The 72,089-nt window shown below is 42.5% G+C and overlaps 1 protein-coding gene across 1 annotated transcript; it reads right to left on the reverse strand.

The window, feature by feature from the left end:
- Positions 1–12,257: 12,257 nt before the first annotated feature.
- On the reverse strand, positions 12,258–54,900 carry LOC123449901 (callose synthase 9). The gene is made up of 51 exons (XM_045127265.1): positions 54,582–54,900; positions 54,004–54,101; positions 53,349–53,512; positions 53,092–53,215; positions 52,362–52,472; positions 52,171–52,296; positions 48,902–48,991; positions 47,961–48,058; positions 47,758–47,875; positions 46,939–47,064; positions 46,776–46,852; positions 46,622–46,700; positions 45,698–45,814; positions 44,555–44,657; positions 44,328–44,451; positions 43,127–43,304; positions 42,957–43,009; positions 42,810–42,870; positions 42,645–42,726; positions 42,073–42,122; positions 40,732–40,818; positions 39,153–39,238; positions 39,056–39,080; positions 37,968–38,062; positions 37,811–37,892; positions 37,557–37,717; positions 37,339–37,459; positions 35,155–35,252; positions 34,969–35,059; positions 34,712–34,872; positions 32,494–32,603; positions 31,956–32,090; positions 31,803–31,871; positions 31,541–31,715; positions 31,288–31,402; positions 30,439–30,558; positions 26,682–26,797; positions 26,510–26,593; positions 26,315–26,427; positions 23,915–23,967; positions 23,026–23,202; positions 22,076–22,123; positions 21,457–21,615; positions 20,948–21,061; positions 20,751–20,839; positions 20,505–20,663; positions 20,309–20,411; positions 19,609–19,728; positions 13,410–13,460; positions 13,135–13,317; positions 12,258–12,797 (listed from the first exon to the last, which is right to left on the reverse strand). The coding sequence occupies exons 1-51, from the start codon at positions 54,778–54,780 to the stop codon at positions 12,561–12,563; spliced, it is 5,715 nt and encodes a 1,904-aa protein (XP_044983200.1). The 5' UTR covers positions 54,781–54,900; the 3' UTR covers positions 12,258–12,560.
- Positions 54,901–72,089: the final 17,189 nt, after the last annotated feature.

Below are 72,089 nucleotides of genomic sequence, written 5' to 3' on the forward strand. Positions count from 1 at the left end.
TGTCGTTTCTTAAAGTTTGGGGATGTGATGCTTATGTCAAAAAGCTTCAGCCTGAAAAGCTGGAACCCAAAGCGGAAAAGTGTGTCTTCATAGGTTACCCAAAAGAGACAGTTGGGTACACCTTCTATCTCAAATCCGAGGGCAAAGTGTTTGTTGCTAAAAACGGAGCTTTTCTCGAGAAGGAGTTTCTCTCGAGAGAATTGAGTGGGAGGAAGATAGAACTTGACGAGGTTGTCGAACCTCTCATCCCTCTGGATGGTGGCGCAGGACAAGGGGAAACCTCTGTCGTTGCGACGCCGGTTGAGGAGGAAGTTAATGATGATGATCATGAAACTCCGGTTCAAGTTTCTGTCGAACCACGCAGGTCGATGAGACCACGTGCTGCTCCAGAGTGGTACGGTAATCCCGTCTTGTCAATCATGTTGTTGGACAACAATGAAGCTGCAAATTATGAAGAAGCAATGGTGGGCCCGGATTCCAACAAATGGCTAGAAGCCATGAAATCCGAGATAGGATCCATGTATGAGAACAAAGTGTGAACTTTGGAGGTACTGCCTGAGGGCCGCAAGGCTATTCAGAACAAATGGATCTTTAAGAGGAAGACGGACGCTGACGGCAATGTAACCGTTTATAAAGCTCGACTTGTGGCAAAGGGTTTTTCGCAAGTTCAAGGAGTTGACTACGATGAGACATTCTCACCCGTAGCGATGCTTAAGTCCGTCAGAATCATGTTAGCAATAGCTGCATTTTTCGATTATGAAATCTGGCAGATGGATGTCAAAACGGCGTTCCTTAACGGTTTCCTTAAGGAAGAATTGTATATGATGCAACCCGAAGATTTTGTCGATCCTAAGAATGCTAACAAGGTGTGCAAGCTCCAGCGATCCATTTATGGACTGGTGCAAGCATCTCGGAGTTGGAACAAGCGCTTTGATGAGGTGACCAAAGCATTTGGGTTTATACAAGTGGTTGGAGAATCTTGTATTTACAAGAAAGTGAGTGGGAGCTCTGTGGGGTTTCTAATATTATATGTGGATGACATATTGTTGATTGGAAACAACGTAGAGTTTTTGGAGAGCATAAAGGATTACTTGAATAAAAGTTTCTCTATGAAGGACCTAGGAGAAGCTGCTTACATTCTAGGCATTAAGATCTATAGGGATAGGTCAAAACGCCTGATAGGACTTTCACAAAGCACATACCTTGATAAAGTTTTGAAGAGGTTCAAAATGGAACAGTCCAAGAAAGGGTTCTTGCCAGTTTTACAAGGTACGAGATTGAGTAAGACTCAGTGCCCAGCAACTGATGAAGACAGAGAGCATATGCGCTCCGTCCCCTATGCTTCAGCCATAGGTTCTATCATGTATGCAATGCTGTGCACTAGACCGGATGTTAGCCTGGCCATAAGTATGGCAGGTAGGTTCCAGAGTAATCCAGGAGTGGATCACTGGACAACGGTCAAGAATATCCTGAAGTACCTGAAAAGGACTAAGGAGATGTTTCTCGTGTATGGAGGTGACGAAGAGCTCGTCGTAAAAGGTTACGTCGATGCAAGCTTTGACACAGATCCGGACGACTCTAAGTCGCAAACCGGATACGTATTTATTCTTAATGGGGGTGCGGTAAGCTGGTGCAGTTCCAAGCAAAGCGTCGTAGCAGATTCTACATGTGAAGCGGAGTACATGGCTGCCTCGGAGGCGGCTAAGGAGGGTGTCTGGATGAAGCAGTTCATGACGGATCTTGGAGTGGTGCCAAGCGCACTGAATCCAATAACCTTGTTCTGTGACAACACGGGTGCCATTACCTTAGCAAAGGAACCACGGTTTCACAAGAAGACCAGACACATCAAACGACGCTTCAACCTCATCTGCGACTACGTCGAGGGAGAGGACATAAATATATGCAAAGTGCACACGGATCTGAATGTAGCAGACCCGCTGACTAAACCTCTTCCACGGCCAAAGCATGATCAACACCAGAACTGTATGGGTGTTAGATTTATTACAATGTAATTCGCATGATGATGTGAGGGCTAGATTATTGACTCTAGTACAAGTGGGAGACTGTTGGAATTATGCCCTAGAGGCAATAACAAATATAGTTATTATTATAATTCCTGTATCAAGATAATCGTTTATTATCCATGCTATAATTGTATTGAATGAAGACTCATTTACATGTGTGGATACATAGACAAAACACCGTCCCTAGCAAGCCTCTAGTTGGCTAGCCAGTTGATCAAAGATAGTCAGTGTCTTCTGATTATGAACAAGGTGTTGTTGCTTGATAACTGGATCACATCATTAGGAGAATCATGTGATGGACTAGACCCAAACTAATAGACGTAGCATGTTGATTGTGTCATTTTGTTGCTACTGTTTTCTGCGTGTCAAGTATTTGTTCCTATGACCATGAGATCATATAACTCACTGACACCGGAGGAATGCTTTGTGTGTATCAAACGTCGCAACGTAACTGGGTGACTATAAAGATGCTCTACAGGTATCTCCGAAGGTGTTAGTTGAGTTAGTATGGATCAAGACTGGGATTTGTCACTCCGTGTGACGGAGAGGTATCTCGGGGCCCACTCGGTAATACAACATCACACACAAGCCTTGCAAGCAATGTAGCTTAGTGTAAGTTACGGGATCTTGTATTACGGAACGAGTAAAGAGACTTGCCGGTAAACGAGATTGAAATAGGTATGCGGATACTAACGATCGAATCTCGGGCAAGTAACATACCGAAGGACAAAGGGAATGACATACGGGATTATATGAATCCTTGGCACTGAGGTTCAAACGATAAGATCTTCGTAGAATATGTAGGATCCAATATGGGCATCCAGGTCCCGCTATTGGATATTGACCGAGGAGTCTCTCGGGTTATGTCTACATAGTTCTCGAACCCGCAGGGTGTGCACACTTAAGGTTCGACGTTGTTTTATGCATATTTGAGTTATATGGTTGGTTACCGAATGTTGTTCTGAGTCCCGGATGAGATCACGGATGTCACGAGGGTTTCCGGAATGGTCCGGAAACGAAGATTGATATATAGGATGACCTCATTTGATTACCGCAAGGTTTTCGGAGTTACCGGGAATGTGCCGGGAATGACGAATGGGTTCCGGGAGTTCACCGAGGGGGGGGGCAACCCACCCCGGGGAAGCCCATAGGCCTTGAGGGTGGCGCACCAGCCCTTAGTGGGCTGGTGGGACAGCCCAAAAGGGCCCTATGCGCCTAGGAAAGAAAATCAAAGAGAAAAGAAAAAAAGAGGAGGTGGGAAGGGAAGGAAGGACTCCCACCCACCAAACGAAGTCCAACTCGGTTTGGGGGGGGAGCCTTCCCCCCTTGGCTCGGCCGACCCCCTTGGGGCAAGGTCCCCTCCCTCCCACCTATATATACGGAGGTTTTAGGGCTGATTTGAGACGACTTTTCCACGGCAGCCCGACCACATACCTCCACGGTTTTTCCTCTAGATCGCGTTTCTGCGGAGCTCGGGCGGAGCCCTGCTGAGACAAGGTCATCACCAACCTCCGGAGCGCCGTCACGCTGCCGGAGAACTCTTCTACCTCTCCGTCTCTCTTGCTGGATCAAGAAGGCCGAGATCATCGTCGAGCTGTACGTGTGCTGAACGCGGAGGTGTCGTCCGTTCGGTACTAGATCGTGGGACTGATCGCGGGATTGTTCGCGGGGCGGATCGAGGGACGTGAGGATGTTCCACTACATCAACCGTGTTCACTAACGCTTCTGCTGTACGATCTACAAGGGTACGTAGATCACTCATCCCCTCTCATAGATGGACATCACCATGATAGGTCTTCGTGCGCGTAGGAAATTTTTTGTTTCCCATGCGACGTTCCCCATCAGTGGCATCATGAGCTAGGTTCATGCGTAGATGTCTTCTCGAGTAGAACACAAAAGTTTTTGTTTCCCATGCGACGTTCCCCATCAGAAACAAGGGTCTTAGGAACCCAAATAGCCCATTCAATGTACTCATAATAAGAACCAACAAATTTGGCATAACCATGCCCATCACTAGCACGGCATAAAACATAAGAGGGGTTAAAGTCGTCGGCTTTGTTAGTAGAGGTGGTTTTTCCCTTCTTGGCATTGTCACCCCCTTCCTTGTTCTTCTTCTTCTTATGATTACTCTCACCCTCTTTGAAAAATATGTCCTTGAGATGGGGAGAAAGCTTGGTCTTGTTCTTCTTTTTCTTCTTCGACTTGGGTGCAAACCCAAGTCCTTCCTTTCGTACCACTTCCTTTTGATTACTCAAAAGGTCATTGAGATTCTTCTCACCTTGGATGCATGACACAAGGCCCTTTTCAAGTTGTTCTTTAAACTTGGCATTCTCCTCCACAAGATGGGCATGCTGACAACAAGGGTTAGTAGCACAAGCATTATCAATTAGAACAAAAGGAGGACAAGTAGAAATCTCCTTGGTTAGTTTTACTTGGAGTTGATCATCAGACTCCTTAAGAGAGGAATGAACACCTTTCAAGACCTTGTGGGCCTTGTCAAGTGTGTCAAATTCTTCCTTGAGTCTATCATGGCCAACCCCAAGTGCAACTTTCTCGGATTAAAGCACACGAGAAAGAACAATAGCATGATCAAGATCTTTTTGTAATTTAGTATGATCAACGTTGTGTGACCCTCAAGAGACAAACGAAGACCACGCTCTTCTTCTAGAGCAATGGATAGTTCCGTTATCTCATCGGCATAATCACGACTATGTTCTTGTAACTTGGAGATAGTATCCTCATGAGTCTCAATGAGATCATTGGCCTCACCAAGTTGTTCCAAAAGAGCAACAAAGTGCTTCTTGGTTTCACCTTTGATCTTACATAGGAATTTGTCAAACTCATTCTCATCAAGCTCCACTACCTCACTATTATCAACAAAGTCTAATAAAGAAGGAGAGGTAGTGAGAGTGGTCTTGATGATGGGTTTACCTTATTGATACCTTTGTCCATGAGGCACTTGGCGATACGGTTCTCGTTGGTGGCGCCGAAGAGAGACACCTTGGGGGAGGAAGTGGCAATGGCCACGGTAGTCCTTGCCATCCCCTCACGGCTTGTATCATCTTCGTCATCATCGGAGGTGTACTCTTCATGGGCCACCAAACCCCTTGGAGGAGTCTTCTTTGTGAAGGTGTTCTTGCTTGGGAAAGACTCGGCCATGTCCTTGTGAATGAGCTTGCCCTCCTTGTCTTCCCTCTTCTCATAAGGACAATCTGCCACAAAGTGACTCACATTGCCGCAGTTGTAGCATGTACGTACTCGTTGCTTGTTCTTGGACCCACTTGAGTTGTCCTTGGAGAAGTTGGGCCTTGAGTTTCTCTTGTTGCCCCAAAATTGCCTTGAAGCAAGAGCCATGTGCTCGTGATAAGCATACTTTATGTCTTCAGGGCAGCCATCTTCTTCCTCTTCTTCTTCATCAACAATGGCCTTGGTTCTCAAAGCAAGGTTGGGCGAGGCTATCTTTGACCGGACACGAGCAAGAGCATTGTCGGCGCTCTTGTTCATAATATCCATAGCAATGAACTCATCCAACACTTAGCCTGAGATCTAGGTGTGGAAATCTGGTCTTTGACGAATGACGAAAGACATGGCTTTGTTGAATGGCATGATGGCCTTGAGAAACTTGCGCTTGATCCAAGTGTCATCCGTATCTTTGCTCCCATGGTCTTGGAGAGCAACGGCAAATGCAGTCACCCTTCGATAGAGATCACGGGGGTCCTCATCTTCTAGCATCACAAACTCATCGGCCTGAACAAGAACCACTTCAAAGTTAGACCGTTGAATGCTTGAGCTCCCCTTGTACAGCACCATGATGTGCTCCCAACAATCCTCTGAACGGGAGAAGGAGCGCAGGTGAGGTAGATCTTCTGGAGGAACCGCGTATTGAAGGTGAACAACGCGGAATGATTGTATTGGTTGTCCGCCTCTTCTCTTGGAGTGAGGTTCCTCGAATCATGAAGGTAATAGCCTTGTTCGATGATTCTCCAAAGATTTGTTGAGCTGTGATTCAAATGAGACTTAATGGAAAAGACCCAATTAGCAAAGTCACCTTTAACAAGTTTAGGATGAGGACCAATATTATTAATATGCGGTGTAGGAACCGGTCCTCCGTAGACCGGGGGAGGAGAAACCGAGGCAAAGGTTCCCGTTCCATTCTTGTCAAGAGGGGAAGAAGTTCAAGTACCTTTAGCCACTTCCTTGTCGGAATTGGCCTCTCACTCCGATGAGGTGGGTTTAACCACAAGCAACGGGTCGGGAGAATTCTTCAACCCCTCAAGTAATTCTTTAAGCATGGATTGGACTTCAGTTGTCATGGACGTCTTGAGTGAAGCGATGGCCTCATTCAAGTTGTCCCGTGTGACCGAAACCAACTCCACGGCCTCGAACACTTTGGGCCGAACCTCACCATCGTCAACTATACTCTTCGGGTGGTGAAACCCTTAATAAAGAGACGTGGCTCTGATACCAATTGAAAGGATTGATATGGTTGACTAGAGGGGGTGAATAGTTAACTACCATTTTTTAGCTTGACTTAACAAAATAGGGTTAGCAACAAAATATTCTCTATATGAACAACTAGGTGAGCAACCTATATGCATGATGCTAACAACGACGGGGATGGAAGATTGAGAGGGAGTGGGTCGAGTGCTTATCGGGGAAGACTGAGAGGAAGACAGGGAGGAAAGGACGATGTGGAGGTGGCTAACGGTGAGGGCGAAGGCGTTGGAGACGGAGGATGGCGATGGCATGGTGGCGGGGTTGCGTAGACGATGAGAGATATGAGGGAGGGATAGAAATATAGTAGTGTGTGCGGATAAGTTGGATGTGGCCGTATGGGCGTCGCATAACCCTCGCCACAACTAATTTTGAGTGGTGGGAACCACAACTAATTTCAAGTGGCAAGCGACACTACAGGCCTGCCACAACTAATCTGTAACTGATTTTTCGACCACTAGAAAGGGCAAGAAGCTCTATGTGGAAATGAGCTCGAAACTGGATGGAACTTGACATGGTGTGTTCACATGATCCTTGTGGGTTTTGGTAAAACATTGTTATCATTACGGCAAAAATTTGGTGCGCCTCGTGTACAAACCAGACACAATGCCACAAAGTGTCTGGATTTAGAATGGAAACTGCCGCCTTTCCCACACAACTGCATTTTTTAAACATTTAGACTTCATCCTTTTCCCGTTGGTAATACACAACATCCAAAGCCCCGTGCTCAAAATTCAACAATTTTTGAGTTGTTTGATGTTTTCAAAGCATTAAATTATTTTTTGGGTCATTAGAAAGGGCAAAAAGCTCAGGGCGTTCAAAGGAGCTCGATCTAGATGAAACTTGGCACGGTGAGTTCATATGACCCATGTGGGTTGTGTTAAAAATTTGAGAGAATTGCGGCAAAAGCTTGATGCAACTCGTGTATAAATTGGACACTCTCTTACGAAGTGTTAGGGTTTCGAATGAAAATCGCCGCCTTACACACCCTACTCCATTTTTCAAAATCATTCGTACTACAAACTTTTTATATGACTAACACACACTATTGGAAGTTCCGTGATTAAATTTGAGACTATTCTCGGATAAGGGCGTCCCCAACATTGACCGTTAAACGGACACTATAAATGTTTATTTTTATGTCCACGCATGGTCCATGGGCATGATGCAGGAGGGAGCCATCCAATGCTATTTAAAAATTAATCTCATAGGGAGGAGAGAGAGTAGAGGAGGGCATGCATGTGGTGTGGTGTCCGGTTGAAAGGAGAGAGAGGAGGGGGGACATGCATGTGAAGAGAAAGAAAAGAGAGGAGGACCATGTGGGGTCTTTTTGTTGGTCATTTGTATGTCCGGACTCCCGCATAGTTCCCCAAGTTTGTTTCGGATTTGCTGAAAAATGGAGGTATGAACTGATCTGTGGACGTTTAAGGGTCCCAGTTGAATGAGAGAAGTTACAAAAGTGGTCTGGATGTATACTAGAGCTTTGAGGGTCCACTTTGGAGATGCCCTAAGGAAATATTATTTTTCAAGGTTTTTCGAACATACTACGTGTGAAGGGCGGCTTGTAACACCTGCCATTGCAACATTTGGAAACTTTGGAATTGGCGCACGCATCTTGATGGTATAGATTAGGGGCCGGAGATTACGGGAATTTATAGGCTTAGATGGCTTTCTCTCTCTCTTTTGATCTTCGATACAATTATCTCTTCGGACTCTTATTCGATGTAATTCTTTTGGCATGTTTGTTGGGATCCATTGAATTGTGTGTTTATGATCATATTATTCATTGATTTATATTGAGTCTTTTGAGATATATTTCTTGTGTAGTTTTATAACTATGTATGATTTCTGGTCTATGAGTTTTTTTTGGCCAATATAGATGATTAGATCTTCCGAGGAAGTGGTGCATAGTAGTTTGGTTAAATCTTGCAGTGATAAAAGGGACAAAGGCACGTATTGTATTGTTGTCACTAAGCATAAAACAACGGGGTTTTATCATATTGATTGATCTCTCCATGTCTACATTATGTCATCTTTCTTATTACGTTGCTTTGTTTGTTATACTTTGAGATGCATGCTGGATAGCAGGCTTGGGATCGAGTAATAGTAATAGACATCAATAAGTTTAACGCCCTAATTATCACGGACATAATTCTTATGTGAGATTAGGCCATTAATGATCATAGTTATTATTCGATATTCTCTCAATTGTCAACAATAAAAATATACCAGGAGAGATGCCACTAGTGAAACTATGGCCCTCGGTTCTATCTTCCCCATTAATATAAAACCTATTACAATTGCTATTTTTGTACCTTGTAACTAGCAAGAACAAGGGGAGTGATGATCCCCTTCCTTTGTTGGGTACAAGCAGTTGTTGTGTTTGTGTGCAGGTGTTGCTAACATTGTTAGTATGGTGCCTTCTACTGGTCTGATTAACCTTGGTTCTTAATTGAGGGAAATACTTCATGTTGATGTGCTACATCATCTTTCCTTTTATGGGAAATCAAACAACTCCTATGGGAGTAGCAGTGTGCAAACAATGCAATACTTGGAATCGAGATCCCTAAAGATTTTCTTGACAATATAGTGGGTAGTCATCTCGGTGCTTCCATGATCGGCAACTTCGTTGGTGATGATAAAAAAGGCAAGAGTACTTTTTTTACACAGCTTGCCAAGCTGCCCAATAGGGATTCCAAGCTTATATTTATTGCACATATGATATTCCTTCATGGATCTCCATGAGAGTGTCCTGAAATCATTGACTAGTTTGGTTGAACTACCTCATAATGAATGTACTCAGCTCAAGTGCCAATGGTGCTTCCAGCTTTATCATGGTGTATCGTTTCAGAAGCTACTCTCATTGAATGACATAATTCTCCATAACGATGAAACCAAAACTAGGAAACCTTGCTCTGATAGCACTTATATGATCATTTATGAGCTAGATGGGAGGATGAATAGACAATTATCTGATTTTAGTGGCTAATTTTAACTCTTAAACTACGGTCATCTAAGACTCCCCAAACATACAAGTGTAAGAAATAAAGAGTGAAGCAGAGTTTGAATAACATAAATGACTATTATCCAGTTTTAGTTGGCCAATTTTAACTTCTGGACTATGCTTTCCTAATGCTCCCTAAACATGCAAGTCTAAGAAATAAAGAGTGAAACAAGGATTTGTCTCGAGGTTTGGATTATTGGTCTAACCCGGCATCCTTGTAGGTGGAAGTTCAGACACAAAGTCCTATGACCACTTAGGTCTCCGCACCACAATCACCAAGGTCTAGGCCCACCTATCCCACCATGGCCAACCACCAAGGTGTAGGCTACAACCGGGATAGACCTTGGAGCAAAGTAAGCGATCTTGATGGCCTTCGCAAACTTCCAGGCTCGTCCACAACTTTTAAAGCTTTCATACGGTGGTACCAGAAGCGCACACCCTCCAAAAGTAATACGAAGCATGGTTTTAAAAATCGGACCGGTGGTCCGACCAGAAAAACCAAAAACCGACGCCTTGCCTGATTTTTTAATGTGTTATTTTAGTAAAAAGGAAAAAAGAAAGAAAAAAAGGTGTGTAAAGACCCAATAACCTATCCTTGGGGTAGGGCACACTAAAGACCCGGTAAGCAACGAAGCGAAGAACACGTTGTTATTTGTTAATGGCTTACATCCAATATATATCTTGTGTATTCAATCATTTGATGTGAGGTTAAACATTCTAAAAAAATCCTTAAATACTCCTTTGTTTAAAAGAAATACCTTCAAAACTCAATTTTTTTGGGGAGTAAATGAACTGGCGGTCTAACGACTAAAAACTGAAGCAAGAACCTCACCAGTTTGATGCATGTGGTTTTTTTTTTGGGAGTACCAAAGGAAGCGAAGATCAGGTCCTTCTGAGGTTCACAAACAATCGCATGGGTGCAAAGTCATCTAATTACCATCCGCAAGCAGTCTAACAGCAGAGTAAAATAATTACACATACCCAAATGGATCAGGTCACCATTGTATGCAGCAATATTAAGCATCCAGCTTGATACTCCTCAAATAGTCAAATTACACATACCCAAGAACTGTACTACTTCACCTATCTAACATAAATAGGAGCCAAACGACAAGGATCGTCTTTACAGAGCGGGGCAATTACATGCCGCTCTGGGGGAGGCAAGACTAGGCACACTGGAACTAATGTATACAAAAATGTGGTCCTTCAATGTATACAAAAAATGTGATGTTCTGCTTTAAAAAAAGGGCCATCCTCTAATACAGAAATTTACCAAGATATATTCAAACAATGGTACGATGGCACTTCAACAGAAAAAAATGTTTATCTAGATCATGGCAAAAAAATATAATTAGGTGTGTTTAACAAGATATACTAAGGAGAAAATTTGGTTTTCACCAAAAACATGCCAAATTATAATATAAAAATTATCATGCAAAAAACATAAAACAGTAAAGAAATTGCCATGCTACAGAAAAGGAATTTCACATGGTTTGTTTCAACTAAAATGCCATGTTCAAAAAACAAATGGAAAAACTTTTTGCATGGTCTAATACAAAAATTGCAATGGTTTAAATTTATGAAATTTGTCCAAAAAGGTAAAAATTGTCATATTCACAAAAAATTGCTATGGTCCATACACTAAATTTTCCATGATGCATAAAATATAATTACATTGATCAGTAAAATAAATTTGCCATTGTCTCATTAAAAGTATTTTTTTTTCATGTTACAAAAGAAAATAAAGTTGCAATGGTCCTAAAAACACACATTGATGGGGAAAAGTGTGCGTAAATTTATCATGGTGAGCGGAGTGGTGTAAATTGCCTTCATGCGGGCGAGACGCTTGGTTAGAAAGAAGGACATTAATGTAGAAACTATATGCAACTTTGCGATGATGGCAATTTAGTCTGGAAATACTAGTTGAAGAAATGGATAAAAAAGAATGTATCTCAAACTAAAAAAAATCTAGATACATCTATTTCTCTGACAAGTATTTTCGAACGCAGAGAGTATAATTTAGTGTAATCACCATGCATGCGGTTTGCTGAAGGACGGACGCAATGCACTCACAAACTGAAAACTAAACACCGTGTACAGTCACTATGTGCAAATTTGCGAATCGGTTACCACTTAATCCAGCTGTTTTCCTCATTAGCACACCTGCTGCCCCCGCGAACAACACCATCTACCGAAGACTCCGGCATGGGTACCTTTTTTTTTATCAGAATCCGGCATGGGTACCTCTACCCAGCTTTGCACTTCGCTCGCTACAGCTTCACCCAAGGGTGCCCCGCCCTCATCGTTCAAGATTGGGAGCCTGCCAGCAGGCCTCGTGGAGTCTGGGGGAAAATATGTACTTCCGCTGTAAACTAACGTAAAAACGTTTAGATTATTAAAATAGTGTTTTATACACTTCTATATTAGTTTACAAAAAAAAAGGGAGTACGAGGCTCTGAATTGCTGGACCATCTATATAACAAGCACGGTCGCGTCCCAAATCCCACCAGTGGCCCACCATGTGGTACGCGGCTTGCCGTATGTGTTGCTTCGTCGTATATCCAAGCGTACGTGGATCCCCCTAATCCTTATTTTCTGCAGCTCGTCACAGAACCATTTAATGCGCCTGGAACGGATCCTATGCGCCAACGACCCATAGCATCGTGCCCAATTTCATGGCCTTTCACACTTCTGTGACCATGATACTTATAGTAGCAACAGAGATAACTCAGATGTAATTCACAATATCGCAATCTTATCCATATTCTTTTACCCCAAAATCACCATTATCTAAACTAACACAAATACACAAGTTATTTTAACACAATGATTCGGCACCTGGTCCTTCAAGAACACCACCTCCTGTAACTATCATTAGTGCAAAAAATGTAGCAGGCGATAACATATACAGCCATAGCAAATAACTGCCAGTCAACACGGAGATATATACATCTACTGCTAACTCAGAACCCGGGATCAACTAACTACGAAGGTGCATCATCTGGGTGAGGATTCAAAAGATGGATGATGCCACATCATCATATGCCTGCATTCTGATTGTTGCCAGCCAGGATGAGAGAAATCTCCAAACCTCTGCTGAAAGCCTGGTTGAACAGTAGCCGTGTCTGGAAGGTGGAGATGAAGGGAAACCACGAGCAGATAGCTATGGGCACAAAAATGATCATTCCCATGCCAGCATCATACAGGCGAGCCAACGAGCGCACTGTTTTCCACAAACCCAGTCTCTTCACAATTGGTTTCCATGCCACAGCAATCTGCAGAAGCAAAAACAGGATCGATAAAAATTTGGTTAGTAAGAAACTCTTGTATCCTGAAATTTGGAGTTGTTTTCTTTGAGATAAAAATCTAGATGGTGTTCGAAACAGTTATATGGTAGTAAAGAAATCCCTTCTGTTACCATGCAAAGGTAAACCACACAAAGACTTGACATATATCATCTGTGTCATCATTCTATAAATCCTTTCATTAGCTGCGCAAGTTTTAAGTTGAGTAATAACCAACTAGCTTTTATTATCCGGTGTTGTCTTGAACAATGGCATGGTTTCCGAAATGCAGCATTTCATGGTACCAAAGTTGCCACATGAGACTCACCGAAAGAATTCCCCATCCAGTAGGCACATATGCTAGGATGGAAGCAAGTACATCTACAACAGCGAGTCTTGTAATTGCAATTGCCACAACCAAACCTGCCAAAACCACTAACAGTGCAATGCTTTTGACCAGACGCAGGAACAACTGGAAATGAACCATGGCCTTGGGGTTTAAACTAAATACCTGCAGATTAATACACAAAGCAACACAGGTGAACACTGCAATCAGTAAAAACAAAGTATGGCTGTTAAACATTACATCACAAATACGCATACCATTAGCAGGACAAAAAGCCCTCCAAGCACAGCCCATGATACCCAATATACCTGCAGTGATACATCGGTAAGCTTTCACTGTGTGTCACTATAAGTGTGTAATAAAAAAAATACAATAAAAAATAAAAAATCCATTCAAGGAAATAGAAGAACAAGACACGGCGGTGTTGTGATGTTTTCAAGCAGTTAAGACGACCAAAACTAGCGAAAGAATGGCAATGCTTAACATTCAATCCAAGATGAGTTTTATGCGGTGTCACAGAATTGCACCCGTGTATGTGTTGTAGGTGGGTTCAGGTAACAGAAAAGCAGATTAGTGTTTTGAGTTATTTTTTCTGTAACGGGGTCATTATTAAATTAAGTAAATGGCAACCATTTTTAACACGGTCTTCCTTCTAAATACATCAGAAATGAAAGAAAATATATTTGTAATCTTCTAAAGTACAAGTGGAAGATCATGACAATCAACGGTATATACAAATATAGACTTTGCCTTAATAAGTGTTGAACCAGTATGGCCCAGCCCATACAAGTTATCTCTTAGGGCCCAGGCCCATGTAGTGGGACTAACCTAAAAGGAGGCTCCCAGCCATCTCCCGTTCCTGAGACAGACGCCACACACAAAACGCTCGTGCTGGAGGTACTCCTCTCTCCCTCCCGTACTCCTCTCTCCCTCCCGTTCCTACATGGTATCAGAGGCCAGCGACGGCGGGGCCTGAGAAGACGGCGGCGACGTCCGGCGAGGTGGCGGCGGATTTGGGCGGCGTCCGGCGAGGCAGCGGCGGATCTGGGAGGCGCGGCGTGGCTGCGCAGGAGGTGCGGCTCGTTGGAGAGGAAGGAGAGGTGGAGCTGCTGTGCTGCGCGGCAGAGGAAGGAGAGGTGGAGCTGCTGTGCTGCGCGGCAGGAGGAGGAAGCTGAGGAGCGGCTTGGTCTCCAACGGGCTGTGGTGCTGCGGGAGGAGAAGAGGAGAAGGGTAGTGGAGAAGGGCAGCTCCTTGTTGTGCTGCTGTGTGTGCGTGTGTCTGCAGGGGACCGGGAGCTGGAGAACTGCTGCGGGGGTTGGCTTCTGTTGGAGGCCAAGATCCTCTGGAACTGCTGCTGTTTGCAGAGGAAGGAGGAAGAAAACTGCTGCTGTTTGCAGAGGAAGGAGGAAGAGAACTGCTGCTGTTTGCAGAGGAAGGAAGATAACTGCTGCTGGAGGAAGAGGCTGTGGTTGCTGCTTGCACTTGGAGCTGCTGAGTTGCTGGGTGCTGCTGCTAGCCAGGGGGCGTAAAGGGACCAACCGTGCAGCTGTAGGGCTGTGCTGCTGCTGCTGTTTACCGGATCGGAGATGGCTGAACCAAATGCGCTTGCTGAGGCTTTCGAGAAGCTCGCTAAGATCCTCGCGGAGTCCAGCTCCAACTCTGGGGCCATCGTTCCTCGACAGGAAGTGGCTCAGAAGCTCGAAATGTCACCCCTGGACATGAAGCTAGAGGGGGCCACAAATTATTTGAGCTGGTCCAGAAGGGCATTGCTGGCTGTGGAACAGAAGGAACTTGATGGGCACTTATTGGGTGCGGTTGATGAACCCGGAGACAAGACTACCGCGGAGGGAAAGCGGTGGAAGGTCATAAACTCTGTGCTTGTTGGCTGGTTGTTGAACTCAGTGGTGCCCTCCATTGGTCGCTCTGTGGAGGGACTATCCACGTCCGCCGAGATATGGAAGACTCTATCCACCCAATACTCAGGCAAGGGTAATTTCATGCTAATTGCTCAGATTGAGGGGAAGATCAGTCGGCTGCGCCAAGGCGATGACATGTCAGTGATGGCATATGTAGCAGAGCTGCAAGCTTTGTGGGCAGAGCAGGATAACTGTGATCCTCTAGAACTCTATGATGCGGCGTGCATCGAGTCAGGGCGCAAGTGGATTGCACGCAGGCGCGTGCTGAAACTGTTGGAAGGCCTCAGAGGTTGCTTTCATGGCAGGGGGCTTCCCTGTTGCACCAACCTCTCCTGCCAACTATTGAGGAGACTATTGCAGCAATGTCTCAAGAGGAGGTGAGGCTATCTCTTGAGCATGCAAACGTGAAGTTTGTGCCGGCTTCGACATTTGCAGTCACTGAGCGCATGGAGTGGGGAGATCCCAACAAATGTCATATTTGTGGGGAGGTAGGTCATTGGAAGAGGGAATGTCCAACTCGTGGTAGAGGCAGGGGATACAACAGAGGGGGCACTGGCAGAGGCAGGTATGCTCGAGGCAGAGGTGGATACCCATGGAACTCAGTGGGTCAACTTTCTAGGGGCAGAGGTGGCTACTCAGGAAACTCAGGGGGCAAGGCCCATATGGTAGTTGAAGAGGACACTGGGACGTCACAGGGCAAGGGAGTTTATGAGGCTGCCTATGGAGACTTTGCTCACTGGGCCTCCACTGATGAAGGTAATTCGATGAAGGCATTTCTTCCTCCTAATGAGAGTGCTTCAGAGTGGGTCTTAGACTTTGGAGCATCTAAGCATGTTGCGGGTAATTCCTGTGTGTTTGAGTCTTACCATAAGCATGCTCCTACTCACAAGGGCACTATACAAACTGCCGATGGTACCAATCAGCCTGTCGTAGGGGTTGGCACAGTCAAATGCACTTCAGCCATCTCCTTGTCGTCAGTTTTGCATGTGCCAGCTTTTCCTGTCAATTTGGTCTCTTTCAATGCTCTCATTGATCAAATAGACTGTCGTGTGATCCTTGACAAGTTCGGTTGCTTGATTCAGGAGCGACAGACGAGCCAGAAGGTTGGGACTGGCACCAGGCGTAGGGGGCTCTGGCACATGGACCAGGAGGTGCAACCGGACTTGGTGTGTGCTGCGACCATGGAGGACAAGGAGAAGCAGGTGATGATCCATCATTGTAGAATGGGTCATGTATCTTTTGATAAGATGAGTAGAATCCTTCCGGATGTTATGTGTGGAATAGGCAAGGGCAAGTTGACATGTGATGCTTGCGAATATGCAAAACACACACGAGCCTCATATGTGAGTAAGGGGCTTAGAAGCATATCTCCTTTTATGCTCATTCATTCCGATGTATGGACTAACCCAGTAGTGTCAATGAATGGAAAGAAGTATTTTGTTACCTTTATTGACTGCTATTCTCGTATGACTTGGATTTACTTGATGCGTCACAAGGATGAGGTGTTTAGCTGTTTTCAGAACTTCCATGCTCTTGTAAAGAACCAGTTTCAGGTGCAGGTCAACGTGCTCAGGACTGACAATGGTAGAGAGTATGTGAACAATATTTTTGGGGATTTCATGGCTAACCAAGGGATTCTTCATTAAACTTCATGTCCGGACACCCCACCTCAGAATGGAGTGGCCGAAAGGAAGAATCGTCATATTCTTGAGGTTGCTCGGTCATTAATGTTTACCATGAATGTGCCTAAGTTCTTATGGGATGAAGCAGTTATGACAGCCACGTACCTGATCAACCGGACACCTTCCAGGATATTAGGTATGAAATCTCCGTCTGAGTTGCTCATTGGAGATAATAAGTTTGTTGTTTCCCCAAAGTTGTTTGGCAGTACTTGCTTTGTTCGTGATCACCGACCATCTGTTGGAAAGCTTGATCCTCAGGCAGTGAAGTGTGTCTTCCTGGGATACTCTTCTAGCCAGCAGGGGTATAAATGTTGGTCTCCCTCTGAAAAACGCAGGTTCGTGAGTATGGATGTTACCTTCAGGGAGTCCGAGCCATTCTATGGTACGCCGACTGATCTCAGTCTGCTATTTGCAGAGCTTGACATCCTACATCATGTGCACGATGGTCAAGAGGGGGAGAAGGATGTGTCTCATACTCAGGGTGATTCTGTGGGCAATAACACTGCTAATGATGTGCAAGTTCAGGTCCAACCAATAGTGGGAACAATTCCTGTTAGTACTCTCACTGATGATGATGTGCAGGTTCTTGTCGAGCCAACCGTCGATACACTTAAGATTGGTGCTCTTCGGGTTCCTGTTCGGGATCGATGGCAGACGAACACCCTAGTGTACTCTCGACGGCAACCACACGTGCAAGGGGAGCAGCAAGGCAGTGAGGCAAGAGTGCAGGGGGAGCAACAAGGCAATGAGGCAAGAGTGCAGGGGGAGCAGCAAGATAGTGAGACGAGCTCATCTGACACAGTGGAGCTGCCCATTGCATTGCGAAAGGCTACACGTGAAGCGGCAAGAAAGGGTGAAGTAGCAAGGAAGGCTCTACCGAAGGATGATGCTTGTGATGATCTTGATATTGGCAATTTTGTGTCTTATAAGGCTTTGTCACCCACATATAAGGCGTTTGTTGCCTCCCTTCAAACTGTGTCAATTCCAAAGGATTGGAAGGTTGCAAAGCAAGATCCGAGGTGGCGTGAAGCGATGATAGAAGAGTTGGAAGCACTAAGGAAAAATAAGACATGGTTGCTAACCACATTGCCGGCAGAAAAGAAAGCAGTGAGTTGTAAGTGGATCTATACAGTGAAGCAGAATCCTAAAGGGAAGGTGGAACGGTATAAGGCCAGATTGGTCGCCAGAGGATATAGTCAAACTTATGAAATTGACTATGATGAGACGTTTGCTCCCGTGGCAAAGATGAACACAATAAGGATATTGGTCTCCTGTGTTGCAAACTTTGGGTGGAAGTTGCATCAATTAGATGTCAAGAATGCCTTCTTGCATGGTGAGTTGCAAGAAGAAGTTTACATGGAAATACCACCTGGTTTTGGTACTTCAGAGACTACGGGGAAGGTATGCAGGCTGAAGAAATCCTTATATGGACTAAAGCAATCACCAAGGGCCTGGTTTGATAGGTTCAGACGTGTTGTCCGTGGTATGGGGTATGGTCAGTGTAACGGTGACCACACGATGTTCTACAAGCACTCTGATCGAAAGATCACCACTCATGCTGTTTATGTGGATGACATTATCATCACTGGAGATGATGAGGAGGAAATAGAGAGATTGAAGGGTTGTTTGAGCAAGGAGTTTGAGGTAAAGGATTTGGGTAACCTAAAATACTTTCTTGGCATTGAAGTGACTCGGACAGAGAAGGGAATCTCTTTGTGCCAACGAAAATACACCTTGGATCTCTTGAGTGACATGGGCATGATGGGATGTCGTACTGCCCCTACTCCGATTGAACAAAATCACCAAGTGATAGCACAATCAGGAGAGCTAGTGAATAAGGAAGAGTATCAGAAACTGGTTGGAAGGTTGTTGTACTTGTGTCATACCAGGCCTGACATTACGTATGCTACGAGGGTGGTGAGCAGATACATGCATGAACCAAGGAGTGGGCATCTTGATATTGTGCACAGAATCCTGAGATACTTGAAGGGGACTCCGGCTAAAGGGTTGTGGTTTGGGAAGAGTGGACGTCTTGAGGTGGATGGCTATAGTGACTCTGACTGGGCCGGTTGTCAAGATGATAGAAGATCAACTTCTAGTTACTGCGTGTTTGTGGGAGGAAATTTGGTATCATGGAGAAGCAAGAAACAGCCGGTTGTGTCTAGATCAACAGCAGAAGCTGAGTATAGAGCATTATCTCAAGGGTTGTGTGAGATGCTCTGGGTGAAGTACCTACTGAGCGAGTTGAAACTTCTGAGGAAGGGGCCCTTGAAGGTGTGTGACAATCAGTCAGCTATAGCCATCGCTAATAACCCAGTTCAACATGATAGGACAAAGCATGTGGAAATTGATCGGTTCTTCATTAAGGAGAAGCTTGATGCCGGGGTCATCAGCCTTACTCATGTCAGTTCTGGGCAGCAGTTTGCAGATTGTTTGACAAAGGGTCTGGGAACAAAGGATTGTAACTTGGCATGTGACAAGATGGGAATGATAGATATCTACCACCCATCTTAAGGGGGAGTGTTGAACCGGTATGGCCCAGCCCATACAAGTTATCTCTTAGGGCCAGTGTTGAACCGGTATGGCCCAGCCCATACAAGTTATCTCTTAGGGCCAGGCCCATGTAGTGGGACTAACCTAAAAGGAGGCTCCCAGCCATCTCCCGTTCCCGAGACAGCCGCCACACACAAAACACTCGTGCTGGAGGTACTCCTCTCTCCCTCCCGTACTCCTCTCTCCCTCCCGTTCCTACAATAAGTGCTTAAAGAAACTGCAGTATCTTTGGAACATAAAATTCCACATTCATTTGTCACTGCATTTCATGTCAGCAAACAAATCAGTGTGAAACACAAACATACCAGTAATGCTGTACTTTCATTGCTTGCTTTCATGTGGTAAACAACTCCATACTGGAAAATAAAAAATCTTAAACTAAGTATAGTTTCCAGTATCCTCCCGCGGAAGGTGTGAATATGTGCCTGCAAAGGAAATGTTTGGAAATGAATTATTTACAACACCTTTGACCTCAACAAAATTTAGTCACAATTTAGTGTGTGAAACTTCCAGGCCTAATATATATTGGTACAACAAGAACATAAATCTAACTGCAGACTTAAGGAGACAAATTATGCAATGGCACAAAAGAACTAACACTTATCAGTATTTTCTTTTATTGTGTGCTTGTTAAAGAAAATAATTGCGGAAAGAGCACGAGTAATGACATAATCAGTGTAGAGGTGGTGCCAAAACAGAGCAGGAAAAGTACGCAACATTTGGCATAGTAGTAAGCAAGACGGAAGAAAAGTGAGCTTATTGAAACTATTGATACATCTATATAAGAATTCGAAAGCATAAATCACAATGCTGCTTCAAAAAAATATGTCAATATGTTCTCATGACATCATCAGGCTGCAGCAGGATATTTGTAGAAGTTCAGTTTTGTGAGTTGTGACAGTGTTGAACGTCAAAAATAATTCAGGTGTTGACACAAATAACACGGCAGATATAGATGGCATAACAGATCATTCGAGACTGGAGAGGCAAGCAACATTGAATTACCAGTTCTTCATCCCACCAAGCTTCCCAGCTTTCTTCTCCTTTAACCCCAATACCACCTCGGTAAAAAAGCCAGTTTGTCCAGTCTCTGAAATCCTCGACGACCCTGAGAGAAGGGGTGGCACAGGGTTTTATCTTCGTCCTGACAGTTTATAGTTATTGGCCGGAATAAACATACATAGAATGCTTAGTGGCTTACTTTTGCCATTCAAATCCAGACGGGTTGAATACGTATGGAGCAAAAAGCCAAGAAAGAGCCATAAACCAGCTACTTATGGAAAGTAAGATATAGCCAATTGCTCCACTGTTGTTAAAACCATAAGCTAGAAAGATAACCAACAGAAGTGCAACCTCCAGCCTACAAAATGGAACAAGAATTGTTGGCTCGGATATAATACTGAAATTGCACATACAATCATGAAAGTAACATCAGGTGACAACATACCCTTTCACAAAATGGCTTCGGGAATAAAGACGGTAATTCTCAGCAAACTTAATATGCCGTACCACAAAACCCCTACCAGTTGCTCTATACTGGTAATAAATAAGAAAAACAAGATCAGTATAGTGAGAAATTCTCAGCAACAGAAAAATGTACTGTGTGGAATTAAGAAGACGAGAATTACTTCCAGAAAGCCCTACCTTTGCACCTCCATGCAGTATTGTGCGACCAAAATAGTGAGTCCTTGTCCCAAGGGAGAACGTGAAAAATACGGAGCATAGTTGGAACTGCATGGTAATGAAGCTGACAAAAGCCTGCATCCACACATTCACATGTAAGGATTCATAATCGGTTGCTCTTTAGGGAAAATTTTACAAGGTAGTGGCTGTTCGTGAACGAAACTAACAAATAGTGCCAAGGTTCCACATAACACACTAGAATGATAAGCTCACCTAAAAAACGAATAAATTAAAACTATATTGGAATCAGAAAGAACATAACTTAATTTAAACTCAACAAATAGTGCCAAGGTTCCACATAACACACTAGAATGATAAGCTCACCTCAAAAACGAATAAATTAAAACTATATTGGAATCAGAAGGAACATAACTTAATTTAAACTCAAGTTATTATTTTCAAAGTAGAGACAGTAATAAACCAACCATAAATAGAGATAAACCCAGAACTCTGCAAGGGAAGGGAAATACCGTCAGGACACCTTCTTCCAGGATGAAACCTAGAATCATAGGAATTGCAGTAAACACACCAATCTGGAAAAGAAACTGGGTGTTCAGAGCTATGCTCAATGCTTCATTTCCCTGTATATCCGCCCTATTTTGAATTGATTCTCCAACACCAGATAAAGCCTACAATACAACAAAAAATGTGTCAAAGAAAATCCAAAACATGACAAAAAGAAAAGATTATAATAACAACTGAAGGAGTTTCTCTTGAAAACAGGTAGTATTTAAATGCTTAAGAAAGTTTGCATTCACTATAACTTTGTGTGAACTTTACGTCCTAAAAGTAACATGTACTGGAAGCCGCATGAACCAAAAAGAAGTTCTTATGCTGTCACCCAACGCTTATGTTGCATGAAAAGTAGTGGAGAGAAAGAATAGCGAGACATAACTCGAGCAATATGTGCGGCCTAGAAGGCTGGAACAGCAGTAACTAGTGACATAAATAAGCATGACAAAAGGCGCAGGAAACAAGTAGGTTTGACAATTGCATGCAAGTAGATTGACATGATAAAAACGACCTGTCTGAGATTCTCGCACAGAGATCTTACTGCAAAAAAGGAGAAGAACGGATACTGAATCTTACCAGATAGGTTTTACCATAGAGAAATATGTACACTGTCAGTACAGTTAGCTGCAAAAAGGAAAAACAATTAAAGATCGGTAACTCTTAAGGACAAAAGGATAAAAAGAGCACCAACAGCGGAATTCTCAAGGTCAACAGGCAGCATCTTCAATTTAAATAATTAGTTTTGTCAATGTGACTTGCAATAATACAAATCCCACAGATACAGGTATAGCTCTTATAATGCACAAAACATGGGCTTGCACAAGAAAAATGTATAAGTTGGAGTTTAAACTAAGAATTATATTTGAACATAAAATATCTGTTTGAATGATAATACATAGTAGATTCCCAGAAAGCAGCAAAAACATTATATGATCATAGTGAGCATTTGGAAACAACAACAACAACAACAACAACAAAGCCTTTAGTTCCAAACAAGTTGGGGTAGGCTAGAGGTGAAACTCCGCCCATGTTGTCTCAACATAGCCAGTCCCAAACCTGGGTAAAGGAGGGTTGTGAACTTGTGATAGGCTTGGCGAGCCAACGTCAAAACTCAGCCACTCTTATGGAGATGAAACCCAATAGATACTAAGCATTTGGAAACGGAGAACACAAAATGGTTAACAGAAAAATAGTAACTGCCATAGCAATAGCTGAAGATCCATACAAAACAATATACTATGTTCATAAATAGATGACCTTTTGGGCCTTGACAGTCATCAATAGGCAACTTTGACAATCAATATACATATGAATATAGAACTGCAATAATATGACAACACTTTCTTGAAACATCTAAATAGTAGTTTGAGTTTCACATGGCCAAACTACTTTTTTTCAAATGTATGAGTCAAGGGTTAGAGATGTTTGAGTGCACGCATTTTAGGACATTGTCTATTTATGAACAGGTTAGTAGGAAACACCGCTGCCAGAAAAAAAATAGCATATTGCATCAGATATAGAATTACCATCGTACAGAAGTAAAACCCAACAGTAGTCACATAGAAGGATAACATCCTGAAAAAGTCAAAATGTTGCCCAAGTCTGTATATATCTCTGCTAAGAACTTGTTCGCCGTTTCCTCCCGCAACTTTTCCTTCAAATAGTGCGATCTGATTAAGCCCAACATCTCTTCCTTTACCAACCTACAGAATATGTCAAACATCCACACAATGTTCAGAAGGCAGTAGCGCAGCCCATGTTATATGCTACAGTCGGCTAAGAGTGGAGATCACTGTGTGGGAAGAGAGAATCACGCTGAGGGCATCAGTATGCTTGTTTAAGCATTTCATTCATTTAACTATACAATTGCTGATAAATATAATTAACTGGTAGAGGTCAACTATATTAATTGCTCTCTGAGTAATACAAAGTAAGCAAGGTTTAAAGCTGGCAGCTAAAGTGGAATCGCTCAAGGCCAAACATATTTAGAATAATAAGACAAGAAAAAATGGCATCCATCAAAAATTCAAAATACTGGAACACATGTATTGTTTACTTCCCCTTAACAAACCGGAAAGTTAGCTAGTAATGATCAAATGGAAGTAATCTACCTTGCATGACTGAATGACTTCGACCAAGAGTTGTATATTCTCTAATTTAGCAGAAACTGCATCTAAAGTTTTGTACAAGGCATGCAGTGGATTCAGTTCTGTTATTAAGTCTATCCTTGCTGACTTCAGTAGAACAGTTTTGTCCAATATAGGAGTATAGATGTGAGGAGTGAACTAATAAAAGAGTACTTGTTTAGAAAACTTCAGAGTCAACAAACAAACAAAGCTTAAGGTTTCCGCTGACTGAAACACCTAGTGATCAGCAGGTACAGTAAAACGATTACAAATTGAAGAAAAACAAGACCTGGATATACTCATGGTGAGTTATGTTCCCTTGACGCAGAGTAGAATTAAACCCTGCAATTCCAAGATGGTGCACCAGTAAGAAGATACGACTCCTCGAGTGTAATCTATTATCAGCTAACTAGCATAATGATAAACACTATAGCAGAAACAAAGTAAACTATCGCGCATATATGGAAACAGTAAGAAGGATACCATGAACAATGGAACATACCGAGTGTATATGGAAGAGAAAACATGAGAAAATATACAAGACTAAAAATATGGTGTTCACAGATGTGCACGAGGCTTCTACTTATTTCTTGAGAATATAGTTGCATAGAATATCTAGATTCCAAAATGGCATTGCAACATATCATTATTAACTTGTTCATTTCATCATAATTCTTTTCCATGAATAACCAGACTTTCAGGCTAACAAAGCAAAAATACTGTTGGTGTTTTGTTGAACAAACATGAAAACTGCAAGGGCATATTTCACATGTTGTCCACTTCTCCAGATCAGCAAACGGTATATAATACTGAAATGCGTGGAACATAAAGGATATGTATATATAGTTGACTCTCAAGTGAAGAATTTATTTCCCTTAGAGCATCTCCAATAGATGGTCCAAAATTTGGCGGTCCAAAACCGAAGATGTAAAATTTGGACCGCCAAAAAGTGCGTTTTGGAGCTCCGAAAAAAGCTCAACTCCAACAGATGGTCCAAATTGATGGTCCAAAATGAAGATGTAAAATTTCTTAAAACGACAAACTACTAGTCCATTCAACATAGTTCAAACATCAAATTCAACATAGTTTCATACATGAACTTCAACTACTACTTCAAACTACTAGATAAACTACTCCTCATCGTCGGAGCTGCGGAACTGCTCCCAGAACTCCTCCTTCTCCGGGTCGTCGCACCCCTCCTCCTCCTCCTCCGTCGCACCCCTCCTCCTCCTCCTCCTCCGAGAAGTCTGCCCAGTCCTCCTCGGAAGAGGACTCGATGGGGATCACCGTCGAGGGACCAGCCTCGTCCTCCGCCTCACGCTTCCAGTAGTGCTCCAGCTCGGCCTGGACGTACTCCGGACGCTCCCGAGCAAACCTCGCCATCGTCGGTCTCGCCGGCATTGACGACAACCGACGGCTTCTTCGTCGTCTTCTTCTTCGTCGTGATCTCCTTCATCTTGCCATGCCGCACAAGCATCTCCGCTTCCACCCGACTCTCGATCTCTGGGAAGTTGAGGTGCTCCCGAGGCCTCTCAGCACGCCACACCGCCACGTCGTAGGCATGTGCGGCCTCGTGGGCGGAGGGGTACGTGCCGATCCACCAACGCCTCCCGGCATCGGAGAACTCCACTCCCCAGTTACCGGAGGGCTTCTGCCTCACGCCGAAGAAGCCCGACTTACCCTTCGGCGTCTTCTTCGGCGCCATCGGAGAGCGGTGAGAGCGGTGGGGCGGTGGCGGACGAAGCTGGGCGGGGCGGAGCTGCGGGGCGGTGGCGGACGGAGCCGGGCGGGGCGGAGCTGCGGGGAGATGGCGGACGGAGCCGGGCGGGGCGGAGCTACAGGGTGGTGGCGGACGGAGCCGGGCGGGGCGGAGCTGAGGGGCAGCGGACGGGGCAGGACGGACGGGGCGGGTTGGAGCTACGGCGACCGGGCCGGGCCCAGGCGGAGTTGCGGCGGACGGACGGGGCAGGGTGAATGGGGCGACGGCGTGCGCTGCGGCCGCGGCAGGCGGGCGGCGCGGCGGCGTGGAAACAGCGGCGCGGGGCGGGGCCGGATCTGATGCGGGCGGCGGGTGGCGGGGCGGCGGCGGGTTGTGGGGGCGGCAGACCGGCGGCGGCGGAGCGGCGGGAGGTCGCGAGCGGGCGGGCGGGAAAGGAAATGAAGTGGCGGTTGGGCGTTCGCGGGCGGCGGCTGGTTTTGGACCAGATGCATCTCGTGATGTAAATTTGCACCGCGAGGTGTTGCATTTTACATCACGAGGAGGCCGCGGTCCAAATTTTTTTACATATGGACCGTCTGTTGGAGCTGCGTTTTTGGCCTCAGGCGGTCCAAAAGTTAGTTACTTTTACATTTGGACCATCTATTGGAGATGCTCTTATAAAGAGCAACACAGAATGGTAACCAGTTGAGATCTAAAGACAAATCACAACAAGATTGGAATATTTATCAGCTCACACGAGTAATCAGAAAGGAAGGGAAAGATAATGCAAAGACTCACTTCAAACATAACCTAATATATAGTGCTCAGCTTCTTAGATGAAAAACAGATATAGTTTCCAATGAAGAGCTGTGTACCATCATGTTCTTAACTCAGAAAATAATAGGCAACCACAGAACAAATTAGTTCTAGAAAACTAAAGGATAATACACAAACACCAAGAGACAAAGCAGAAAGGGTATTTAATCCTACCTGCAAATATATCCTCACTGATATTGATGATACGGGACGCCTTACTGATGCCACCCCTCGTAATATGAAATATTCTATCAAACACGTCTGGGTGACCATAATGCATTCTCACTCTGCAAAAAGAAAAAGATGTTAACAAGATGCAATTCTAAGATACTTCAGTCGATTAGAAAATTAGTATGTAAATGCACTTACTTCAGTGGATTAGAAAGAACACGCTGTCCTAATGTCACAAAACTAGTTTCCTGATTTGACATAAATGAAGCAAGGGAGGAAACACTACACAAGAGAAAATGTTATTTTGACTGGGTTTAATAATGGAGTAAACCAGAAAAAAATACACAACCAAAGTATACTGAAATATCACCTTCCGGTGAAGACATGTTCTCTAACACCAAGAATTGAAGGCTTGAACTTGCCATGATTTTGAGAGAATTCCTCAAGCAGATTTCGCATTTTGAGTGCCTCCTCGAAATAGTTGTCCTTCAATTGAAAAAACAGCTCAGCAATGATAAACAAAACTGTATACAGTCTTGCAGTGGATCATTAGTCAAATCCTCGAGACAGTATACATAATAGTCGTCTTTTCATCCATGCTCATACAGAAAGTAAATGCCAATGATAGAGAAATTATGCAAGGAATACAGAACTACCAAATGTGTAAGAAATGAGCACACAAGAAAAAAATGTACGTTGGAAAGTGAAGGTGCAGCAAATAAATACATTTTGTAACAGGAAGTACTAGATAGCTGCCTCAATGACTGTAAAACCTTCTCTGAGTTGGTAGAAAACTTATTATTCCCTTCAAAACAAAGAACAATGTATGTCCTAGAATATTCAAATGTGCAGAGTTTGGACTAAAATGACAATAATTAAGACAGGATCAAAAAGGCAATGTGTATTGATAGGGCGGGCTTGAACAGTAACCTCTCCTATCTGCCTGACTTTTGAGGAAGAGAAGATATTCGGCTTGCTCTGTTTGGGTGCCAGCGGGTGAGGAATATTTGGAGAAGCTGGGGTCTCAAAGAAAGGATTGAAAAGGCAATGATTATTGATAAGGCGGGGTCCACTATTTTAGATTAACTTATTAGTGGCGTTGATTCTGACGGTATGTACATGGAACATGTTTCTACGGCCGTCCTTGTCACTGGGATGCTGGTATAAGTTGTGAGAGAAAAGGCAGCATGTTAACAATGAAGCGGTATAATTGCCTGAACGATCGGTGCTCTAGATTCAGACTTTGCCTCTGAATTACTCCCAGGCCGGAAGCACTGGTAGCAATTCCGACAAAACAACACTTTAGATTGTTAAAAAGCTAATGGTGATGTCTCGCTGTCATATGATGATAGTACAAGTTCTTGTGGTGCGGTGATACAAGATTATGCTGGCGACTTTGTTGTGGCGGAGAATTTCTTCACAGGGCCTGTAGCGGATGAGCATACCACAGAGGCAATGGCACTGAAACACATACTGTCACTAGCTCACCTAATCGGCATTGAACATCTGCTTGTGCGTTCAGATTGTTTGTGTTAGGAAGTATTAGTATTAGTCTAGGAGTCTTTATTAGTCTATTAGTATTAATCTAGTAGTCCTTATTAGTCTATGTTTACTTTCCTTGCACCTCAAGTCATGTGTAATATATATATGCCCCTTGGGCCTTCAATACAGATAAGTTGCTTTTCTAACATGGTATTAGAGCTTAGGTTATTTTTTTCGAGCGCCGCAACTCGCCCTCCCGATCCAATCTCGCGCGCTCCACGCCGCCTCGTTCTGCTACTCGATCTGAGCAGGGGCGGCTTGTCCTGGGATCTTCTCCGCCTCCAGCCGCCGCCGCCTCATCCCGCTGGATCTCGCGCCCCCAGCCGGCGTTGTGTTGCTCCAGATCGAGCCGATGATTCAAGGACTCCTCCGTCCGTTTCCCCATCAAGCTGTTGCAGGACGCCGCTGCTTGGATTGGGACGGACTCGTGCGCTGCTGACGCGCGCATCCTCTGGCCTCCGCAGCCGTACGGCCGCTGTCCGACTCCGCCATAGTCTGGCCGCCGTCCGTCCGCTGTCCGCGTCCGCCACCGTCCGGCCGCCGTTCGTCAGCTGCCGCTGCGATCTATGCCTGGCCATCCGTCAGTGCATGGCCATTGAGATCCGTTCGGGGCTGCATCGTCTGTTGACTTGGGCATAAACTGCTTTGGTTAGCCTTGGTGCTGGCCTGCATCGGCTGCTGTGCACACACGTGATGTGCTGTACTATTTCTGGTGGTTCATCATCGGTTGATAGTGTTTAAAAAAAAAAAAAAAAAAAAAAAAAGAGATGTTCCTCTCGGGTCTGCATGTTTGTTGCCTGGTGGCTCCTGCTGCTCCCGTCTCGCATCTGGGTCGTTCCTCGACGCTTGATGCTCGTTCATTTGTATAGGCGTCTTCCGCAGGCTGTGGTGGTATCTTTACTACTGCTCCTCTTGCGAGCTTCACATATGATGATTGTCGCTTTTTCTCGACACCTCTCGCGACTTTCATCGGTTGTACTGGTGCACATGACTCCATATTGTGTGCTTTCTAGTTTATTTTTTCCGCTGCGTCCACCAAATCCGTTCATATTTTGTGTTTTCTCATACCATGCGAGTCCACCATACCTTAGTCCGTCAGCCTTTCTCCGGTCCTGATCCTTTCTATGCAACTTTTGTGGCCTACTTGCCCTTGTTGTTTTCTATAGGATTTTCTGGACTTCTTTTGCATTGTCGATCTACGTCCATGTGCCTTAACCGCCGAGCTTCTTTCGCCGTCGGTTGTCGTGGACTATGATTTTCTGCACAATGCTTTATTCTCTTGATGTGCCATCTTCTTTTGACAACCCATCTTCTCTTGATACTTACCTTGTATCTTCAAGTGATGCGGTGTCTACCTCTGATGTGCCATCTCTTCGTTCTCTCCTTCGGCGACTCGACAAATTTTGAAGACTCTTCATGCTACGACGACACTCTCAAGACGCGGATTTGGATTATCATTTTTTTAGTATTACACTTCTTCAAATGCAATGCTATTGCATACGCTTTGCATTTGAGAGGGGGGGGGGGGTTAGGAAGTATTAGTATTAGTCTAGGAGTCTTTATTAGTTTATTAGTATTAGTTTAGGAGTCCTTATTAGTCTATGTTTACTTTCCTTGCACCTCAAGTCATGTGTAATATATATATGCCCCTTGGGCCTTCAATACAGATAAGTTGCTTTTCTAACAGTTTGGAGCTCACTGATCGCATGAGAGGTGGGCTTGAGTCCCCAATCTGCAGCGGTGTCGATAATTGATGATAGCTTCAACATAAGTCTGGAAGGGATGGGCTCCGCCGAAGGTCAAGTTCTTCCACTGGCTTGTGAACCTGGACCGATGCTGGACCGCGGACAGACTTGCTCGCCGCGGCCTCCCACATCAAGCCCGCTGCCTGCTTTGCGACCAAGAGCCAGAGACCATCCGCCACCTGCTACTAGCCTGCCCCTTCGCGCGGCAAACCTAACACGAGGCTCTTTCCTGGCTGCGCCTACCAGCCCTGGCACGAGGCTCTTTCCTGGCTGCGCCTACCAGCCCCCACGCCGGAGCAGGATATCTCCATTCAGGATTGGTGGATAAGGGCGAGAGATGCCACACCACCATCGCTCCGCAAGGCGCTGAGGTCCACCACGCTGCTAGTTCCATGGATGATCTGGAAACATAGGAATGCGTGTGTATTTGATCATGTCACTCCGTCGCTCTCCGAGCTCTCGGATAGGATCAAAGATGAGATGAGGTGTTGGGCTAGAGCCGGGGACAAGGGGCTTAGGGTAGTCTTGGCCCCATCCTGGGATGTCCATTGAACTACTTGTAACCTGCTGTAATCGTCTCCTCGAAGGCTGACTTTCCCTCTTTTCAATACAAAGAAACGCATATCTCTGCGTTTTCTCAAAAAAAAAAAAAAAATGGCAAGCTTAGCCAGGATTCATCCCTCCAGGCATGTGGACGGAGAATCTGCCTTTTCTCTTTTGGCTCAGAAATGAATGATGTATCTCTATTTGATTCAAATAAAGGTAGCCAGTAGCCATAAAGTCTTTCCCTAGAAATGATGATAAATTACTCAAGAAAGAAGCGTGAAGATAGCTAGATACCTGATTCATATCAATGGTTTGTACAGCATTTCCGCGAGTGAATATTACAGCATGGTTTTGATTTTCGGGTTTACCCTCCCCAAGCTTTGGATTGCCAGGCAATTTAACAGAATAAATTTCCTGCGATAGGAAGATTAGTTTGGTCAGAATGAACACATTGCCCATATAACAAAACACAATATTGAAGTTCACAGTTGAAGATTTAGTGCTGCGTGTATAAACAGGTGTATGGTCATAGAGTAAGGATATGAGAACTGCGATAATATGTAGGGCGAGGGATGCCACGCCACTATCGCTTCGCAAGGCGCTGATGTCGGCCGCGCTACTGGTGCCCTGGATGATCTGGAAGCATAGAAACGCGTGTGTTTTTGACCATGTAACACCATCGCTCGATGAGCTCATGGACAGGATCAAGGATGAGACCAGATGTTGGGCAAGAGCCGGGGCCAAAGGGCTCAGGGTAGTCTTGCCCACATCCTGGGATGTTCACTAATCCTCATGTAACGCTGTTGTACTAGCCTCTTAGGAGGATGTAACCCCCCCCCCCCCTTCTTTTCAATACAATGAAACGCAAAGGCTTTTTGCGCTTTCTCGAAAAAGAACTGCGATAATAGTATCAGTATGAACAATCTATGTACTTACTGTCACGGCCTAACCCACAGTTTCTGCACAAAGATTTTACGTAATATACGAAAACAATATAAAAGAACTAAAATAGTAGGCAGTAAAGGCGTGATCAGCGAATACAACGGCTGAAACCCAAGCCAACTGCTATTGAGCAGCCCTTAAGAAAATCGATAACAGCAATCAACCTTTAGACAGGAGGAAAGACATCCAAAACTAAACTACCTTGTCCTTTCCATGGATGTCAGCTTTCACAAGCTTTGAGTAATACTCGGTGCTAGACTTTCCATTCTTAATGCTCTCAACAACATCGATGTAAGCAATTCTGAGAGCTTCATTTCTGAGAAACAAAGAAAAATCAGAGACGGTGTACTTGTGTAGCACAATATAATACGCACAAAAAGGAAGAGCTAATCAGCTCCTTCACTTGTTCTAAAAAGAGAAGCATCGCTCATTTAGTATGAAATATAAAGAGCACCTTTGCATCAGAAGAGCTATATCTGCAGCTTCTGGCTTCCCTTCACCTTTCTGCACTCCGTAGATTTGGCAGGTAACCACATACGTAAATTTCAAATCAGCCTGTGCGCGTGCTTCAGGGGAGTACTCAAAATGTGTGTCAGCCAGACCAGCTATATCCAATGCAGATTCGAGGTCTGCACAAGAAAAACATCAGAAAAGGATGCTACATGCATTCAGTTAAGTAAAGAATTTATGTCTGACAAGGAAGCTAGTAGACATACCTTCAGAATGCATTCTCTCCAAATAACTTTGCAACATAAGGGCCTTTCTGTAGTACATCATCCCACGAACTGCAGACAAACATAGTTACAGAATATGGATCCAGGAATGCACACGGAGAAGAATCAACATATAAGTTCCAAAAGATAGCAAACCTGTTCGCGCTAATGTCTGCCCTCGGTAAGATGCCCATAGCCGAAGTTCTAGTATGTCATTCGCACTGCTAAAAAGCTCACTGTCTGCTGCATTTTCATCCCTGTTGATGCGAGTAAGGAAGTTCTTCCATTCATCTGTATACATAAGTTAACCGCATAAGGTTTGGACAAGGAATTCCCATGGTAACAAAGAAAATTGCATTCTCAACAATTAAGACGGGAATGAAATAAGCCCAGTTGTATAGCATTAGTATTGATGCCAGTATACTGCTAGGTCAAATTGTCCATGTTAGATATTAGCACTCCTCCAACAGGGAGGCTATGGTCCATGGGCGTTTGTCTTATTCATGATGTTAAGAAGTGACCAGTTGATAACAACAAGTTGGGTATCAGGTCTACTTGAATATAGAAACAGATCTCTTCAAAGGAAAATGGTTTGAACAGAGCAAACAAGGGGATCTCTCAAACCAATTCATTGGAAGCTGGCCACCCTTTACATAAGTGTCACCAAATTTCACCAGGGAAAGAAAGAACAAACCTGGATAAATCTTCTGAAGATAAAATAGTGTAGATATACCATCTTCATTTTTCTTTTGGAGTTCGGCGATGCTATAAAGCACTGTCTCAGAGTAATATGGAGTAAATACGCTACAAAAGAACATGGCAATGTCAGAGGCAGATAAGCAAGTGCAACTGAATGGGGGGGAAGGAAAACTGAAGTTTGTACTCACTTGACCTGGAAACGAGTATTTAATTCTCAACTCATAGTTTCAGCAAACTCAAAGTTGAGAACTATATACTCGAATGGTATGGTTTCAAATACAAAAATATGAATGATTTAGTTCTAGTACTGTCAAATACGCTGCCTACTACACATCAAGGAATATGTTTATGTTACAGAGTTGCAGATTGGGTGTTATACCAATTCACAGACAAATATGTAACAAGAGCCCTCCTACAGCCAAGTATTGCAGTAACTGTAGGATATTCGTATGTATACCAAAACCACTAAATTGTACATACATGCTGTTTAGCAGGACCCTGCTAAAAACGCTAGCCCGCCATTTAAAACTACGGTCATCACTCATCAATAGATTCTAAAAGAGACCTCGGCAGAAACTTGTGGATGGATAGCTGTGAACACATTAGCTCTATCAACCACTAGGAATTATTTATAAAATGTTTACAAGGAAATTAGACATGTACAACTTAACAAATATGATAAAATATACAGAATTTGGGTAAAAAGCATATACATGTACAACTTAACAAATATAATGTACTTTGTTATGCTACGGTAAAGATCTAATGGGTTATAATTTATGTATTACTTAATCAAACCACCAAGAATACGGAATCATACACGTGTTATACAAAGTATTGTTATTCTATATACTATTTGTACAAGAAAGGCATGGCAACAAGAATAACTAAACAAACTGGCGTTTCTTTTAACGAAGCCCACATATTTCTGATATGCCAAAGTTAAACCAGTATGAACTCAATATCCACTAACTGAGATAATGCTTTGCTTATCCTTGTACACATTAGTAGATATACTAATAAAAATACATAAGAACATATACTGCTCCTGCCCCACAGGTGCTTCCATACGAAAATAAGGTGTAAATGGTCATGAAAGATTTGAAAACAAATAATCAAGCATCCGAAAAAAATGATCTGTAATGTGGCAAATATTAGGAGAAACAAAATCCCACTTTAGTTTTTTTTTCTTTATCTCTTTGCAGTCAGAATCTGTTTCTCTTTTAGTTTCTCCATTTGTATATAAAGATTACCTTTCAAATTTAGTGGCATAATAAACACATTTTTTTGTCAAATTTTTGAAACATTTTTATGGCCAAGTGCACCGTGTTTGAGGAGGGCGCTGTAGAGGACAGCCATGTGCCAACAACTTTAGGGGAGAAAAGGACAGGGCACTATAGATAAGAATGACTTGGACAAGAGAACAGGAGATTACAGATGAGAATGGCTTTATTGGTTGCTTTTGCTTAATTTCAAATAGTATGTGCCAGCCCATTATATAGACCTCAAGCATATATCCCTCATAGTAGTATCTTATCTTAATTCTTTTTTGCACAAAAAAGACATCTTCTCATTTAGTACAGAGGCAAGTTCAGTACACAAAAGCTTGAGGCCTTGGAGCAAACGAAAAACAAACTCACAACAGGCACATAAAATCTAATCTCATAACAGGATGCTTATATTTATCAGTTGGAGCTCTATCTAAAGCTAGGGTCGGCTGAACCGTTGCTTCACACATGAATAGGAGCAGTAGAAAACTGATAACCACTGCATGTGCTCTCAGTTTTCCAAAACAAAGGACAGTTTTGGTCAGTGTCTTATTAAAATCGGCTGATTCTAGATTCTTGTTGAATTACTTATGAGAGAATGGCCCATCGCAGCTTTTTCTCCCCACTGTAAGATTTGTAGCAACATGTGCAACTAAATATCCTGCCGGACAATATTATTATAGGAAATACCGAAAATTAAAAGGCAGTTGGTTTTAGCCAGTTTCTAGTGAAAATCAGCTCGTTCTTGCTATGTTATGGGGCAACCTTAACTTGCAAAATTAATTATATTGAAGTTTAAAAGGTGGAAAAAGGCTGTTTGCAGCTGTTACTATCATTAGAACCTGCAGAGAGTGGAATCAGGTGCAGTGGCAGTACTGCTTATGAGAGAATATTAACAGCTCCACAGTCAATGGAACAGGCACAAAAGAACTAAAGAAGCCTCACCTAAAGGAAAGCATTTCTGAAACAGGCCTTGCAACAGGCATTCGCATGAACAAAGAGTTCGTGAAGAACTGCAGTCTCCGGCTGGCTTCCAGGTTTTTAGGAACATTTGCAGCTGATTCCTTGATGGTCAGAAGTGAATGCAATCGTTTGATCATGTCCTTCTGCATTCCGGTATATCAATATATATTTAAATAATAGTTATAAAGAGATGAAAGCTAACAGGAAAATATCAACTCAACAAGATCATACGACAATACCAATCCAGGTTCATTTGGCCACTTGAGATTACTGAAGAGGCGGCCTTCGGCTCTTGCTCTATTTATCTGACTCCAATCGTCAATGTTACCACTAACATTCATAAGCAAAGGGGATTAGAAATGAAATGGCACAACAGCATACAGATCTGACTATAAGGTTAGAACATTATAGACAAGATAGCAGACCTCAAATCAACAAAAAGTACTTCGTGATGAACAACTTCGTATAGATCTTGAATAGCATTAACTGCCCCCTTCTTCATATCAGCAGATTCCGTTTCTTTCTGCAAAACATCATTTCAACAGTTATATAAACTAGTAAACTGTTCTAAATACCATACTAACAATAGTATAGATTTTAGGACCAGGGATTAAAATGTTAGATCAGGATCAGGAAAAGATTTGTATCATATTTGACTACTTTCACCAAAGTCCTGAACACCCTTGGTCAGACCAACATTGCTCCCATGATTTATAACATATGATTTCACCTATTTCTTGGAACCAAACAGCCTTTCTCACAAACTAAAGACTCAAAATTACTGCATTATGTGTGTGTTTTCATGAATCAGTTACCAAGTAACTCAATCATTATGTTTGTCTCACAAAAGATGTGTAACGAAAGTTATCTTCCAAATGCTAATAACATAACACTGGCAGCAAACTCCCGTCGTTGGTCTAGTCCTAGATAGCAACAGCACTTTAATGGACTTGAGTAAACGAAAATAGGCAGCACACTCCAGTTTATCTTACAGGTGGTAGCTATCTAGCCTCTTTATGCATTCATAAAAAATGTTTTTATTGCATATGTTTGAATTAAGGGACTTCGACCCCATTTCACTCCAAAGCCAACATGTCAGAAGTGGCCCAAATGGACATGCTAGTGTTCCAAGTCATGGCTATACAAGGAAGTGCAAAAACTGGAAATGTTGATAAGAGTTGTCACTGCCAATTAAAGGACATGCAAACCATAATTTATTTAATATAAGAAAGCACATCCAAAACTGCCAGCCACAGGGGCAGATCAAAATGGTGTAGAGAATGCTAGGAGGTTTCAGCAGAATTTTTACAGTACCAGCGACATCTGTCTTGAGTAGATAGCACTCTGGCTATAAAATACAAGATTTCTAACGCTCTGTTTGGATGTTTACATTCAGGCCTGGTATTGGGCATTGGCATTCATCTGGGCCGAATACCACCGTTTGGGTGACTTTGGCATTCAACCGTGGCATCCGGGCTCGATATTGAGCAACCCGTCCCTAACGCAAGAAGCCCCTGGCCCAATTCGGAGGGTGTGCGCTCGACATCGCTGGGTATTGAAAAGCAGCGTCCTGCCTTCCATCCCCGCTCGCGACAGAGGAACGACGGCGGCGCAGGTAGCCCATCCCCCCACCTCCACCAGGGCTCCGGTGGACGGCGTCCCTCTACCCCGAGCTCCGGCGCGAGATCCGGCAATCGGCGGCCCTCCCTCCCACCCTGTCTCCAACCCGAGATCCGGCGGCCGGCGGCCCTCCACCCCGAGGCTCCGGCGCAGGTAGCTCTCCCAAGCTCCAACAGACGGTGCCACCCTCCCGCCCCACCTCCACCCCAAGCTCTGGCGGCCCGCGCCACCCTCCCGCACCGCCTCCCCTTGAGATCCAGCGGCCGGCGGCACCCTTCCGCCCAGCCTCCACCACGGGATCCAGCGACCGGCCTTCTCCCCTCTCCCCTGTCCGGCAAAGTCTCATTCGACCTAATTCCACACTTTCACCATCCAAACGGAATTTGGCATTCAACCTCGATATCAAATCGTGTTCTAGATACCAAAACATCCAAACTGAAATATTGGCATTCAATCTCAATACCAATATACTGTTATATTGGTATTCAACACAATGCAATGCCAAGACTCTTAATGCAAACATCCAAAGGGAGCGTAAAGAAAATCTAGTTCTAGCAAATGGTATAGATTGGATTTCAGCCATGAATAAGGTGATCTTCCAGCAGATATGGTCTATACAAGACATGTAACTGAAAAGAGAATGCTAGGAGGTTTCAACAGAGCTTTCACAGTACCATGGATATCTGCCTCAGTGAGTAAGCAATAAAATACTCCCTCCGTCCGGAATTACTTGTCGCACAAATGTATAAAAATGGATGTATCTAGAACTAAAATACATCTAGATACATCCATTCCTATGACAAGTATTTTCGGACGGAGGGAGCACAAGATAACCAAAGAGAATCTAGTTCTAGCAAATGGAGAAGTTCGGACTCCAGTGGAATAAGGTGATCTTGCCGTAAATATGACCGATACACGCATGTAACTGAAAAGGCACCCAAAAAACACACCAGAATATTAATGTATTCAAACTAAATCATAATATTTACCAGTATTCCCGCTACAGCAACAAGCTTGGCAATGACATTAGGCAATTTGCTGAAATGAATATCACTCTGGATGTTGTTCTTTGAAATGCTTTCTTGAATACCATCAAAAATCCTTTGCACCCTAAAAAATTAAAATACTTTGCAGCATAAAAAATCTGCTGAACTACTAGGTGAAAGGACACAGAATGAAAACAAATAATGTTCTAAAAAACCATTACCAGAGATGGCCTTCTTTATCTAGAATAGATGACAGGATATACTTGATGCTATGAAAGCACTCCTCAACAGCGTATTGCATATATTCGTCCTTTGAGATCCTTAGCCATAGTTCATCTTGTGAGTCGTTGCAATCAACTGCAATATCTTTGGCCAAGAAAACCTGCAATCGAAGGGCAACTGATCACTAAAGTGACAGCACGTGGAGAACATGCAAGGGAATACTATTAGAAGTTAAACTTGGTTGACTTCTAACCTTGCTAGCAAGCAAAAAAAGTGGCCACTGCACAATTGGAAGACCACCTATGTTCTTTGGCATCAAGAGTAAATCCAGCTCACTGCAAAAGGGTCAAAACATCAGAGCTATGGCTTTCAACAAAACAATAACACAAATTGAGAAGAAATTTGCTGACGTGTTGCTAATGTAGTCCTCTTCCCGCAAATTCTTCACAATTTCATTCCAGAAAGGAGCGAATCTAGATGCATCAAGCTTGTTTAACTCTGCATGCTGGTAAATTTGGTGTTTCCAGTGTCAGCATATTTAAACTAAAAATAAATAACTCAGAGAAAACATGGTATATTTATAATTTGCGCAACAAAAAGGCAGTATTACTTGCTTAAGCAAAGCAATAGCAATACAAATGCAAAACACTTAGCCATAACTGTTATAACCAAAATCTTAAACGACCATGCCGAATTATTATAAGTCCGGTGCAAGGCAGGAATTGAAGTAGAACAATGATGACTCCGATAATGGCTATACACATTAGAACATACAGGACAATTTAAAAACAAAATGAAAATTACACAAGATATCTAGAAAACGCTAAAGAGGGGCATCACAGGTGTAAGGCATAGGAAGCAGAGATGCTTGTGTAATGGAGGAGGATTAGGACTGAGGAATACTCAGACAGGAGGAGAAACAATGCCTACCTATTTAACTTTCAGTGGAGAATTGATTATTTTGCACAGGTATATATTCACTTTGTAGGAACAAGAATATTCACTTTGCACAGGAGGAGCAATGCCTACCTATTTAACTTCTTAACAAATATATTCACTTTGTAGGAACGAGAATATTTCAAGTCTGAAGTTCATGCTTTAAGCTAAGGAGCCAGTGGCTACAAGAAAAATAATACTATAACAGACAAAACAAGCTACCACTGATCCAAAATTTATCACTTTCATGTCCATTAGCAAACACACTTGGTAATTTTGACAACAAATATGAGCATAGATAAGTTTTTACGAGAAAATTAGACTGTCATATTTCTCGTAGAAGGTACTCCAATGGTACGTTTCTACATGTTTCTAGTAACATATGAGAGTAAATATCAAGTTGAACCATGAGCTCTTTACAAGACAAAGCTTCTTAACTTGAGGAAATAAATATTGAATTTGGAGAATATATTTCAAAAAACATGCGATCAGGGATCCCGCTACAGAAAGCTAAATTATAAAGGAACAAGTTGTGGAGTACTGATGTGAAAAGGAAACACACCTGACCAGATGATAGCAGTTGTTTCCTGTATGATCCATCAAAACCAGCTTTAGTGTATTGAAATGGTGTGTAAAAAAACTGTATAAACATTTAAAACCTTTTTGGAACAGCAACATGAAGTTTATCCATGAATACTTCAGGGAACTTCTCAAAGAACCTGTGAACTGCTTCAACAGACCTAATCTGTAAAAAAATAGGACCACCAGGCAGGATAAAGCAACAGATAATCAAACAAACCGCGCTTTATCAGCCATAAATATATGAAGAGCTAGGAAAGAAAACAACAAAATATGAACCATATGCGGGGAACCAAAAGTTAATATATTTTGCATGTGAATGGTTCATGTGCTATTTATGATTGTATTTCCTTAGAGCATCTCCAACAGCCGCGCTTCGGGCCGCGCCCAAAAAATGCGTTTGCAGCGCGCGCTTCGAATGGTTTAGCGCGGAGATAGGCGCTGGCTCCAACAGCCGCGCTATAATGCAGCGCGCGCGCGCCGCTCCAGCAGTGCCCAAAAATGCAGCGCGCGCAGCACGCACAAACCACATATACACCACATATACATTTCAAAAAATAGGCGCAAAAACGATCAAACAAACAAAATAAATCAACAATAAATAGTCATTACAACTCAAACAAATAGTTTATCCTTCAGTACAACAAATAATGCAATAAACACAACCAATAGTTCATGAACAATACAATACAAATAATGCAATAAACACAACCAAATCATGCTCTTTGTCGTCCATGCCATGCCCACCACTCTTCAATCAGATCCTTCTGAAGATCATTGTGCGTTGCGGGAGAGAGCAGGAGCGAGCGCGGGAGAGTCGCGCGCGCGGGAGCCAGCGCAGCAAATAAGGGGCGCGGGATTGCGTTTCGGCCAGCGCGCTGAAATGGAAATGGCGCGCGCGCCGTTTTTGCGCGCCCACTGGAGCTGCCCGCTGCGTTGCGCGCGCGCTAAAACTGCCTTTTTTGCGGCGCGGCGCTTGTATAGCGCGCCTGTTGGAGATGCTCTTAGAGCCATCTCCAACAGACGCGTGCTAGCGCCGCGCACTAAAAAATTTATTCAGCGCCGAAATAGCGTTTTTTAGCGCGCTGGAGAATGTTTGCTCCAACAGGCACTGCAAAATATGGCGCCCAATCCGACGGCCCCACGTGCAGCGACCAACGCGCACAATCCGGCGCCTCAAATATGCAGCCCAGAAGCCAGCACGCCCAACTGCAGCGGGCGCGCTGACGCATTTTGTGCGCGCACTATTTTACAGCCTCTGCTGGAGAACTAGTTTTTGTCTCGGGTGCACAAAAACGCCAGTTTTTAGCGCGCGAGGCCTTTTTTGTGCGCCTGTTGGAGATGCTCTTACAGAAGTGCACTTTACACTGACTAACTACACATAATAAGCCACCTCCTGAGCTCAGTTATCTAGAACCACAGTTGGTGGAACAGCCAACCGGTTCGACCCCTCATCTTTTATATTGACAGCGTTGGTGGAAGTTTTCCTCCCACACCTCCCCTCTTTTTACTAACTACACAGTGATAGTCCAATAAAATCATCTTACAGAAAACAACAAAGATTCCCTTGTAAACAACAAGAGTAATAGATCTTCCAGAAGCAACTTGTGAGAAAATAACCGCATGAAAACAGCATACAGCTACAGTTTAAGGGCTAACCTCTCCCAGGCGATCACGTGCACCAAGGAGGAATCCAACAAGAGCAGACATGATGGTGTAAAAAACATGGATGTCCAAAAGATAGATCTGCACAATAATATTCCTCTTATAAATATGCATTTATGTTCACTGCGTATAAGAAGCAGCTACCTGCACAATCAGCCTAACAGAAATAAAAGGAACAAGCAAGCTGATGGACAGGCATATGCAAGTTTAGCGTACCATGTATCTGATCTTAATTATAAAGGTTGCATGGTGATTCAGCAAGATAATAATTTGCCACAGAAACAATATTTATCAGTTTGTCACCTATCCATGAACTAATAGCCAGCATGCCAAAATAAAGATATAAGAAGATAAATTACCATCAAAACAGATAGTCTGAAACAAATATGTGGTCATTTTACTTATCCTGTGGCCGCTGGCAAGGAAACCATATTTTTTTTCAGGTCTGAAGCTATGTTCACACCATGCATCAGCTGACATCTACGTGGTAGTTCAACTATTGACTCAGAACTTTCAGTCTACAGCACAGAATTCAAAATTCATCGTCACATGCTCTACAGATCAGGATCAAGTAAAGCAATGACCACAACTGATATCATCAGCTAACCAATATGCAGTGAACACATCGGCACAAGAGCACCCATGTTTGACCAGGTAATGTTGGGTTTAGCCCCACATGGTTTACTCCTAGTTGTGTGTGAGTTGCACATAAACACTGAGGAAGCACCCATAGTCAACGAGTCAAGCAGAATGGAAGCGTATGGCTCGATGTACCCAATGTGCCCATGAGAGTAAACTGACTGGTAATTAATTAGTGCTCTTTCAGTGTTCCAAATTCCAATGCCTTGGAAATACCTTCTGCACATCTGCTACATATTGCCTACTTACTCCTTTGTCATCCATAGAAGCTCTGTACAAGTATTTTCTCTTGTTGGATAGTAAGGAGATAGTTTATCCAAGTGGGTATCATATCACTAAAGAAGTGTATCTGTGCATTTCTACCAGATTATTGAGCTTATTATGCTTGACACATTTGAACTGATACCCAACTATCATCATTCTTTGGAGTTCTGTAAGCTGGAGTTGTGCCTCCAGTAAGTTGTGTAATGTTTCAATAAGACCCAAAGTTACACTGAAATGATAATCAAATTAATTCTTCTAAAGGAACCTTATTACATTGTCATTTCGAAAGGATCATTGTTAATGATTGTGTAGTGCTGTGAATTATATATCATACCTACAGTTGAATAAATGGGAGAGAGGGGATGTATGTGAAATAATACTATAATGGTACATATATGTCAACCAAAGCTAGAAGGAAAAAAGGTTACTTACTGAGGCCACTGGAGCCCATAAAGAAAGGATTGTAATCGCATTATGGTTATCTGCAAGCATTCCAAGAACCAATACGAAAATTAAAAGCTGGGCCTACAAGCTCACTTCAGAATGATAGAAATTGCATACAAGTTTTGCACATTAAAGGGCACAGCTTAGCGCATCACACTGGGATAGCAATGGAAAAACATGGTGGCAAGTTGCAACATAAAAGGCTTCAGAGATTTAGGGCACTAATGTATGGGAAGAGATACACTTTTCAAGCAAAAATATTTCCAGATATACAACAGAACCAGAAGGAACAAATATTTGCAAAGAGATTTAGAGGCACTATTAGGCCTGCAAATAGCATATTTTTGTTCTATCAATATAACCAAACGAAATGCTCATGTATTTTCTCGAAGAAAAAACAAGAAAGTGAACAATTACAATGATCAATTGATGCTAAAAAAAGACTGTAATGATGGGATGAAGTGTGTACTCCCTCTGTACCTAAATAATTGTAGTTGGGGAAAACTAGTCTAGTTCTCCGCAACTACAATTATTTAGGTACAGAGGGGGTATATACTTACTCTTTGAAACAAAGTCATGCCATTGATACTGTAAGCCTTTGAAACTGATTATCAGTCTTGTTGGTTTTACAAGAGGTCTAATCTGCATAAGAAAGCCAACTTTCAAATACAAAGTGATGCCGGTAAAAGCAGAGAGCAGAGTTAAAACAGATAAACTAAACTTTCCTGGAGGAAATAGGTGAATGAAAATTTCGCAGCAAAAATAACAAGCCAGAAAGCGGCATATCTGCACAGTAACTCAAGTTAGTGATGATGTGCTTGGAACATGCCAGCACAATTACAGAACTATGCTTCAGGGTTAGACCAGATTACTTGATATAATCTAGAGGCCTTTCATGCAAGCCTCTTCCAACATAATTATGTTCCTTCAATATATAAAAAAGAAGTCAGACATCATTAACATAATCTAGAGGACTTTCACCACAAATGTTTCTACAGAAAGGCAGCTTTACGCCTTCAGAAAGTGTGAAAAGGGACAAGACCTGATGCATCCACTTGGCAAGGCGTACAAAAGACCAGCTGTAGCAAGCATTGGTAATACCACGGCAGCAGGGAACGCTCATGAGAAGGCTGATGATTATCTGGAAACCCGCATACGCGCTGATGACAACAACATATATCTTAAAAGGTGCAGATTGCACCCCATCTTGAAGTGCCTTGCTGCAAACAACAAGTTATTATACTTTTACTGAAATTGAGAAAACACTACAAAGGGATTTTCCCCACACTTTGATACCAAAAAAGGGGATCTATTAATACGCTTGGGCAGGAAGTTTTGCTAAAGATTGCGGTCATAAATGCAAAGGCGAGTAGGTACGTAAAGAACTCAGTTTTTCATCCAAGTAAACTAGCATAAGCATTAGAGTTTGACATCAAAGGGTGTCAATACTTTGCTCCTCGATAACTAGAATTGTCAAAATACCTACAAAAAAGTTTGGATGGCTAATGTGATAGTTTCATCAATAAAACTGAACTGATGTCCTGGTCCACAGGCCAGTTTTAGTATTTTCATTTCGGAAAAACAGAAGAGATGTTCTTGGGCCAACCTGCTATTAACTTTTTCAAGCAAACCATGTAAAGCCTTGTTCTACCCATCTTGTTCTCAGAATTAAGATGTATTAACCAACACTGTCAAACGAGATGCCGAGTGCCAGAAACTAATGGAGGGTGGTTTACATAATGACAAGCTTCAAAGGACATACAAACCAAGTCAAGATGGGCCAGACATCCCAATTAGGTACAAATTGGATCTTTCTACTGTTGGCCATCATGCCCTTATATTCAACACAACCAAGATTATAGATATATCTCAAATGACTAATGGATAACCATTAATCCTTTCTTTATTAAAAAAAATAGCAAGGCTAGCAAAATGTTAGCCATTAGTCCTTATGCTTGGGCCTTAAGAACAGATCATATTTCAACCCACCAATTACGAGTGCCAGGGAGATTGAGGGCACCAGGTCAAACTTTATCTATTTTCCAACAGTCCAGGATCAAACGCTTACTGATTGTATCATGGGAAAGATATATTCCAAGAATTTTAGTATTCATCTTGAGCTACATGATATAAGATCCTTAATGGAACAATTGAAACAAATCATCCAGTTACATAGTGAATTGCCAATAATTCCAATAATTCCAATTAGTTACATAGTGATCTGGGCAGGTATCGAAACTTACATATATAGGTAACAGATGACCAATGAAGCTGCGGTAAACCAACAGAATCGCCAGATCACTCTAGTGATTGCAGAACCACGAGATGTTGAATAGGCGCCATACATCATTAGAATGTCCAATACACCTTCCTCAAACAAAACAACAAATAGAAGCAATTAGTCACCTACAAGAGAATTTATGCAAAAGATCACACTACTATGGTAACGAAGAGGTTTTTTGGTACAAACTCTCAATAAATTCCATTATGATATAAGTTGGGCCCAGGCTAAGAAGTTCCAATACAGTATTTGTGTCAAAACTGCCATTGTTAAAAGCAATGATAGTAAGTCCCTGCATGCACATAAACAGAACCGCACTGTTAGGTGACACGACATGCACGATAAAAGAATTTAAAAATGACAAGAAAGAACAAAAGAATTTTCAAGTGAAGGAAATACCATCCGAAACAGCAATAAGGAAACACGAAAAGTTGTGCAGCTCTCCTACTGAACATTTTTTTTAAACAAAACCTTAACTACAAATGCATGAATTTGTATGACAATGAACTCGTATGTGAAAAGAATACATGCTGGTCCGCAATGCAGTATCATACTGTCAGTGTAATGCATGGCAATAAAGCATATAAAGAGAAGTCCCATTATTATTAGGTTATATGTACAAAAGTAAGCTTCTGCGATGTCTCTATAAGGCTCCTGATTGAGCATTGCCTTTAAGCCACATGACATCTAAAACATTGTTGTTATATTGATCTTAATAATGAATACTAATAATTGGATCATAAATTGCTAGAGGTATTTACAAGAACGGGCAGCTATAGAGGAAGGGTGGAAGTTTCTACCAAACTGTGTAGTATATCATGAAAGACAAATACAAAATTCAAAAAAATCATGAGAAATTGGATCATAAATTGCTAGAGGTGTTTACAAGGACGGGCAGCTTTAGAGGAAGGATGGAAGTTTCTACCAAACTGTGTAGTATTTCATGAAAGACAAATACACAATTCAAAAAATTCATGGGAATGTTTTCTGTAAATACCACTCAACAGACCAGCAGCAAAGCACAGTTAATACTTCTAACACACACTAAAGTGACACTATCATAAGACACAGAACTCATGAACTGTGTGTCTGTGTCTCTAAGACACACACACACATATAGACATTGGTTTAAAATATCCTTTATTATTCCCCTTCAAAATACAAATCCCCAAGACACGAGCCTTTAACCAGAGGGATGTGCCTCTGGCACCTCTCAACTCATGAACAGAACAAACCTAAGACACAGACCAGAAAAGTTACAATGGGAAGGATGGACATTTAAGCTGGAACCCAAAGCGGAATACTGAAACCGTTGTAAGATAATTCATATACCTGAAACATCAAAAGTAGGAACATCCAGAGGCGGTGAAAGCTATGGTAAAGATGCAGAAAAGTTCTGTGCTCAACGAAAGATGTCTTTCCATAATGGTGATTCCTACTTATCAAGCCCTGTAAAAAATATTGTATCAACACGTTTTTTATGGAAACTGCCAAACAATTCACAAAACATATCAACAAAAAGAACATCAAAGTATTCAACATAGCTAATGATGTGTACATTTAAGAACAAAATTCGTCGATTCTAGGATTAGGGCCAATTTGGCGAGAATGTTGGGTTTGTGTTGGTAATTGCTAGAAGATGTTATGGCACAGATAAAGCATAAAATGGGAATATATTTCATAACCTAACAATGAGAATTCCAGATCTCTCTTCATTGCAAACAATCCAAATCGCTGCTCAATACTCATCTCCCAATACCAGAACGATCCTCCCCAGATCAACAATACACAAGTGAACAAAAGATAGCACTCCTCATCAAGCACAGCAGAACAGCAGATCTCAGAGTTCCACAAATTCTACTCATCAGTGGACCTCATCAAACACTTTGAGAGCTGGCGGGTAACTGCGTCACAGTGGCGGCCCTCGTTAGGAACAGCAGGAGCTAGGGAGCAACACACCAGAGAAGCCACCATGACGGTCTTAGCTGACCATGTCAAGTAAGGTAAAGAGAGTGTCTGGGACGTCGGGAACAAGTGATAAGCTACCAGGACACTTAAAGATTGACAGTGGCTTACATGGATAGATAACAGTGCAACTTAAGTCGGAAAGGAAGATAAAGAATCTCCTTGTGACTCGTCATACTAACAAATAATAATCAAACGAGAAAAAAAAAAGATCCTGTAACACATATTTAGTAGTTTAGTTCCATCTACTGCAAGATCCAAAAATCTTGCATACAGTTAATACAAACGAACCTGCTCTTTCCTATTAGGCTTTGAGAAAAATGGATTGCTCAGTTTCCACGGCCAACCCAGCTGAAAACATTTCTCAGACCTAAAACACAGAAGCAACAGTATCTGAAAATAGCAACAGAATAACAAAATCCAAGAGCTCAATTGATCCACCTACCAGAAGAACTCATTGAAATCATCATAGTTTCTCCATGCAGAATGTGCTGCCCGCCCATTGTCATTGTTGCCTGCTTCCTGCAGTAGAACCACCATTCAGACATTTATGTAGGACAGGACAGAACGTGTCAAGTTAGACTAGCTGATCCAGCAGCACCACTTACAGCTGCAACGATTTCATATAGAGGATAAATGACTTGGTCAAGAAATGATACGCCATCATTAGAGATGCAGCTTCCAGCTGGCTCGGCAGTCTGTTTCTGCATAATCACCTCTAGTTCTCTTGCTACCTACAAAATTGAAAGGAAACAGGAATTCCAACAGCAAAAGATGAAATTTGGCATCTATACATTAAACAGCAGCAATTGAATATGCAAGAATGAAATAAAAAATGAGGTTAGTAATCTAGAAATATAATAAGGTGAAGGTTAGCAATGCGCTTAATTTTAATATAATATGCTAACATAGTTTGCTGATTTGTTTGCTCCTAACGAGTAAAGATGATCACCTTAGAAATAATGTAAACGAAAAGGATGTAGAACATTTAGGACATAAGGCCTAAAAAAAGCCTACAACTCTAGTACGATCCCAGCCTTGCAAGCATGCCAACGAGGTAATAAAGCAGGGAAGGAAGTGTAATTTGTGCTCCTAGGAGTTTGCTCTCCCACTGTTAAGAATAGTTTGACTATAATGTATACTTCTTGTTGCTTTCTAGAATTTGATGCTTGTTCATACTTGCAGTGCACTTTTAAGTTTGGCTCATACAACTATACAAGTACCATCCAAATATGATTCATCCAAGGGCCCATGTTCAAAGTTAGCATAATAGAACACAAACGTGAGGCTTGCGTGAGACTAGAAAAAATGAGTACTGAACACTCTCATAGTCTCATGATATTCATGCAAGAAAGAAGTAAATGGAGGCACAACATGCACCAAAATAAGCGCACTGGAGAATTTGAGTGGAATCCTCTACGACTTACGTGATGAAATATGTAGCATAAGCCTTCTGGAAGAAATCGTACGTTGGCAGCCTCTCCCCAGATCAAGTAGTATAAACAAACATATAGCAACTTCTTTTCTTTGGTCAATGATTCAATGCTAACAGAAAACAATGCAGTCGCTTGGTATTTGTAACAAATAAGGCAAGAATAAGAATTGAAGTGCAGAATATAAGAAATCATACTTATTCCAGACAGGACGCAGTGGTAAATAGTTGCACCATTTTATGTAGTTGTCCAGGGACTTAGAGAACACAACATGTACAGCACCCTCGTCAATTTTCTAGCAACAAATGAAAACAATGTTAAATACCATGCATAACCTCAATCAACACGATAATGAGGCCGCATAAAAAAAAGCGCATTTAGCTGTTACCATATTTTATCACAATGATGGAAGTAAAAGGATAAGCTCTGAAGTGTCATCATACATGGAGCAAAAATATTATTGACTAGAGTAAAGAAATGTTCCATAAGCAATTAAAATGGCACCTGTTTGGTGCATGGGTTAGGGGGCAGTCAGTCCTGCCCATATAAATAAGGGACAAGATCCCAACAGCGGGGATTAAATTATATGTACTTTTTAGCGATAAATTACATTTGTTACGGACTCGCGATCTCTTGATCATGGTGTGTTTCAAAAAATGCCTCTTCTTGTCATGCATTCTGAAGCACTAGACAAAATGCCTTTTCTTGGTTAGGAAGACAGAAGTGCTGAAGTAGAAGTGGGTACATGTATGAGTAAAACAACACACAAACAAGCACATGGGGTGTCAACATATCACCAACAAGAAAGAAGAAGGAAACATATGTATATGTTGCTACCAGATAGCAAGCTATGTAAATCCAAAACAAAATGTTCGGTTCATATACAAAAGAAAAAGGAACATCGATAATAAGTTAAAACACCTGATGTTAAAACTTGTTCCAAATTCTACCTAATAATTCCAACTGAAGCATTATAATATTTATTAGGGCAACAATCATTTAACTGGTCTGGGAAGAAGGGCATGGCTAAAGAAAAAAACAAATATATTCATATGTGGTCTCCTGCATGCTCTTGTAATTTAAAATATATATATATAGAAAACAGAACAATGAACTGAAATATATAGTGCATACACACCGGTTCATTCCCTGATAGTTTGCCTAATCGAGACTGCTCATTTGCCAACAGGTGAACAATGTGCTCCCGTTGATTGCTCACATTGTCTTTCTGCAACCACAAGATCAAGGGGGTTATCACATGTTATAATGAAAGCATCAACATTCTGTAACATTGTCATTCTATAATGGATCAAGAAAGCCCAGATAAGTTAAAAGGGGTGTGACAGTGTGCTAAGTTTGAGCCTAAGACAACCGTGCTCAGGATTTGATTGCCCGCATTGAAGCCAATGTTCGCAAGAAAATACACTGGGAGACTACAGGCAGCTAAGCCAATGTTCGCAAGAAAATACACTGGGAGACTACAGGCAGCTAAAGGAGCATGGGCATACCCAATTTGGCAACCATCCAACCAACGGCCATAATCTTGGGCATGACCAAATAACTAAAAGGGTCGGTTTGGTCAGAAACCAAACATACCCCAAGTGCAAGTAAGGATAAAAAATTATTATGCCTCAGAACCTGTATTTCTATTTCCATCCAAGAAATAACACAGAAGTCAATATGCTTACTTTATTCATCCCTCATTTTCCCTAACAGCTTCAGTCATACTGTTGCACTAGGATGCAAGTTTGGCTCCACAAATATTATTGTTTATTTATCACTTGTAAGTGTGCACGGTTACATGCTAAGACACTATATTATTCACCGGTGTGACTTGTAAAGATATGCATTGCCTTATTTTTCAGTTAAAAGCTTGATGAAATGTACATCGATGTACAAAAGAATACTCCCTCCATCCCAAAATAAGTGTCTTAAGCTTAGTACAATTTTGTACTAGAGCTAGTACAAAGTTGAGACAGTTATTTTGGGACAGAGGGAGTATGTAATAAGGATAACATGGGAAGTATTAATCTCAACATCTCAAGTAATGTTGCACGGTGCACAATTTAACATAGTTTCCAAGTTTGCAGTATCCAGAAATATGCATATAGCATAGCACATTTACTACTCCCTCCATCCCGAAAAGAATGTTGGGCCGCAGTTCATTTTATTTGTTGCAAAAAAAACCTCAAAGATTTAATTCTCGTACAAATCACCCCACCTCCACCTTCCTCCTTCCCCCGTTGGCAGCTTCCCCAAGCACAGCAGCCCTCGGGCCTCAAACTTCCCCGCGCGCTTCCAGACCCAGCTCGCAGGACCAGCGCTGCCGCTCAAGGTTTTTGAGTCGATGAGTCGACGAGTCGCTCAAGGGGGCAACTCTAGACTAGTCGTGACTAGTCTAGACTCATGGTCAACGAGTCGACATGCGATGAGTCAACGGCGAGTTAAGCAGCAGCAACCAGGAGAGGAGCAGACCAACAGCAGCAGCAACCAGGAGAGGAGGGGAGGAGCAGAACAGCAGCAGCAGCAACCTGGGGAGGAGGAGACAAGCAGCAGCAGCAATCTGGGGAGGAGGGGATGAGCAGCAGCAACCAGGGGAGGAGGGGACGAGCAGCAAACCAGGGGTGGCGGCGGCTGCCAAGGAGAGGGTTGGGTTGGGGGGGACTGGTTCGATCTAGGTTTCCAAGGGGGGTGGGCAAGCAAATACAGTAAAAAACATGAGTTGTTCGACCCAGAAACCACGACTAATTGAGACTAGTCGAGTTAAGAGGTTGAGTCGACCCTGGAAGTGCGACTCATCGACTAGTCGACGACTAGTCGCGACTACTCGAGTGACTCAAAAACAGAGCCGCCGTTGCATCCCTCGTACGGCCGCTGCCGTCTTGCCGGAGCCCCCCATCGATGTCCTCCATCTCGTTTGCCGGCGCCAGCTCCAATCTCTCATCTGTGCATCACAGGTGGTGCCCTACTGCATGGCATGAGCGCTGGTCCAAGCCGCACGGCGTTGTTAGCGGCTGAGGAGACCATGGGGAAGTCGGGCCTCCCGGTCCGCGGCGTGCTCGACGAACTCAAACGAAACGCAAGCAACTTGCCCGGCTGCTCTCAGCGTGACCAACTGAATGATAATAGAGTTTCATGCAAGTGATGAACGGTAGCATATGCCTGGTACGAAGACAAGTACATGTATATGTGCAATCACTGAAGATTTTACAGTGCTCTTGGTGCTAACTTCCAATTCATTTCAGTCAATGGCATGTCTGTTCCATGGAACACAGGTCCGTATAGTACAAAGCCTAGCTAACAAGCCTTCAACGCGAAGGGGGAGAAGGAAATCAGTAGTTGTGCAGGCTAGCAAGCTGCTGATGTTGTTCAGAAATCAGAACAGGACACCACTCAGCTGCAACTTGCCCAGCAGTTTGCAGACGAGGAATCAAGAGGAAGATGTTTAAATGGTCAATGTCCATCAATCGCCTTGATCAACAGAGCTTAGTTAAGGAGAGTGTAAGGTTGACTCCAATGGATACACACAGGATAACTGACATCTGCACCAACGCTACTCGGGAAACACAGGCAAATTGAGAGGAAAATGCAGCGGAGACAACTCCTATCTCGCCGGACAACACAACCACCAGTCCAACACCTAGCAAGTACCAAGTAGCAACCACACGAGAAAAACTAGGCGTACCCGGTGCCTACGGGGCTGCCGATGGCGACAGTGAAGATGCGGTCGGCAAAGCTGCGGGAGTCAAGCGGCAACCCACGCTTGGACAAGCCTCCAACGAAGTAGATGGCATTTTTTGCCAAGGCCTTTTTTGCCAACTACTCTTGTTGTGGAGTTGCAGATGCAGTCGGGGCCGGCTTCATGGTTGACGGCAGCCAGCTAGCGAGGAGATGGTCGACGATGGGCAGGGCCAACTACGGCTCGCCGCCCACGGGGAAGGACGCCGCCGTCTGAGAGCAGATCGAAAAAATTGGTCCTTCTCCTCGCCGTGGTTCGCCGTGGGTAACGAGGAGGGGGAAGCAACGCGGCGGCGGCGTGGGGCGAGGGAGCTCCGGCAACGCGCGGGGGAGCAGAGCAGGGGAGCTCTTGAGAGAGTGAGACGATTGGGAGAGACGATTGGGGGAGTGCGGATTCTGTCGGAACTTTCCGAATGGAGGGTTTCAAAAAAATTACCACCGCGACATCTTTTTCGGGACAAAGGGAGTATTAAATCAGTTAACCCGTATAGTTGAGTACGACAGCAAGCAATTTGTTGATTGCATCAGAATTAGCGTTTGTCACTTAGGTTGGCAACTAAATTTTGTTGGCAGATAATATATTAGCTCATCAAGCAGTAAAAAGATTACAGCAGTAGCTTCCATGGAAAATGTAGACTAGCTTACACAACAGGTGAGCCACATGCTAACCTGAAAACCAAACACGCAGTGCAAAAGGTCCAGCATATCTGAATTCCTAGCATCAGGAACTGAAATGGTATTCGGAAGCCTGGGCAGATCCCTATGGTACTGCAAAGATGATATTGCTGCCCTCACCTGAAATTCAAAAAATGTTATAGTCGCTACTAGATCTATAAAATATAAGCATAAAAAAAGTATACCTCTGGAAAAGTGACAATTAGGTTAGTTGTAGACAAGGAATCTAGAGGAATGATATTATACGCCACAACATCCTCTGTCCTTGCCGCATCCTTTTCCATGACTTCTTTCATCTGAGTAGAAAAGAGTGCGTTACTATTTACACACAAAATATAAAATAGTGGAACATTTTATTTTTGACAAGTAGGTACAGAAGGTGGGAGCAAAACTGAACAGGCGCGGACTCATAATAATGGAGTTTCTTTGCACAGCAACTTGTACTAGAGAAGTGGGCAAGAATAAACAAGGAAGGAAACTACACCCTGAGGTTACACAATGTATCAGTTTTCTATCTACACTTTCATGGGACCAATATGCATGTTTTTGGTCATAGTAAATCCTTGAGACAACTCAATATTATATCTGTTAAAGCTCAATAAAATAGTTGAAATCTTAAAGTTAAAGCTTCTGTCTTGTTAATTTCACATATTTCATACTTCTACAAGATACATGGTTCCTGAATATTTGCTAATCCACGGCCGCTGGTAATAGAACATCTGAATGTACAAATAACAGTAGGTGTGAGGTCATTCTTGTAGTTTTTAAAAAATGAAAATACTTTCATTATCCCCATGGTGACACTCAACCACGTTACCGTAAAAGGAAGTATTATTACTATTTTCTCTGATCTTTGAACATTTGAATGAAGTAGAAGCGAAATCAAGAATTAATTATCAAGGATAAGAACAAAACCTCTTCAGAAATCAAATTTGCTGCATCCTCAGGGGAAATTTCCTTTGTTATATCCTCTATTACTGACCATAAGACCTTGAGAGTTGCAAGTACTTTTTTGCGCTTCAGAGTTTTGCGCTCCAGCCTGATCAAATAACAGTAGTAGTTAACACCACAATGCTAAAAGTCGAAGCAACAACCATGCTTAAAAACAGCATGTCTCAAAAGCAAAATAAATTAGAACTTTACAGCAAGGTCTCCATAGGAGGAATACATACTCTCCGAGGTTACCGCTGAACACACCAGATTCCCTCAGCTTCATTTCGTCTTCACACAACTCATCAACTTTATTTTTTTCTCTGTATAGCTTATAAAATTCTTGCAGTTTAGCGATATCCCGACTTCGGTCTATAGCACCGCCTTCCCTCTTAGCTAGTTTTTGCTAAAAATTTGAGAAAGACAAAAGCACTGTTAGAAGATGTTTTACTTTACCAGACAGAAGAATCTACTGCAATTTGACAAGCCATGGTTCAGGGGTTGTGATGTGCAATTTGATTTGAGACTGAGACTGGCATGCAAAAGCCTTCCTGCATGCTCAAGGCAGTCATGAAATGTTATGGCTCTGATTGGCAAGCAATACATAAAAAAGTAAATTATTAGCTTACTAAATACTCCCATATTGCTAAAAAAATTAAGGGGTTCTTAGTAAAATAACCTGACGGACTAAGAATATCTATTTCTTTTAATATTAGGTATAGATATAGATATAGATTTTAGAGCGTCTGCAGTCGAACATCTATGAACTAGGCTAGTAAGTGACTACTAACATAGGCAAGTGTGTCTGAATGGTCATGCAATAATATAATAGTAGTAGATTCACCCCAAAAACAAGAAAGAGATGGGAAGAGGGAGTAATGGCAGATATGTACATACCCTGATTACTGACATTAAACCGGTCTTGAACTGAAGCACACCTCTCCCTTCGCTATTTGGATCCAGATTTTGGGCGAGGGCATATGCGTGCTCACACACTGCTCATGGAAGTTGAGACATATTACAAGACGATGCCATATTGCGAGTAAAAGTTAGATGCACGAAGAAACTTAATTGCTTAGATATAGTCCAGATCATTTCATCAGTGTTGTGTTTGCTTTTCTCGGAGAACTACCAGTTTAGTTTTTGCTAGCATATCTTGGGTCTACAAAGTGTGTTCAGTGGAGCAGAATCGCATGAAGCATGGCAGGCGAATTCTGGTCATGGCAATGTGGTAGACAGGCAAATTGTTTGTCGAAGTAAAATGTGCAATGGAACTTAATTGCTCAAACGTTAGTACAAATCATATGACAAGCGTTGCGTTTGCTTTTCTCGAGAGCGCTAGTACTTAATTGCTGAAAAGGTGTTTTCAGTGATGTAGAATATAGCCGCCCAACTATGAGAGGCGAATTCCGGTGATAGCAGCGTCGTGGCCATGGGTTAGGTTAGATATGGTGGGGAGGGGAGGGGGCCCTTACGAATCCTGGCGACGGTGGGGTCCTCGTCCTGGATCTCGTCGGCGGCGCGGAGCACCTCGTCGATGTGGGTGTTGTTGCCGAGCGAGGAGGGGACGTTCCCGGCGATGCCGCTGGCGGGGACCCCGTAGACGCCGCCCATCCGGTCCCCGCGCAGCGCCGCCCGCACCAGGCGCTCCCAGTTGGCCTCCGCCCTCGCCATCTCGCCGGGGCGCCTGCTAGATCTGCGCGCGCGCTCGCTCGCTCGCCCTCAGAGGCCGCCCCGCATGAACGCCCGAGCTGCCCGCGCGCCGAGCTGGCGAGAGGGAGGGCGGGCGATCGGAGGCTAGGGTTTGTGCGTGCGCGCTCGAGCTGGGGCGGGGCGGGGCGGGGCGGGCGTGAGGGGGAGGGAAAGTGGAGGTGGAGGTGGAGGTGGAGGGCTCGGAAATGCGGCAAGGAAAAATCTCAAAACCTCTCTCGGCTTTCTGGCGAGACTTTGGTTTGGACTTTGGACTGGAGGACGCGATCTGCCGCCCGCTCCAGGTGGCGGCGGGAGGAGCGGGGCTTGGCTTGCTTGCTTCCGGCGCTAGCTAGCGCGTGCACCTGCGCGCCCGGAAGAGGAAATGCTTAACGCGGACGGACCCGTGTGCGCGTGCGACCGCATATGTGTGACTGACCTGAGGCGTGTCCGGCGGCCGGGCATGCATGTGTGGTGGTGCGGCGCGGTGCCTCGGTCGGTCCGTCAAACAGTGTGACGACCACGCGACGCAGACCGGGGGACGCGCATTTGAAAGAGCCTCCGATCCCTCTCAAGAAAAAGAAAAAAAACGCCTCCGATTAGTATTTCATCCTTATTTATTGATTTGACACAATGGGAGCCAAACAATACTTATAAGCATTGACAGTTGAGTTGTCAATTCAACCGCACCTGGGACATTTCTCTGCAACAAAATATTTAGTAGCACAGCAAATTTTGATAATAGCAGCAATTTTGGTAACAGCAGTAACAGTAACAATTGAGTAACAAGTATGACAGTAGCAGCAGTAGTAACTTAACAAGATTCTATATTTGTAAAGCGTAGGCACGTGGATCGGTGATAGAAATATATGGATGACATCAATCATGTAACAGTTACACATTAGAGCGACACAGAACTAGCTCCAATTCATCAATACAATGTAGGCATGTATTCTGTATATAGTCATACGTGCTTGCGATAAGAACTTGCATTACATCTTTTGTCCTACCCTCCCGTGATTGCGGGGTCTTATTGAAAACTTAAGTATATTAAGGCCTTCTTTTTAAGAGTACTAGACCAAAGCATTAATACATAGTGAACACATGAACTCATCAAACTACGGCAATCATCAGAAAGAATACCAATTATTATCACCTTGGGTTATGCGGTTCAAGACACGTAATAGGTGCATATATCTTGCGAGATAGGATCCAAATTCTTTTCGTATTCAGAGGGAACATAATAAGTTTAGATCTAAAATCATGGCACTTGCCCCCTAGTGACAAGCATTAAGCATATCAAAGTCATAGCAACATCAATCTCACAACATAGTGGATACTAGGGATCAAGTCATATGAAACTTAACTCGATTGCATGATCAATCACATCCAAACCTCATCACCATCCAGCGAGGTTGATGATGACGATGATGATGACGAATCCCCCTCTCCGGAGCCCCAAATGGAGTCCACATCAAACCTTCTGAGGAAGAACAAGAGGTGGCGGCGACTCCGTCTCGTAAAACACGGTGAAATATTCTCTCTAATATTTTTCTTCGAGAATAAGAATTTATAGGACTGGAATTAGGGTCTGGGTGGTGATACGCCCATTTTGCATCATGAATTGTTATTGATATATGTGTTATTCTTCTCCATTAATTCCTATTATCATACAATTTTTATGTCCTTTCTCTCTGAATACGCAAGGTACATCATTAAGAAGGAAATGTCTGGAAACTGGAATTCTGGACCAAGAAACCTAGAAAAAAGTAGAAAAAACAACTTGCTCCAAATGACCTGAAATTTTACGGATGTTTTTTCTCGAATATTAAATAATTATACCAGAGGGAGCCACTTGTTGTCCACAAGACAACAGGGCATGACCACACCCTCTGGGTCACGCCCTGATGCCTTGTGGGCCCCTGCTGACACTCTAACGTCCACCTTCTCCTATGTGGAGTGGGTTGACCTAGAAAAAAACATAAGCAACCTTTCGGGATGAAGCGTCGCCGTCTCGAGGCGGAAACCTGGGTAGAGGCCCTTTTGCTCTCCGGTATAAAGATTCTGTCGAGGAAACTTCCCTTCGGAGGGGGAAATCGAAGCCATCGTCATCACCAACGGTTCCTCTTTCGTGGGAGGACCAATCTTCACCAACACCATCTCAACTACAACCCTAGTTCATATCTTGTATTCAACATTTGTCTCAAAACCTTAGATTGGTACATGTGGTGTGGGTCACTAGTTGTGTTGCTTGCATCTTTTAGTTGATGCCTGTTGGATTACTTGGTGAAATATATTATGTTTAGATCCTTAATTAACATTATTACACCTCTGATCTTGAACATGTTGATGAGATGTGAGTAGTAACTATTGTTTCCCAGGACATGGGAGAAGTGTTGTTAAAAGTAATCATATAAAGTTGGAATTTGTTTGATATTTTGATGATATGTATGTTGTTACTTCTCTTAGTTGTGTCATGTGAATGTCGACTACACAACACTTCACCATGTTATGGGCCTAAGGGAAGTCATTGTGCAGTAACAAGTAGATGATGGGTTGCGAGAGTGAAAGAAGCTTAAACCCCAGTTTATGTGTTGCTTCATGAGGGGTTGATCCACACGTTCAATGTTATGGTTAGATTTACCTTAATTCTTCTTTGTAGTTGCAGATGCTTGCGAGAGAGGGTAATCATAAGTTGGTTGTTTTTTCAAGTAAGAACAACACCTTAGCGTCGGTCCATCCACACATCAAATTATCAAAGTAGTGAACATGAATCAATTCAATATGATGAACATGGCTAGATAAAAATTCCCATGTGTCCTCGGGATCGCTTGCTTTATATAAGAGTACTTTCAGGCCTGACCTTTGCTACAAAAAGGATTGGTCTACCTTGCTGCACCTTTTCTACTATTGTTACTTTGTCACTTGTTATGAATTATCTTGCTACAAAACTATCTATCATTGTTACTTATAGCATTTGCAGAAGATACCTTGCTGAAAACCGCTTATCATTTTCTTCCGCTCCTCGCTGGGTTCGACACTCTTACTTATTGAAAGGACTACGATTGACCCCCTATACTTGTAGGTCATCAAGATTCTTTTTTGGCGCCGTTGCCGGGGAGTGAAGTGCCTTTGGTAAGTGGAAATTAGTAAGGAAACATTTTTCATACGTGCTAAAATTTATTGTTGCTCGTCATTATGAACTGTCACCCTTTGAGAGGCTTGTTTGGGGCATCTTCGCATCGAACGGAAGTTGAGGAAGTTGTTCCTCAACCTACTGAACCTACCAAAAATATTTATTATGAGATTCCTTCGAGTATGGTAGAGAAACTGTTGGCTAATCCTTGTAACGGTTCGACTCATCCTCATTATCGTTTCATATATGTCGATGAGATTTGTGGGTTGTTTAAGCTTTCATGTCTATCCTAAGACAAAGTTAAGAAGAAACTTTTCCCTTTATATTTGGAGGGAAAATCACTAATATGGTTCGGGCTATTAGATGATATTGGATCATGGGACTGGAATCGCTTGAAGCTGGAATTTCATCATTTTTTTTATCATATGCATCAATTCATCATGATCGGAATTTTATTTATAATTGTTGGCCTCATGAAGGAGAAAGTATCGCTCAAGCTTGGGGTAGGCTTAAATCTATGATGCACACTTTCCCCCACCATGAGCTCTCAAGAGAATTGATTATACAAAAATGTATGCTCGACTTTCTCTTGATGATCAAACATTACTCGATTCCCGTGTTGTTGATTCCTATACGAAGGAGACTATTGAATTCAGATGGGATCTTCTGGAAAAGGTTAAATGCAACTCTGAAGATTAAGTACTCAGCGAAGGTAAAGAGTCAGGTCTAAAGCTTAATTTTTATTGTGTTAAATCTTTCATGGAATCTTCTCCTTTTCATGAGTTTAGCAATAAAAATGGTCTTGACTATGAGATAGTAGCTACTTTGTGTAATTCTTTTGCTACCTATGTTGATCTTCCCAAGGAGAAGTGGTTTAAATTTCATCCTCCCGTTGAAAATTTACCACAGGAACCTGTTTAAATTAAGAAGGAAGAAATAATTTTTAACCATGTTGACCCAATTGTTCCTACTACTTATACTGAGAAACATCTTTTCCTGTTAGGATTAGAGAACATGCTAAGGCTACAACAGTGGTTAATAAAAGTTATGTTAGGGCACTTAAACCTTCTGAAAGAATAAATGTTGAGCCAAATGTTGCTATAGTTAAAGATCTCCTAGTGTATAATATTGATGGGCAGGTCATTTACCTCTGTGATGAAGCTGCTATAATTGCAAAACCTATTAGAAACAAACAAGATGAACTCGATAAAAATAAACCAGTGGTAGGCACACCTGTCATCTCAGTTAAAATTGGAGAGCATTGTTATCATGGCCTGTGTGATGTTGGTGCTAGTATTAGTGCTATACCTTTTACATTATATCAAGAAATTATGCATGATATAGCACCATTTGCAATTGAAGATATTGATGTCACTATTAAACTTGCAAACCATGATACTATTTCACCACTTGGGATTGTTAGATATGTTGAAGTCTTGTGTGGAAAAGTCAAGTACCCCACTAATTTCTTAGTATTTGGTTCATAACAAGTTAACTCTTGTCCCATCATATTTGATAGACCTTTCTTGAATACTCGCAATGCTGATATTAATTGTGCTACTAAAAGGTCAAAGTGAGATTTGGTGATATGTCTCATGAGTCTAATTTCTCCAAGTTTAGTAAACAACCACATGAAAAAATTGCCTACTAAGGATGAAATAATTGGTCTTGCTTCTATTTTTGTGCCTCCGATCGATCCACTAGAACAATATTTGCTAGGTCATGAGAATGATATGCATCTGAATGAAAGGATGAAATAGACAGGATATTTCTTGTTCAGTAACCTATCCTTAAGCACAACTTACGAGTTAATATTTTAGATGATCCTCCTCCACCCAAGTGATATCCCGTGTTTGAGCTTAAGACATTACGTGATACATTGAAATATGTTTATTTTGATGAAAAGAAGATATATCATGTTATTATCAGTGCTAACCTTTCAGAGCATGAAGAAAAGAGATTACTCAAAACTGTAAGGAAGCACATGGCTGCTATTGGTTATACTCTTGATGATCTTAAGGGCATAAGCCCCAGTGTGTGCGAGCACAAGATTAATATGGAACCGGATGCTAAACCAGTCGTTGATCACCAACGTCGTCTCAATTGAGAGAAAAGCACTTCAAGCTATGTAAGATTTTGGTACATCCTTCAAATGTCCTTGTGATTTTTCATTAAAAGGAGATTTGTTGCATGTAAAATAATTGTTATCTAGACAAAATTAAGACAAATAATTGTGCTTATGTAGTATGCGTCTCGCATGCATATTACATGGCAAATAGCGTGTGAGCTTTCACAGTCTAATTTTTTCTGTTGGTAAATAAACATGGACTGCCGTAGCAGTGTGTTTGGTTCGTGAGAATTAGAGTCGGAGAATGGGAGTTGAGGGGTGCAGAGATTAAAAGTCCAATGATTGATTAGAGGGGATGTGAGTTTAAGTGGGAAGGGAATGGGAGTTGAAGTAGCCAACTCCCACCTTTTTCTTCCTGGGGTACCATGTTAATTCGTTGGCAAAGTTTGATCTCACACTAATTCCCAACGTAAACCAAACAAAGGTATGGAAGTGAAAATCTACTTCCCATGCCTAATCCCTTTGTACCCCCCTGCAAACTTCCATTCCCCTACCCACTGGTTACCAAACAGGTTGTAGATGTAAAGGATCTCATGCATATTTTAAAGGTCAAAATGGATCCATAAATTTTGTAATTTCTTACTATTTTTTTTATAAACCGGTGTTTTTTATATAGCCTGTCGCAAGGGCAAGCATCTGGGTGGAATAGATAAGCGAGCGCCGCATCAAGTAGTTGAAGAGCGAGTGATTCTACCGTGCCGCTTCTGCGTACTCGGCTGGATCCACCGAATGTGTTGCATGAGTGCTTAGGAGCGGCATGGTGGGCGAGCACGTACTCCCTTTGTCCCGGTGTATAAGTCATCTTACGAAACCAACTAATCCAAAAACACTTAGGCGCGATGCATTAACTTTCACCTCGTTTTTTTGACATGAATAAAGGAATCAACCAATAAGAGACGTGGGATGTCTATGTTTTTAATGACTTGAGACTAATTAGCACGACACGCAATGGTCAATTCATTGCATGTAATGGTATTAATTAACAAATTATCATTGATTTCTTTCGTTTTTCTCACTGTCTTGGTCACGGTGCACAACCTAAGGCCGGTGCCAATGCTAGTTTTTTAGCGCGCTATCATAGCCATTTTGCTGACGTGGCATACTGGTTAATGAAGAAAGAGAAAGAGGTTGTATCTTACCTAACATACAACTCTTGCACGTGGCCATAGGCAAAAAATGGTTCTAGCCCAATCATACGCATACATTACCCCCAAATTATTGAATGTAGATACATATCATAAAAATAAATGCATTGATATGATTGTATCTTAAATTATTAATGTTTCTATGATTATGTGATAAGAGACGATGCATTGGCACATGCCTAAGGATGGTCATAGTGGAAAATATCATATAGTAGTATCATGCATATGATATTGTTGTATGATACTACTTCCATAAGGCTGCTCATAGTGGGGAGTAACTAAGAGTAGTAACATGATGTTGTTATTAGTCTATGTTACTACCTTCATAGTGGGGAGTAACATACATGTGGTGTCATGCAAACAAACATTTATTAGGTTGTAGACACATAGTGCATTGAAATATGTGATGTGATGGTAACTAGATATGTTACCACTGCCATCTCTCTCCACATTAAATACTTGCCACGTCAGATTTTTTGCCCACGTGGCGTTGATGTTACTACTTAGTTACTCCCCACTATGACTAGTCTAATGCATAGTATCATAAACTAGTTACTAGTATTATAAATGATCTCATTTATTGACATGCATGACACATAGTAGCATAACATTTAACATGTTATGATATCTACCTATGTTACTCTAACCCCCTCTCTCTTCTTCAATTGTCTGCCACATCAGCATGTTTGTTAGTCCCAAGTATATGATACTAACTAAGTTACTCCCACTATGACCAGCCTAAGATGACTTATACACTGAAATAGAGGAAGTATATACTTCTTCTTAATTACTCTGCGTATACTTGTGTAAGAGGCCCAAAATGGCTGCATGCAACCAAAACATGCCCTAAATATTCAGGGCTCCTGTTCGGCGCCATATGCACCCGAACAGTTCCCTTGTGCACACCCACTTGAGGGCCGGCCTAAGTAGAAGGTAACGCTTGACTGGTTTTCTGGATGCTGGATTCAAGTTTAACTAAGCGCAGTTGATAGCTCAACCGTTGACCGCTCAACCGTTGTTAGCATTTTTTTTTTTGAAAATGTTCATGGATTTTTTTAAAATCTCACAAACTACGAAAATAGTGCACCGTTTCAAAACGATCATCGGATATTAAAAAAGTTCACCAAATCACCAAAAAAATCAGATTTGGCAAATGTTCATCAATTTTTTGAAAAAGTTCATCAAACTTGAAAAGAAGTTTATCAAATCTAAAAAAGTGATTCATTTTGAAAAAAAATCAGCAAATTTTAAAAAGTTAATGCATTTTGAAAACAAATCATCAAATTTGAAAAGGTTCATGTATTTTTAAATAATAGTCGATAAATTTTTTTAAGTAAAATATATAAAGATCGAAAGAAAAGAGGCGAGGAGTTGCCCGCCTGACAGTAATAATCAAAGTAACGGGCGCAAAAGGCGGAAAATCCTATCTATTGCCGACCTTCCGCACAGGAGGTTGCAAGCGAGCGTCGGGGTTTCGGCCGGCCCGTTAACACTTTCATCAATCTCGGTTTTGGGTTTGTAGCCGTTTTTTCTGGTTTTGGAAACTTTCTAGAAGATTTCTCGAACCGGTTTTTTAATATTTTTTTCCTGTTTCTGTTTCAAAAAAAATCTGGAATTTCAAAAAATGTTTCGTAATTTGAAAAATGTTCCGGAATTTGAAAACTGTTCTGGTATTTGACAAAATGTTCTGGAATTTGAAAAAATGTTCTGAAATTTTTATTAAAAAAAATCGGATTTTTCAACAAAAATGTACCGAAATTTGAAAAAATGTTTTATAAAATTCTTTTTTGGAATTTTCGTGTTCAGTTTTTTTCTCTGCTTTTAGTTTCTTTAAGTTTCGCATGGTAAATGTATCACGTGGAGCCTGCTTGTTGTCGTGGCTAGTGGGGTTTGTGCGTGAGAGACAGTTTGTGGGTTCGGTTCCTGCTGCAAGCGATTTTTGAAATTTTGTTTCATGAAGTTGCCGCAAATGGACCGGCCCATGCTGCACGGCGCCCTGTGCGAAACCCCTAGAACTTACCGCAACAAGCGGCGAATAGGAGCTCCTGCAGAAGGCTATGAATAGAAGGTAAATCTTGGAACCTCCTATTTAGCTTGTTGTGTGATATGTATTGCCGAAACCCGCAGCCCGAGCCTTTCACACGCCTGCTTTTAGACAGGCCCATACCGCGCGTGTTTTCCTTGTTTTTATTTCTTTTATTTTTTTACTAGCATTGAAAAAAATGTTACCAATCCATAATTTGAAAAATATTGTTCATGATTACAAAAAAAGATTCAGATTTCAAAATATGATCCAAAATTAGAAATATTCTCATGATTTCAAAATTAATTTTTGGATCAACAAATTTAAAATTTGATGAACGGTTTTCCACTGCATGATCATTTCTTTGAACTCACGAATTATTTTAGTATATGATGACATTTTGAAAATTTGGATGACAATATATTGGATTCAATGATTTCTGAAAAAATGGAGAACACTTTTTTTTATTTTATATGACCATTTTTTTTTAATTTGGTGATTTTCTGAAAAAAATGGCGATTAATTTTATTAATTCGTGCTCAAGTTTTTAATTTGCTGATCGAAAACTATTAACAATTTTATAACAAGTAATGAATAAGAAAGAAAAAAGAAAAGGAAAAGAAAAAAATCGATTGGGGAAAGTTTTATAATCCTCTCTAAACTGGTGTAGAGGAAACCTTAGGTCCAGTTCTTTTGTTAGTTTTTTTTGGCTTTTAGAATAAGCCACCTCCTATCGAGCTTATTCTAAAAACCCAACTAAAAATATTTTTTAGAACACGTTCATCAAATTAGTAGGCTTTTAAAAATAATAATTTTAGTTGGGTTTATAGAATAAGCTGGGTAGAGGCTGATTCATTTCAGCTTTTTTCTAAAAGCCAGCAAAAGAACTGTTCTTAAATGGGTCGCCCCCTAGCGTAAGGGGCTTGCGTTTTGCCTTCCGAGAATGTGTAGGATCTGGATAAATACTAGCCTTACCGAAATCACTAATTGAGAAGTACACCTTTTAAAGATCATTCCCATCTCCACAGGTTGTGACAAGTAACGCACTTTATGCGTGCCACTTGTTGCAATTTGAGAGTTTTTCTTTTTTTCGTAGATTCATATTTTCAAAATATTTTATCTCCTAAAACGTGCGTCCAAATCTTCAACTGTCTTCATTGTTGGGTTTCTCGCATCGAGACCTTCAAAACTAGATCCCATGTTGATAGGTTTTGACGAAAAAAAATCACGGGAAAAACCATACAAAAAAACCATGCCTCTCGCGATAGAAAAAACCTAGAAAAGATGTTTTCCCTCGTTTTTTCTTTCCGAGAGGCACGACCGTGCCTCTCACGAAAGCAAAACCATGCCTCTCGTAGAAAGAAAACCATGCCTCTCACGAAAATTTGTTGTTGTTTTCCTTTCTCAGAGACACGGGTGTGCCTCTCACGAAGGCAAAACCGTGCCTCCCGAGGAAGCAAAACCGTGTCTTTTGTGAAAAAAACAGAAAACACATGTTTTCCTTTCCAAAAGGCATGGCCGTGTGTCTCGAGAAGACAAAATCGCGCCTCTCGCGAAAGCAAAAACCGTGTCTCTCGCAGAAAAAGAAAACCAAAAAACATGTTTTTTTTTCGTTTCTGACATGCACGACCGTGCCTCTTGCGAAGGCAAAACCGCGCCTCTAACGAAAATAAACCGTGCCTCTTGCGAAAAAAACAAAGTTCACGTTTTTTCACACTTTTTTGATTTTTTTTGTCAAAAAACTAAGAAAGACCGATGAAAAAACAAAGCATGATTTTTTATTTTAAAACAAATCTAAAAAGTAAAAAACGCGCGCGAAAAAATAAAATAAAAAATCGAAAAAGCGTTCAGAACGCGACACGTGATGGCAAGTGAAAACGCGCCAAGTAAGACGCGTGGAAGTGCTCGTTGAAAGACTCTTGAAGGAGCGCTCGCTAACTAGTTGCTCCCTAACCCTACCCTTGCTTCATGGTGGGTTATTATAGGCAACATCTCTATCTTAACTATACGCTCTTGTCAGGCGAAGTGCTTCATCCAGCCTTTCATTCTTTTCCTAAGGATCATTTCTTGAGGCTATCTTAATCATCCCATCTTCTATTGACTTTCCAAATAAATATCTGTATTGTTATAAGTCAAATAAATAATTAAAAGATACTTTCTCCGTTCATAAATATAAGTCTTTTAAGAGATTTCACTAGGGGATAACATACGGATGTATATAGACATACTTTAGAATGCATATTCATTCATTTTACTCCGTATGTAGTCCTTTAATAAAATTTCTAAAAAGATTTATATTTAGGAACGAACGGAGTAGAATAGTAAAATACATTTAGATAGGTAAACCACATGCATGATATGGTGGACATTAATTTTACACAATCATATTACTATGTGTATTTAAATAACGGGCTATTATCGTTGCAACGCACCAACAATTACGTAGTTGTTTAAAGAAAAACACAATACAGCCAACTGGGAACTCGTACGGGTTGCATTTCCTGACAATCAAATAGTACACATTTGGAAACTAATCCCTGCGTTTTTAAATATAAATCTTTGATTTTTTAATATAAATTTATAGTCTCGTATATAGTATATATACTGAATTTTAAAAATATATATATTTAGTAACTGAGGGAGTAGTACTATGTTGCACCGATTCCTTTCGCCCATTCAGCACTATGGCCACGCACACAACCCCTGTGGAAAACGTGGCATCCAATGTCATCTTAAAAGTAAGTACAATAAGATAAAGTCAATAGACTGTAAGGTTTAAAATACTATATTTTTGCTGATTTGGTTGAGAGAGAAGAGGAGAGAGAAGGAAAGCGGGTTCTTCATGAAGAGCCAGCTCTAGCACATGCTACTATACGCTTTGTGAGAATAAAAGGTAGGTCATATATGATAAAAGTAGTACTCCCTCCGTTCCTAAATGTAAGTCTTTTAAGAGTTTTCACTAATTGACTACATACGGATGTATATAGACAGACTTTAGATTATAGATTCACTCATTTTGCTTTGTATGTAGACACTTAGTGAAATATCTTAAAAGACTTATATTTAGGTACGGAGGGAGTACTTTTTTATAGCTAACTATTGTACAAGCTAGCTATAAGATGTGCTATAAAATGGCTTATAGCCAACAGTTGGCTATACTATTAACGAAGCTCTAATGCCGACGTCGCCGTCGAGGGCGACCCCTGCCCCCCTCTCTCTCTCTCTTTGCGCATCGATCCGCTACACAGCACGAAGTTCGGTGAAAGCTGCGTCCATGGATCACGGATGCGATCATGAGTGTATGCCTCCTGCCTGTGCCCTGGCCTTGGCCTGCTCGACGGCAATCGGACAGGAAAGCGCCCTGCTCAAGTTCTGGAGCACCTCCATTCCGTTCCATTCCCCAAAAGCTGAATGTGCTCACAGCTTTCCATGCCCGCGAAAGCAACCGCACAGGTCGTCACCCATCACTCCTCAGGCGTCACCACCACCACCAGCAGCAGCGGCAGGCTTTAATCTGCATCACGGAGACGGACAGGTTTCAGGTTTCAGCTCACTCGTCAGTCGCTCATCAGACGTCCGATCCGAGCAGCAGGACTCCAAGGCGACGCATTTCAAATCAACTCCTGCCTCTACGCTGCACGAACACGCGCGCTGTTCCCGGCTCAGCGCCCACGCGCGCGGAGCAGCAGGGCACTCGCAAATGTTGCCAAGAACGCGAGGCCGTGATCGGTTCGTGCACTGGGCGCTCTGCCCGGCGCAGGAGAGCGGTGGGTTCGCCGTACGTCGTTCTCTCCATGGCGCGGTCGCATTCGGGCGCCTGTTCCGCGGCGAGACGGGCATGCCGAAACTGCGCGCGCACGCCGCGTGCACCCGGCCGCTCTGCTCGCGCACTCACGAAACTGTCTACTTGCAAAGCGCCAAGCACCTCGCTCTCGCGCAGACAAGGATGGAAATGGACGGGCCATGGACCATGTACACCGAATCTGAATCCCCGGTCCGCGTCAGCGTCAGCGAAATGAAATGATGCCTGGCTCCGTCGCCTCCCGGCATGGCTGGAACAGCTCGGCGCCATTAACGCCGACCACGACGCGCCGTTGTCCTTGCCTCCGCGCGCTCTCACCAGCCGGCCTCTGCGCGCGCGCGTGCATCGGTGCATGCCAGCCGGCACGCAGCTGCAGCCTGCGCCGTGCATGCATGCATGCATGGCGTGGATAAAATGTACAGTACGTGAAAACACAGTCCGTGCGTGCGTGCAGGCTGTCGTCTTCGTGGCGTCGTGTGGCGTGACGTGCCGCCGTGCAAGCTGGCCGGATGCTCGCTACCGTGCTACGTGCCGCCGGAGAATGCAGCGCGCCGTTCAACGTTCGTCGGCTAGCTAGGTAGCTAGCCACAGCAATAGTTGCCCGCTTGTTGGGTCCGTCCAAATGATTGATCCCATTATTCCATGCGCCGATATGCATGGGCACAGTGGCGGCGACGGGCATCGTCGGGTCGGTTCGGTGCACGGTCCTTGTCGCCGTGTCGGCACAGGTTGAATCACGACCGTGGAATGAAATGGAATATCGCAAGCTGTTATTATGTGTGCAGTGTGCTCGACGGGTGACGACGCTGCGTGCATGGGCTCGAGCTCACCCGAAAACGATACGTGATGCCAAAGTTCGACCGACTGGCTTGCTAGCTGCATGCATGCATGACTCGTCGTAGATCCATCCACGGAGCATAGGTTAAGTAACACTCCCTCCGTTTCGAAATATAAGACATTTAATTTTTTTTATCATGGACTATATATGAATGTATCTAGACATATTTTAGATCGTAGATTCATTCATTTTATTTCATATGTAATATATAGTAAAATATTAAAAAACTATTATACGTATTTAGAAAGAAAGGAATAGTAAATGTGTTCGTGTGTTGTAACGGAAAAAACACATGACTCTAACTAAATAAACATGACCCAAGCGCCCTCTTCATAGGTCAATGATTTCTATTTCAACATGGCACCCCGCTCATGTTGTCGTTTACCCCTCCCCATCCTTTGTCTTCTGCAATTGTAGTGAATGACAATACATTAAAAAGCTATTAAAAGCCCGTTATGATATGAAAAAATAAAAATTACACAAAAATGAATAAATATTTGACAGATTCTAAATTATGGTTTACTTAAAAGTAGCTAAGCATGAAGAATCATGATTTTCCTCCAAGTTACTTTTAGGCTCTCTTTGGAATCAATGTTTTCTTAAAACCTCAGTCTTCAGATACAACAACTTTTTATACCGATGACGATGAATATTGTAGTTTATGAAAACAACTTTTTATTATGTATTGTGAAAACAATGACATGTTTGGTTGTCAAATTATACAACTTGTGGCCTTTGTTGTGTTTGTGTGTATATGAACACCAGTGGAAAACGGGCCTTTGGCGTGGACCCTTTAGTCCCGGCCTGTCTCTGGGCCGGGACTAAAGGTCCGGCCACGTCGCCCCAATTCTCAATGCCTTCCTCGAGGCTTTAGTCCCGGCCCGTAAGGAGCCTTTAGTCCCGGTTCGTGTCCCAAACTGAGACTAAAGGGCTACGCGGTGGGCAGTGGTGGTGGCAACCGTTCGTATCCCCCTTTAGTCCCGGTTGGTGGTTCAACCCGGGACTAAAGGACTAACATGTGGCCTGCCGTAGTGGTGACGACGGTTGGTATACCTCTTTAGTCCCGGTTGGTGGCTCAACCCGGGACTAAAGACCCAAACGGTTTGCATCACGCGTCGTTTCGGACGATGAAAAGCACGAACCGAAGCGTACAGTCGCCATTTCTCTGTTTCTTCTTCTCTCTCGCGTCGCCCTCTCTGTTCTTCTCCTCTCTTCTTCCCTTCTCTTCTTCCATCATGCCAACTAGCTTTCATGAGGTGCTCGCACATGGCACGACCAAGCTCTGTGTCGTGTACACGAACCTGAGCAGGGAGGTGCCGTTTTTTCTTCAACAGTTGAAGGAACGATGGTTTGACCACGCAGCAGATCATGAGAAGTTCTTGGGGCTTGATCTGGAGTACACGGCCGATCAACGCGGTGTTGCCGTCATCCAACTATGCTTCGCACGCCATGTCTTGATCTTCCAATGGGCGAGGTAAGTTTTGAGGCTTTCTTTGATCCAAGATAATGACATTGTAAGTTTATTTGTTTCAATCATAGTTGGTTCCCTTCAACTAGTTGTAGTGAAACAATTTTGATTAGTTGAAGGGGAGCACAATCTAATTGGAATAGTGTTCCATAATCTGAAAAATCGTATTAGAATCAACTAGTGTTTAATATGTTCTGTTTCAATCATAGTTGGTTCCCTTCAAATAGTTGTAGTGAAACAATTTTGATTAGTTGAAGGGGAGCACAATCTAATTGGAATAATGTTCCATAATCTGAAAAATCGTATTAGAATCAACTAGTGTTTAATATGTTCCATTGGAATCATAGTTGGTTCCCTTCAAATAGTTGTAGTGAAACAATTTTGATTAGTTGAAGGGGAGCACAATCTAATTGTAATAGTGTTCCATAATCTGAAAAATCGTATTAGAATCAACTAGTGTTTAATATGTTTCATTGGAATCATAGTTGGTTCCCTTCAAATAGTTGTAGTGAAACAATTTTGATTAGTTGAAGGGGAACACAATGTGATTGGAATAGTGTTCCACAACCTGAAAAATCGTATTAGAATCAAGTAGTGTTTAATATGTTCCATTGGAATCATAGTTGGTTTGCTTCAAATAGTTGTAGTGAAACAATTTTGATTAGTTGAAGGGAACACAATCTGATTGGAATAGTGTTCCACAATCTGAAAAATCTGATTGGTTCAATATGTTCCATTGAAATCATAGTTGTAGTGATACAATTTTATGCGGTGTTCTTTGATCCAAGGTTATGAAAATTGAATATAGCTAGTGATCTCTCTAGGTTCCATTGGATAGCAATATGATATGTCATAGTCATGAAAATTGCATATAGCTAGTGATCTCTCTAGGTTCCATTGGATAGCTATAGTGATCTCTCTAGGTTCCATTGCATATGTTCTATTTGAATCCTAAAGATAATTTTCTCTTTAGTTGTAGTGAAACATGTTTCCTTATTGCAGCAGTATGTAACATTTGTTCCATTTTAATTTGTTTCTGTTGCAGGAGTGACAAGCATTGTCCAGAACTCATGGACTTCCTTCGCAGCGGCATCAGTTTTGCTTCCGTTGACATAAGGAACGACAAGCTGAAGATGAGGCACAACTTCGGTATTGAGATACCAGCTGGTTGCCTCATTGATCTCCAAACGATATTCAGGCTTCGACATGACAAGACTTTGATGGCTCATATGGCAGTTGCCTTGATCGACGATTCATATGCTGATATGAAGACTAGTTTCCCAAAGTCTCAGCACAAACTTTGGGAGAAGGGCCCACTTGATGATATCAACATTGAGTATGCAGAAAAAGATGCATACGTTTCATACGAGTTGTACCGCAAGATTCGAGTCGTCCACTATGGCCAGCGTCACCTCGAGGAAGGTGGACATTTTGATTCAGATGATTCAGACGAGTAGTGTTCTGAACGTCGAACACTTGTATATATATCTATGGTAGCTATTATTATGTACTGTTTGGACTAGTATCATGTACTTCTTGGACCAATTTATATATGTCTAGTTTCTGTTTGTGCCATTATAGTTTCCAAATTTGAATGGTTTAGCCCTTTCTAATTTAATTTGCTACTTTTGAATGGTTTAGCCCTTTCTAACTTCATGGTATCATGCATTTCGACCACATATATATACAAAAAGTCTTCAGTTCAAATAAGTTTAAAAAATGAAATACCTTTTGTAACAGATCTGTTTTTGATTAAAACAATCATTTAAAAATGATAGACCATTAGTCCCACGTGGCGTGCAGCGGAACCACGTGGCGTGCCGCGGAACCACTTTTGTTGTGGGGGTCGCTTCTCCTTCTTCTCCTTGTGCTAGATATTGGTTATGCACTAGGGGAAGTAGGAGTAGCGACCATCATCGACGGTTGAAAAATCAGGTGAGCTAGTGTCCACCATATATGAGCCTTTGAATGGTGCATTTTGAACACACAAAAAGTATGGAGTTCAAATAAGTTCAAAAAAATGAAATCCCTTTGTAAGAGATGAGTTCTGGTTCGAAACACTGCTACTTCGAGAGAGATTGTCAATTTTGTACACGAACTGCATCCAGTTTTTGTCGTAGCCCTCTCAACTTTTGAACACATGCTATGTGGGTGAAATGATGATAGCAATGCCAACTTTCAACATTTTCGGAGTTCATTTGTAGTGCTTTTCAATTTCAGGGTCAACAAGCTCAAAAAAAAGTAAATGCACGAAATATACCAAATGAAGTCAGAAATTGTTGAAATTTTGTGATGTGCCTTTGAATGAGGCTTCGGTCCTTCTTACCCGTGGTGGCTTGGGTTTGCCAGAGACCAAGACACTTACAGAAGCCGAGAGAGAGCGAAGAAGCGGCAGCAGGATGAGGAGAATGACAAGTTCAACCAGTTGCTTGCCAGGATTAACGAGCAACAGAAGCAGATTGATGAGCTTAGAGGAGTACCGCGCCAGGAAGATCCTGCACTTGATATTACCGGTGCCCCATCTAAGCGGAAAAGCAGCGTGGCTGAATCTGAGGCCCCGCCCGACGATGAACGAAGAATGATAGAGGGCGGTCCCGGCTACCCCGTGGATGGAATCAAGGAGTCAACATCATGTGAACTCCATCAAAAATCCAAGAACATATCCATGAAGGTGGCCGTCGGACAAGCTTTACCTTTTGGCCCTAATGCACGCTCGCATAGCCGTGAGATTCCAGCTGGCTTTGCTAAAGTCGG

This window comes from Hordeum vulgare, chromosome 4H, assembly GCF_904849725.1.
Source record: "Hordeum vulgare subsp. vulgare chromosome 4H, MorexV3_pseudomolecules_assembly, whole genome shotgun sequence".
Taxonomy (NCBI): domain Eukaryota; kingdom Viridiplantae; phylum Streptophyta; class Magnoliopsida; order Poales; family Poaceae; genus Hordeum; species Hordeum vulgare.

What these genes read in the sequence shown, in the direction of transcription:
- LOC123449901 (XM_045127265.1), bottom strand. Translation starts at nt 54,780, where the DNA reads ATGGCGAGGGCGGAGGCCAACTGGGAGCGCCTGGTGCGGGCGGCGCTG. An exon ending in TATATGAAATCGTTGCAGCT is followed by an intron (nt 46,853 to 46,938) that starts GTAAGTGGTGCT and finishes GTTCTACTGCAG; the next exon opens with GAAGCAGGCAACAATGACAA. An exon ending in AAACCATTGATATGAATCAG is followed by an intron (nt 26,798 to 30,438) that starts GTATCTAGCTAT and finishes TTTCAATTGAAG; the next exon opens with GACAACTATTTCGAGGAGGC.